This window comes from Medicago truncatula, chromosome 2 (genome assembly GCF_003473485.1).
Source record: "Medicago truncatula cultivar Jemalong A17 chromosome 2, MtrunA17r5.0-ANR, whole genome shotgun sequence".
Lineage (NCBI taxonomy): Eukaryota > Viridiplantae > Streptophyta > Magnoliopsida > Fabales > Fabaceae > Medicago > Medicago truncatula.
The window spans coordinates 30,215,550-30,287,638 of record NC_053043.1 but is presented as its reverse complement, the minus strand read 5'-3'; the positions used below and the strand labels follow the sequence as shown (position 1 = coordinate 30,287,638).

Below are 72,089 nucleotides of genomic sequence, written 5' to 3'. Positions count from 1 at the left end.
AAGGAAACCAAAATAAACCCCGTACTTAGAGTTAGGTCTCCTCGCACGAACACCAGAACCGAGGGTAGATGGCCGTTGATGAAAGCCAGAGGGAGGAGAGGCCAAAATAACGTTACCAATATTTTTTTTCTTTTCATAACAATTAATTGAGAGAAAGAGGATTGCTGAAACAATTAAGAAGGATAAAAAATGACCTTCAAACCCATAGATTTGTTTATCCTTTATTGTAAGAACTAAGAAGAGTGATTTTCGGTCCAAATAAACTCATCACTATTCAGTCATTTCATCATTGTTCAAGCCTTGTTTCAATCAAATTTCCATCTCTTTGAAATCTCAAATATTACATTGGGGTAGAGCCCACTTTAGAGCACATGGCTCACACAATTATACTCAAATTGTGGGTTTGGGTTGGCGAGAGATGGGTTGATTGCTTCAGTTTTCCATCGGATGTTGTTTGTCGTAAACCAATCACACTATTCTTATTTCCTTTTGACGGAGGTATCGAGGATAGTGTGGTGGTTGACGCTGGATCACCAAACCGCTTTAAGAATAGTATGTTTGGTTGAATGGAGATATCTGCTTTACCTCTAGTGAGCTTCGGCTGGATGTCTCTGGTCAGTGGTGCGACAGGAGAGAATCTTCACGGGTACAGTGTTCAGTCGTTGATGGAGACCTTGGTCGAATCCTGGACCAGCTGGTGCGACGTCGCTCTTCCCATGGTCATGCTATTCGTTCCTGATACTCCTCTAAATAATTTCCTGCTCAGGCTTCCGCTTTGATCGGTCTGGTACCCATATGAATATGACCATAATTATGCATAATATTGTCCACCCAAAGTTGTAGTTAAGGATGCAAAGCGCCCATCTTCCCCATGGGGGACGATAGTCGTTCACAATTCCCTTTTGTTGAGTTTCCTGGCAACGGCATTGTGTCCCATCAAGGTTTCTTGCTTTGAATATGAGAATGGGGGCTACTTGGGAGTATTCTTAGTACTTCATAGAATTAGTCGATCTTAAGCACGTTCGGTCGACGATATTTGATTTTCTTTAGGTTTATTTTAGACGACTTCTTTTATAGAACCTTGTTTAGGCTTTGTTAACGGGTTCTGGGTTTGTCAAGCACCTCAGCTCTTCTTATACTATTGTTCAAACACACGCACATGCACACATGCGCGCGCGCGCACACACACACTCATAAATTGTAATTTCAATGAATATTTCAAAATGATAACTTTTTACCTATAGCCGCGTGGGCGCGCGCGCGCACTGACACACTCACAAATTGTAATTTCATTGATTATTTCAAAATGATAACTTTGTACCTTCATTTTTGTTAAAACTTTGAGTTTCTTTGTTGCGATTTTCTTTGATAAGATCAGTCACGATCGTTAATATCCATGGGAGAAACCATGGGCTTATTGGAGGTTGATTGGGGATGTGTAATCAGTTAAGTTGTAGCTCAACTCCCCATCCAAGTGAAAACCTAATACTAGTTCAAAGTTTACTTTTACGCTCATGGTGGCTAGATTTGGGAACAAGTCTTCTCTTCCATCTGGCATATCCTTGTTACCCGTCTTCCAGGGTTGGGTGTTAGCTATGCATTCTTTGTCCTTTCCATTATAGCCTAGCCGTTTAATAGATTGACTTAGGAGGTTTGATTTCTTTGACCATTCAATTATAGCCTAACTATTTGAGAACCGGGTCGACTTAGGAAGTTTGATTTCTTTGACCACTCCATTATAACCTAGCCGTTTAAGAACAGGGACAACTTAGGAAGTTTTATTTGTTTGGCCGCCCCATTATAGCCTTGGCCGTGTAAAAACAAGGTCAACTTTAAAACATGTCTTTTTAGGCATTATAACCTAGCCATTTGGGAACAAGGTTGACTTAAAAGCGAGTCTCTTTTCTTCCATCTGAGCTCAGGCTCTGGCTAGAAGTTTGAAGTCGTGCGAAGAAGAAACTTTGCCAACTTATTTGTGAGACAAAACTTAATTTATACATATTCATAAGATGTTATGTATAATGCATTTGAAAGAGATAAGATGTTGTTTACTCTCTTAAAAAGCTACAACTTTTTGAAAAACTTTTTTGAAACTTAGCCTCGCTTTGGGACTTTTCACTGGTTTCAAGGACTTTGCCTCATCTTTGGGGCTTGTCACTGGTTTTTGGATAAAGTTCAGGAGCCAGACCTTCTAGGTGTTGCCCAGGCATATGTCCTTTTTTTTGGAGTGGAAGTCGTTGTGGTCTTCGATGTGTGCTCGTGCACTTCACTTGATGGTGAGAATAAGTTTTCTACATTGCTTGTTTAGAGGGGCCGATCTATTTGGTTTTCTATATGTTCTCATATCATGGTCGCCTCCAAACTCTGTTGGAGGGCCTTTAAAGATAATAAACTTTGATGATTAAGGAATTAATGGACTTTGATTATTTTCTTGGTATTTAACTTGTGCTCTTAAGTGTTTTACTAAGACATGAATAAGGTTTAAATTATACCAAGATTCAAGAAATCAAAGGACATTTGGTTTTATGAACTAACTCTGAGGTCAGAAAGTTAGTTCAGAATGTTGCTCAGCGAGTTAATCAGAATGTTCAAGCAGAGGTCAGAAGGTTGTTCTTATACAAGCCAAGAATCTCAAGAACATGCAAGTCATTTGTGACATGAAAAAATGTCCAGAAAAGAACATTTGCATGGATCAATCAAAGCAATAAAGGCATTTATAAAGTTAAATGTAAAAAAGGATATTCAATGTTCATCAAGACTATGAAAATTGAAGTGCTGGGAATATTCCAATGAGAATATCATCCTAGATGTTGCAATTACTTCACTTCAGTTATGTTTTCACTATTAGAATCTTTTTAAGGAGGTTTTGGCCTAGTCCCCCTCCTTCTTTCTTGTTTCCTTTCCTTGTTTATATCTATTTATATTTTGAGGCATTTGCACTTTGCTTTGCCTCTTTTTGGGTAAAAAAAAAATAATAATAAAGTACAAGTCTTACAAATCATCCTAAGTGAAAACAAATGGAACATTCTAATGATCAGAATGTTCAGCTTTGCACATGCTTCATACTGTGAACAGTACAGTAGGTGAAAAGTTAAAAAGCAAAGCAAAAAAGAAGATATGTCCTGATCAATCAAAGATGGACACGTATGAGATATGATATTGAACAGTATCTTGCATGTCTCATAGAAGCATGAGCCTGAAGATTGCAGATCCACTACTCTCTCTCCTACACACAATCCAATGCAGATCTGGAGCCACTTTATCCAACTTTATCCATCTTTATTCAGCAACATTCTGATGTACATGGAAAAGTTAATACTAATGGATATTGCCCATAAAATTATATGAAACACATATGATAAACCCATAAACTCATGTGTTCATTCATATATGATGAACCCAGGTGAATGTCTGATGAACATCAACATTTTGATGAAGAACACGACAACATTCTGATAGTCAGAATGTTTACCCAAAATTTCAAGTAAAAGTTTGTGGGACCGAGGACATGTGGCATAATGATAGATTTTTTTAGCAAGTGTACTAAATACTATCGAAGTAGTAAAAATATCGTTCCCACGAGGACTGTGTTAATCTCAATTTAGCAATAAGGTTAATACTTAGGATGTGTAAATTATTTTAGTGCCCGAGACAGTAGTTTTGGTTTGATTGCAATAAAAGTAAATAACAGAAAATAAAGATCGAATTGGAAAGAATAAGAGAAAGATGAGATCAGGTCTTTCGAATTATCTATGTTCCCCTAATTGGTATACTGCACCTATTCTTATGAATGATTTCCTAGTTCCACGATAGTTAACAAAATATACCTAATCAATCCCTTGAGTTAGGACCCTCTTCTCAAACTACAGCCCCTAATTCCTTAGGTGGTCTAATAATCTTTGAAGATTTTAAGAACGTTAACCTAATATCACTAACAAACGATTATCCATTCCTAGACTAACCCTGTTTATTAGAACAATTCAATTCTGTCTAAGTAGAAAGATATGGTCAGTAGCCATTCATTCTCACTAAATCATGTTTATATTTGATCAGGATATAAAAAGCATTAAGAACAATTGAATTAAATAAAAACTAGATTGTCATTCACAATAAATAGAGTTTCACAGCAACATGGTTCAATTAGGGTTACAAAGAATCATCTCAGACCTAATCTCTAAAAGATTTAGCTACTCATAATAGAGTTTACAAATAGCATAATCAATAGTGGAATTAAAACATACATAAACTGATAGAAGGTTGAAGAAATCGCCCTCCTAGCCGTCTTTAGGTCTCAAAATCGCATTTTGCTCTCTCCAAATCGTAACCCTTGTCTTTGGAATAGACTTCAGCTTAAATAGGCACAGAATTCCGCCTAAAATCATGGCACGATTTAAGTAAATCGTGGCACGATTCTCCTTGAATCGCAAATCTCTGAATTAGGGTTTCCTCAGATCGTGCCACGATTATGCCATCGTGACACGATTTCTTCAATGTCGAAGCAAGTTTTGGTATTCTAAAATCGTGTCACGTTTTTACCAAATCGTGACACGATTCTCTTCTTTGTATTTTCTTCAGTTTTCTACTCTTTTGCTGCATAAGTTGCCTTGTGAACTCCACTTTGTGATCAAAATACATATAAAAAGACTCTAAGAATAGCGAATGACGGACTGTCATCACAACCCCAAACTTGAACTATTCCTTGTCCTCAAGGAATTTACTTGTAATATTGACAATCGATAGTAAAATAACAATTACCTGATCAAGCGATAGTAAACAAAAGTTCAACACCTTACTAGCTAAAGATGAGCTAGTTTGACTTGTTAGCAACCACCAATTCACAACTCCACGCAAACATATGAAAGGGTTCACACACAGTCGACATGCAATCTACATATTACCATAAGCTTGAAAAGTTTCTAAACGTCAATCAAAATCAATGTCAATGCACACTTTGAGGTCTTTAAGGGTTATAACGGGGCTTAGGTGAAGGTGGGATATTTATTTGGATAAGTAGGCTACACAAAATTTGAGTTAGGCACTCCTACGAAAGTTAAAGCACAATTTCAATCCATCATTCACCTTTGAAAAAAACAATTCATGCAAGGATACTAGAGATTTTATCTAACAATTGGGACAATCGAGTATGAAGTTACTCGGTTTTTTTTTTTTTTTAATGTCTTGTCCCTTTTTTATTCTATTCTCCTTTTCTCTTTTTTTTTTTTTCTTCTTTCTAATACACCATTTTGGCATATTGTTTTCATGAGAATGTTTTTTTTTTCTTTCGTTCTCTAGTATCCCCACCCCAAACTTAATTGGTTGCAAATTCCATTAGCAACCCCAAACTTAATATTAAGCAACATTCTACAATGCCTAACTCAGAAAAACAATAAGGGATAAATCCTAAAAGTCTCTAAGCTTGTAATGTAGTTTGTCGCCGAACAAAAAGATCTAAACCTACCGGCTCAAATTGGCTAAAAAAAAAGGATAAAATTTCAAAACAATCAGGGTAGGCTTCAAAAGGCTCACAGGACCAAGCACTTTTGCCTCAGTGTGCTAAAGACAAAGATCAATCGACAATAGAGAAAAATTGCAAGTTCTAGAAATGTGAATGCATGGAACACTCTTTAGAAGTAAATTGGAAAATAAAATTTGGCCATGAACCTTACAGTTTAGATTTCTGGGAGTTGTGACTACCTATCTTTCACTGTCGTACACTTCGCCTTTGAAACACAAGTCACTCCTCCTTTTGAACTTTTGGACTAGCACTTGAACAAACATTTGTTACTAAACTGGAAAAAGTCAACAAACAAGCAAATTCATCAATAATAAACAAGTGCAAGAACAATGACATAACAGGGGGATACAACTGAGTTATTCATCAATAATAAACACTGACAATTGTCTGACTCAACAATAGGAATAAAATACTTAAAATAAAAACATAATAAAAATGATGGGTTGCCTCCCACCAAGCGCTTTCTTTTACGTCACTAAGCTTGACGCTTCGACCACTGTTAGGGTGACAAATATGATAGAAAGAAGATATCATCCTTCTTCTTCCTCTTGTTTGGTAGGAATTCCATGAATTTGGCACAAAGCAGTAGATGCTCCCATGCTCCAGCCACCAAATCTTTGTCGTTTGAGCTCTCCCACCTTAAAGAAGGACATGCTCCCTTCTGCACACGAGTGATTTCCTTAACCACTGTTGACCCAGACTTCGAGAAAATATCAGCACTCCTCACCTTGCGATTTTCTTCGACCACAACCTTGTGACACTCAGTCTCCATCTGAACCAACTTCTTCTGAGACTCATGTGCTTTCTCAACAAGATTACTACACTGAACATCAAACTTCTCAAATAAAACTTGATTTGACACCAAGAAATCATCTAAAATATTTTGAAGTTGAGTATTGTAATCGATGTTGATCACCTCTTTCTTCTCTTCACAATTACTACCTGGTTGATCCCCCTCATAACGACCACATCTCTCATTTAATCTTGAGATTTTTCTGTCCAAATATCCTATCTTCAAAGATAGCATATATTTTTCATACTTCAATATATCAATCTCTTTTGTGTCATGGAGGTATAACCTGTCTATCATAGCTGCAAAACTTGGATAAACTTTTTAGTAGCACAGTACAATGAGAAGAAAAAGAAGAGCATAAATCATATTTTTTTTTAATTTTTTTTTATATATAAACAAATATAAATGACAGAAATCCTAAATAAAAACAAAATTACCAAATTGAAATGACTCAACAGTCCCCGGCAGCGGCGCCAAAAACTTGATAGATTTTTTTAGCAAGTTTATTAAATACTATCGAAGTAGTAAAAATATCGTTCCCACGAGGACTGTGTTAATCTCAATTTAGCAATAAGGTTAATACTTAGGATGTGTAAATTATTTTAGTGCCCGAGGCAGTAGTTTTGGTTTGATTGCAATAAAAGTAAATAACAGAAAATAAAGATCGAATTGAAAAGAATAAGAGAAAGATGAGATCAGGTCTTTCGAATTATCTATGTTCCCCTAATTGGTATACTGCACCTATTCTTATGAATGATTTCCTAGTTCCACGATAGTTAACAAAATAGTCCTAATCAATCCCTTGAGTTAGGACCCTCTTCTCAAACTACAGCCCCTAATTCCTTAGGTGGTCTAATAATCTTTGAAGGTTTTAAGAACGTTAACCTAATATCACTAACAAACGATTATCCATTCCTAGACTAACCCTGTTTATTATAACAATTCAATTCTGTCTAAGTAGAAAGATATGGTCAGTAGTCATTCATTCTCACTAAATCATGTTTATATTTGATCAGGATATAAAAAGCATTAAGAACAATTGAATTAAATAAAAACTAGATTGTCATTCACAATAAATAGAGTTTCACAGCAACATGGTTCAATTAGGGTTACAAAGAATCATCTCAGACTTAATCTCTAAGAGATTTAGCTACTCATAATAGAGTTTACAAATAGCATAATCAATAGTGGAATTAAAACATACATAAACTGATAGAAGGTTGAAGAAATCGCCCTCCTAGCCGTCTTTAGGTCTCAAAATCGCACTTTGCTCTCTCCAAATCGTAACCCTTGTCTTTGGAATAGACTTCAGCTTAAATAGGCACAGAATTCCGCCTAAAATCGTGGCACGATTTAAGTAAATCGTGGCACGATTTTCCTTGAATCGCAAATCTCTGAATTAGGGTTTCCTCAGATCGTGCCACAATTATGCCATCGTGACACGATTTCTTCAATGTCGAAGCAATTTTTGGTCTTCTAAAATCGTGTCACATTTTTACCAGATCGTGACACGATTCTCTTCTTTGTATTTTCTTCAGTTTTCTACTCTTTTGCTGCATAAGTTGCCTTGTGAACTCCACTTTGTGATCAAAATATATATAAAAAGACTCTAAGAATAGCGAATCACGGACTGTCATCACATAACATCATTGGCCACTTTACAACGGCTATATGAGCTCAAAAACTCTATAAATAGAGATCAAAGGCTCACCATTACTTGCACCAATGTTAGATGATGTGGAAAGACCGCGAATCATCCACATTGGGCTAAGAATTATCACATAAGTGAGTTGGACACTGAATCTTAATCAAAAACCTTAAGCACTGAGTTTGTAGATCATCTCACTTATATGTTATACTTAACACTAATAAAGTTTTCATCCAGCGTGTACCTTATAATTCACCTTACAATTGCCGCAACACTAACCGTACCAATACTCATGAAGGGCCATCCAAGGGAACATACTGGAGGCAGCACGTGTTCAAATTTCCAAAGAGACATTTGATCATCAGGCCCGATTCTGGGAGAGTGCAAACAGCTCAACCAAGTCAGACCTCCAAAAGGCATAGGCCTACAAAAAATTATAGCCTAATACCCACCCCACTCAAATAAAATAAAAAACATATATATGTACCTTCTTTTTCATTCTTCTATACACGTTTGAGTTTCTTCTTCTCACTCAACACCTCTCTTTCGCTTAATTTTTTTGATTTCGTTGCATGTTTAGAAGTTCTTCTAATTCTGATTTGTGTATGTAGCTTAGCTACACGGATTTTGTTGTATGTGGCATAATGCTTATTAATAATTACTTTTTAAAATTTCAGTGTATAATTGCTAATTTTGTTGAATGATGTAAATATATAGTTCTAATATATGTTGAATGTTGAATGTCAAAAATTTTGTTATATGTTGATTGCTGAAAAATATAATTGCTAATCTTGTTTGTTGTATGTTGGACGATGAATGTTTACAAATTTTGGTATATGTTGCTAATATATGTCTCCTAAATTTCGGGTTCCACATTTTTTCAGTCTTCCTCTATGCCTCCTAAATTATCTCATATGATTAGAAAGTTTTTTAAGAAAATGTGTTTTTATTTACTATGAGAGCCGAGACTCCTATTTTATAGGAACGGCCTTGTTGATCATATAGTAGTTTAAAGAAGATAAACATGCAAAAATAAATATCTAAAAATATATATATTTGTACAATCATTTTTTGACAACAATTCTTTCTCTTATACTCACATTATGGTCTTCCTTTTTCTCTGTGTCATTATGTTTGATTAATAAAATAAAATAAAAATTACCCCAAAAATTATCATAAAATGATTGTATAAATACCAATACTCAATCTAAAAACTACAAATGGTTGTACATGACAAACTCTATATAGAGAGCTTGGAAGAAATTAACAAACAAACTTCCTAACTACTAACTAACTCTATTAACTACTATATTCTAATACTTATTTTGCACAATTAGGAACCTACTAACATTTATTTTATTTTATTTCGAGGGGAGAACTTACTAATACTAAGAACATCAAAATCTTTTATTAAACAAATTAACAACACATTTAAGAACCTTTACCTAAGAAATATGTGACTGTCAGTTGAAGACAAAGAATAGTAATTTGTTATCCAAGAGAGATGAAGAATGATTGCTATTAATAGACACAAAACAAAAACCAAGCAATTAAAAAAGGAAAGAGACATATTTAGACAATTGTTTGCTCAATATAATGTTAATGGTGTTGAAGCTTCACCCTTAAGTATAAATAACGTTCCTCCCTAACATTGAAACCACATTCATTCAAGAGAACATTATAAAAATAATCAAAGATTTCTCAAAAAAAAAAAAAACAATAATAATAATAATAAAAGGAGATATGAAGTTCAGCACTGCCATTATTGTTTCATTCCTATTCCTTGCTGAGTTTTGTGCAGTTCAATCTCTGGTCCTTGACATATCAAAATTTGGTGGAGCACCAAATTCAGATATAACCCTGGTATTAATTATTCCTAATGAATTCACATTGAGAAAACAATTATTTCGACTACGCATCGTATACTATTATTATTATTATCTTATTATTGATTGTGTTTTGTCCTTTCATAAGGCTCTTGGAAATGCTTGGAAGGAAGCATGTGCATCAACAACTGCATCAAAAATTGTGATTCCAGGAGGTACATACAAGATGGGTGGAATAGAACTTAAAGGTCCTTGTAAGGCACCTATTGAAGTTCAAGTTGATGGAACAATTCAAGCCCCTGCAGACCCTTCTCAGATCAAAGCGGCGGATCAATGGGTTAAATTTCTATACATGGAACATCTTACCTTATCAGGAAAAGGAGTTTTTGATGGTCAAGGTGCAACTGCTTATAAACAAGCTCAACCTGCAGCTGCTTGGAGTGGTAAAAAGAGTAACGTGAAAATTTTGATGGTAAATATCAATCTAAATTTTCATGGTAAATAGCTTAATTTAACAAACATATCTAATTGAGTTTTTTTTTTTGTTCAATTTCAACAGAATTTAGGTTTTATGTTTGTCAACAATTCCATGGTCACCGGCGTTACTTCTAAGGACAGCAAAAATTTCCATGTCATGGTCTTGGGATGCAATAATTTTACATTTGATGGCTTCACAGTTACTGCCCCTTCAGACAGTCCCAACACAGATGGAATCCACATGGGAAGATCAACTGATGTTAAAATTCTTAACACCAATATCGGTACCGGAGATGATTGTGTCTCATTGGGAGATGGTAGCAGAAAAATCACTGTCCAAGGTGTGAAGTGTGGACCTGGTCATGGTATTAGTGTTGGAAGCCTTGGAAGGTATACGACCGAAGATAATGTAGAAGGAGTTACAGTTAAGAACTGTACTCTAACCGCAACTCAAAATGGTGTGAGGATTAAGACTTGGCCTGATGCACCAGGAACAATTACTGTTTCTGATATACATTTTGAAGATATTACCATGAATAATGTCACGAACCCTATCATCATTGACCAAGAGTATTGTCCATGGAACGCGTGCAACAAAAAGGTAATCACTCAAGAACTTATATATCTTGTTTTGTTTATGCATAAGCTTATGTTACAATTAAACTATAATTTAAGTTACTAACTTTTGTTCATTCTTGCATGGTTTTCAATGGTTTAGGTTCCATCAAAAGTAAAGTTAAGCAAGATTTCATTCAAGAACATTCAGGGAACCTCAGGAGCTCCAGAAGGAGTGGTTCTTGTTTGCAGCAGTGCCGTACCATGTGATGGTGTCGAGCTAAATAATGTTGATGTCAAATTCAATGGAAAACCAGCAATAGCTAAATGTTCTAATGTCAAGCCTACAGTTACAGGAACAGCTCCTGCATGTCAAGCTCCAGGTGCAGTTCCAGCTGCTGGCCGAAAATCTCCTGCTAAATAATTTTGATTCTTTTCTCATTTTCTTTGAAGAGTAGACAAACCATCCCCATAATGCGAGGATGTTGACAGATAGTAGTATAGTTTCATGGGAATAAATAACTCGACATTTGTATTAGAACCACTGTCATGTATTTGTAACCCTTCTCATATAATAAATAAATTTCTCTTAGTTTGCATGTTCAACGAGTTCATTCTACGATTATTGGCGTATAAATCTTTCCTTCCAACAAATGAACTCGAAATATCAATTCTACGATTCTTAAGGTTACAAGTGTTTAGTTGTGACGCAAGAAACATGCGATCAAGTAAAAAATAGAAGAAAACAAAAAATATTAATGCAAACATAAAAAAACTGCAGAAAGAAGAAAATAAAGATAAAAAAGAAGGTGATATTATTATAACTAAAAGTGAGGTACATTCATCGATCATTTCAACAACCAGTAAGATGTATTATCTTATGACGGCGGATTGTTATTACGCAAACAAGTTTTTGGAATGAAAATGAACTCCTTTGCATTGAGTTTGATTGTACTATTTATAGAAGAAAAAACATAAACTAACATATAGAATGCATGAATGTGATGTGTCCATTTTCTTCCTTAGAGTCTTCTTCTTCTGCTAGTTTTTTCTTCTACTGTTAATGTTAGGTGCTAAAGTTCCCTTAACCATTTTTCGAAAACTTCTTCTCCCACCTTGCATTGACGTCTTGTTTTAGGAAATAATGCAATTAAATTTTTTTAATGGTCTTGAGCATCTTTATTTCGAACTTCCTTGCGTTAGTCTTTGAAAAAAGGTCTTCGAACTCTTGTGTTGATGACAAGATATATCAAAGTATTTCTTTTATCCACAGAGACTTGTACAAAAACTGTTCAGTTCATGTGATTACTGAAAGGTATATAATTAAAAGTTGGTAGTGTTTACATGATTGTAGTTGTATATTGGCAGCTTATGAATGAGGGGTGAAACAAACAATAGACAAATGATGTCAAAATACTAGGAAGTGTACTAGTGCGTCGAACCCCGATTTGACGGGTGTTCTCCATTTTAACTGGGATTGAGTTTTCCATGGTTTTAAAATAAAGGTACAAGATAGGTAACGAGGATATAGGTACCCACCACTAACCCATACCTAAATATATATATATATAGAGAGAGAGAGGCGACACAAACAAAATATATTGGTTCCTTTCATAAATTTATAGTACAATCACGGTGTACCTCTGTTGGTGTAAGCCCTAGAGGCCAATGGTTTATGTTAAACTTATCTTATGTATCATGACTTTTATTATTGAATAATATATGACACTCTTTATTATATTTAAATAATGTTAATAAAGTCCTTAGAATAGATAGTTCATGTAATAATATATTAAGTGTGACTTAATCATGAGATTACTTTATCATAAAGAACATTATTCTTAAATGTGTCCGTAGTCAAAGCTTTAATATGAATAAAGGATAATAATAAAGCGTCGAGACTATTATGTATGTAGACTGATGACCGCATCTCATGGTTCATAGATATGAGATATTAAGTCTATACATAGGTATAAATATTAGGAGTAATATTTATACTGGATTGACCCACCGTGAGAATACTACATAGTAAGTTATGAAATTGTCATAAGATATTCTCACAATGATAATAGTGTATATCGCTCTTAGCCTTGAAACCACTATGATCCCTAGATGTAGACTCAAGTGCTTTGTTGTCATTCTAACGTTGTCTGTAAAAGGATAACCATAACGTTGGTTGAAGGGTACTTGATGAATCATGCTGAGGGACATGAGTGTCATAGATAAAATTTGTCCCTCCTCATAAACAGGAGATATATCTTTAAGACTCTTGGTGAAATATGACTGTAAAACCGCATGGCCATGCCGAACTAAGTCAATATGAGATATTGGACTTATTCGTTATTCAGTATATTTCGGAATCAAGAAATATAAACATTGATCTATACAAGGGTGACAATATCTATGCCTTGGAATCAATAAAGATATAGAGACAAATGAGTAATTGTACACATGAGTATTATCATGGAAAGGTTTCGTCAGATCACTTGACATTCTTGTCACTTGGGTAGCAATGATGTGTTATTAGATACCGCTCATTGTTTATAGTATTAAATATTAGATTTAATATTATTGCCAACGTGACTAGAACCTATAGGGTCACACACAAAGAACAGTTAAAAGAGAAATATATAAATATGACTTATATAAGGGGTGCATTTAGTAAATAACGTTAATTAGTTAACAAAATTACTAAACACGTTATTGGGCTTAATGAAGTCCAATAGTGGCTTTTGACTTGCAGAGCACACAAGGAGTTCTATAAATAGAACCCTAGTGCTGAAGTTTGAGGTTACACGTTTTTTAGAAACCCTAACTCTCTGAAACTTCTGATTCCTTGGCTAGCACCGAGTTTTGGAGGAGCACTGTTTGTGTGGACTTGCTAGAGGCTTTGCTGCTTGCTGCTTGCTTTGCTTTGATCGTGATTCCAGGTTTCAGATTTCACACTTTAAGGTAACAATCGAATCACTGATTCATGTGTAATTCGTAATGATCCAAGGAAAGAAAATCGAAAATTTTATCCGCTGCTTATTCTGTTTTGTATTCGATTTTCCTTCAACCTCCACGGGATTTTCACTATAATCTCTAGATTAGAATTTTCTCAAACGCACAAGTAAGAGACTCTCTTTGCTCATTCACACAAGAAAGAGAATTCTACAATCTAAGTTTAATCAAATAAAATAGATAGTGGTTACACTTGATACACAATCAGAGATTTAAGAAGTTTAGGTTCAGATGAATTTTAAGACTTAAAAAATTCTAAGATATAAAAGTTCATAAGAATTTCTCTAAGCTTTTGTGCGCTATATAAGATGACAGAGTAAAAGAACTTTTAAAATGATAGAAGTCTTATTATTTTTCTCCAACTGCTCAGGTCCTTATATTGGAGAGAATGAGAGAGCTGTTGTTGAAGAATTTCCAACGCATCAAATTAGTCCTTAAAAAGATTAATCAGAGACATTGAGATGTTACCTCAAATGGATAATGTCGTTGAGTAGTCATTCGAAATTTCTTTGCTTCTAACATAATAATATGTTACATTCTCTTTATCCTTGAATTTCTTTTTTTGTATCTGCAGTGGTCAGAAGAAGACAAATTCTACTACTTTGAATCTAATATTGATATTCCTCCTGAAGATGACAAACTGGTTCAGAGTCTTCCACTTCTGACGTAACCTTGATATGCTTCATCCTTTAGAGTTTTCAATCCTTCAGATTTTTCATTCCTTAATATGCTTCTAAGAGAAAAGCTTCTTCTGATCAGGACATTAACTATTCGGTTGACCTTTCTTCAGATCTTGGTCCAAGTCTTATAAGCTTCTCTTTTGCTTCATATGTTATCATATGTGTTTAGAGTCTTGATTTTTCAGAACCAAAACTTAATTTAATTTAATTTTATGGTTCTTCGCACTTGAACACACATTAGCATATTCAATTGTTTTTTCATATTTTCTTATCATCAAATCATCAAAGGCATGTTTAAAACTCATTTTAGTTCAACAGGGGATGGAGATAGGTAAGGTAAAACCCATTCTCACCCACCCTTATTCCCATGGGTAATTGTATATTCATAGATATGTATGTAATTTTATCTGTGTGTGCGTAACCTTCTTTAGTCAACACTTGCTCCTTTATAAATAGATGAAGTTTGATGATTGTTGTCGAAGAATACCCTTGTATTTGAATGTTGAGATATTTTAAGTAATTGTAGTCAGCGAATTGGCCATTCATTTTCAATGCTCTTAACGAGTTTACTCAATTCCATAAGACTGAACAAAGTTTCCTTTCTTAACAAAGAGTTGTTTCATGCATAAGTGATGTGTCCTTTAGTCAGTGATTGATACAATGTATGTCATTTCATAGGCTTGAACCACTTAGTGTTGATTTCCGCTTAATGAAGGAAAATAAGTGTGCAATGCAACAGCCTCATTAAAATCCTTATACGGAAAACGCAGTGGGACACAACTTGATGAGGGAAAAAAAAAGTGCAATGCATACAAAGCAAAATAGCTTATTAATGAAAGGTGAAAGAAGGTAATTAAAATTTTTTCCTAAGAAATAATGTCCAATAGAACTAAGGTTGAAGTAAAAATAATAGTCACAATAAAGGGGTCTGAATTGAGACCCTTTGAAAATTTTGGCTGCTTCTCCACCTTGAGAATATGTTCAAATATGATGATCTAAAGTATGTATCAAAATAAATTGGGTTAATAGTGTTTTACCCCCTGTAATATAAGTATGTTTAAAAATTAAATTACCCCCCGAGGCATAAATTTATTAACCCAATGTATCAATTTATTAACCCTAAGGCATGATACAATAAGAGATTTGATGATTGTGCTTGCTTCTAAACTATCAAATAAATGAGTTAGGGGATATAGAAAATGACACAAAGAAGTTCTTCTGGTACACCCTAACCGGGCTAGTTCAGTCCCCTCAGACTGTGAGATTTTTCAATGTGCTTCCTGAGATACCCTCTCAGATGTTTCATACTTTCTCTCCTTTTCTATTCTACCCAACATTACAAGTTTTGAATAGTCTCTTCAATACATATTTATGCTCTAAAAAGGACTAGTGAAGAATTATAAGTGATTAAACAATTTTTTTTGTAATCTCGATCTTAACAATGATTAATTTGATCTCACAATGACCTTTCTCTCTAAGTTCAATATGACCATACTTAGGTGATTCAGAACTTTTCAAATACACTATAAAATATTTGCCAAATATACAGTGGAGGCTTGAGTATATTCATCATTGTTATCTAATGTTTGGGAATTGAATCTCAAATTGAAAATATTTTTAGTTTACAAAAAGTATTTTTCAAACAATTTGTACTTTTATACTTGAGAGTTTATGTTATGGAGACGTGTGTTGTCATTGTGAAAAGAAATTATTTATTGGTTACTGTGAAAAGAAATTGATTGTATACAAAAGCATAAACTAAAGTGCGAGAAAGATGAACATTATGACATAAATTACATAAGCATGAATCAAAGTGCGAGAAAAATCATAATACTAGCATAGCTTCTTTTTATAAAAACAAAAAAACAGTAGCAAAGCTATTACATACAAAACAAATTATAAGCATAGAAGTAACATAAAAAACATTGTTTAACTTAATTAAATGTTATGCTTAAACGCAATAACATTTATATGATACACAATACGCATGTTTGGGACGGGTGCACATATCACTTGGACAATCCATATATGTTTGGCAGATGGGAATACCTGTGGTGTGAAATAGGACCAGAAGGTGATGAAAGGTTGTGTATATAATAAAAGGTTAAGTAATTAAATGGTCCCTCAAAATATATTAATATTTGATTTTAATCTTCATAAAATATTCTTTAGGTTTTTGGCAAAAAATAACTTACCGTTGCATGTTACAACCAAAGCTAAGGAAAGAATGATGATCAAAGAATAAACAAATTTCTCAATTTGACCCATAATTTATTTTGTCTCGTTAATTTGAGTGTAACAAACAAAAACTATTTGATCACTTTATAAGTAAAACATTTCATGTTTGTCAATTTAAATTAAATAATTTTAGCACTTTTAGGTTGCAAGAAACCATTCGTATAATTAGAATTATTATCAAATGTCTCTTCACTACAAGAAAAGTACCCTGTCCCTACAGCCATTTTTTAAAGCGGGTAGTTTTTACCAACGGACATATGAAAAACTGTCACTAAAACCATTTTATTTATTTTATTATTTCTATTATATTATTATATAATTATTATTGTTATATTTTTTACAAATAGAGTGAGATTTTTTTTTCACAAACACGTACCGTACCATTCACACTCACACGCTCATCAATCTCAAAATGGCTTTTTCTTCATCAATCTAAAATCTCACAAACTCCATTGATCTCAAACCTCACAAACTTAAGCTGTATCGATTCCCTCACAAACCTAGAAACTCCATTGATCAATCTCACCTCACAAACCTCATCAAGCTCTGAATCGATTCCCTACTGTATCGATTTTCAAATCGATTTTGTTGTTCGTATTTTGTTCAAATTGATTTAGGGATCTTCAAATCGATTTTGCTCTTAATCGTTCTCAAGCTCACAATCGATTCTGCGTGCAATTTGGACGTGATATTGAAAAGCTATATATTCAAGCTTAAGCTGAAGCGCGCGTGCATTCTGCCGTCAAAACAAACACAACATCAATCTGTATCGATTTTGTTCAAACTGTATCAATCTCAATCGTCGCCTTCATCGACCGTCGGACCGCCGATCTTCGAACTCGCTCTGGATCATTTTCAATCGCTGTGAGTAATTTTCGTTCTCTTTGTTTTAATTTTTGATATGAATGTGGTAATTAGGTATAGTGTTGTTATTCTTGAAATTAGTATACATAGATGTGTTTTTGAACTAGATTTTGGGAAAATTTTGAAATCAGTTCATGTGTATGTGTTTTTGAATTGGATTTTGGTAGAATTTTGGAATCAGTTTATGTGCGTGTGTTTTTAACTGAATTTTGGGAAAAATTTTGAAATCAGATTATTTGTATGTGTTTTTGAACTTGATTTTGGTAGAATTTTGAAATCAGTTTATGTGTATGTGTTTTTGAACTGATTTCAGCACCACGTCTGTGTCAGCATATTTGTTAAAGTAGTGAGAGTTGAAATCCTTGTATTTGAAGGACTTGAAAATTGGTGGATTATGTTCATCAGTGATAGCTTGTGCTGGCTCGACGTTACAATCATCCGAATGAGCTACAAAAAATGCAGCAGTTGTACGAGCATGGCTTGAATTTGTCACAGCCCTATGCTCAACACTTTTACATTGATTTTCCACATATAAACTAACTATTGAAACATATACATTATTCTGCTCAATTAATAAGGAAAACAAAACAGAATTCAATAAACTTTTAGGTCCTATATACTTTTTTTCTCTCCTAGAGCTCGCTCGATTTGGATGAACTTGTTTGTACCTATATACAAAACAGAATTCAAAACAGAATCCAGCAGTTGTACGAGCTTGTTTGTTTGTATTATGAGTGTTTTCCGAACCCTCTCCTAGATTTAATACCTTTTAGTGGATCAAGTACCCCCTTGCAAGCCACATGAATATTTAGACCTGAGCTGCTGGCTGTGGTTCCAAATTTGGAGGCAGAGGAGCAATAGCAGCAGCATTTGAACGTGTAGAACGGAAGAGGTCTAGTCTACGACGTGAGTGTTCACACACTAATTCAATGCAGTTGGTGTGGAAGACTAAAGTAACTACTAAAACGAATGACTTGATAATACACCAATACGAGATCCGGGAGACGATTATCAACAAAAGCGTCTCGCAATTAAAAGAAACTCTTGTAATTTGTCATACCTTAGTGGGGGTAGGGGGGTGTTCTATATTTTGTTACCCTTCACAATTATGATGATTTTAGTACTTGTATTACTGTTCCAATCATTAATGATATGTTGCAGCTCTTCTTTTGTAAAAAAAAAGAAAAAGAAAAAGGGTTTGTATTCTAAAACAACAGTGTTGTATGCATGTACGGCATATATGCCATCTACAGCTACTTGTATATAATAGTTAAAAAGAAGTTATATGGTGCTAGATTGCAATGAATATTTCCTTCATAAATATATGAATCAATTCTCACATAACATTCATGATATATTTCATCTTTTATTTAAAACTTTTGAAGGGTTGTTTATGCACCAAAAAACATGAATGAGTCTATAAAAGGAATCACTCTACAAGCAAATTTGAATATGACATTTCTCTAGTTTATGCACTTGAATTCACTATAATGATAAAAATTTGGATAGGGAAAACATATGATATGAGTGTGTAAATCAAAGTTAAGAGCTAGAATTGGAGTTCAAAACTATATTCATCAATCATTAGTAGCCTGTTACATATGTGAAAATGAGGATTTTTCTATCAGCATCAATCAAATTGATTCCAGAGTTTATTTCTATTGCAGGTTGCTAAGAAGATTTGTATAGAAGTCAAGTCTTCGAAAGATTTTTTGGAACAGCTCTGGTTGTTGTTCTGTGTCTGTCATAGTCTACGAGGATCACGGCAAACCAGCTTTGTTAGATTTAGCACTCAACCGTAAGTGGACTATGACTCTTTTGGATAAATAGATTAAAATCCTAGGTATGATTATGTAGTGCAACTGATTTTGCATGAAGTATTACTGTTGAATTTATTACTAGCTAGCTACGAAACCTCGAGAGATTTTTGGGTTTTATAAGCCTTATTGGCTCATAAATAAGGTGCAGAGCTCACGGCTCGACTCTCTCCTGTTTTATACAATGGATAAGAGTTGGATATCAAATAAATCTATAACTATGTGTGTTTGCACATGCGCACATGCACGGACGTAACGTGCATGTTGAATTTGGCAACTTATTGCATGACAACGTATCCATCTCTCTAACTGTTAATTGTTTTTGGTCTTATTTTAAGGTGCATTGATGGAGAAGAGGAAGATGATCTGGTTTTGGCGGAACATGATGTGAAGAAAAGTATATGATTGTTCTTGATAGGGTAGAACCATATAAAAACTGTGTCTGTCAGTTTCTGCATCTTATAAGTAGTAAAACTCATTTTGTGTAATTTGGTGTTGTCTTTAGTTATATGATTTGTCCACATTGGTGAATAATACCTTGAGAATATATTCTGGTGTTGTTTTTAGTTTATATGATGATTGGTGAATAATACCTTGAGAATATTAATCCACCAATTTTTTTTATGAAATATAACTGTTTTTATAGTTATTAACCAGTTTGTATGATGGAGAAAAATATAATACAGTGCAACAACAATAAATAATATCTCAAAAAATATTTGGGGGTTTCACGTTTTTAAAAAAAAAGGGGGACATTTTATAAAAAAAAAAATTGTGGGATTGATTTTTACCCACGGCCAGAGACGCTGTAGGTAAAAGTACTAGTCTGTAGAAAAATCTTGTAGAGACACACAACCCGTCCGTAGGTAAAGGTACTGGCCGTAGGTAAAACATGCACTTACAGACAAAAATCCGTTGCAACTTGCTAAGTATAGTGCACGGCCAATATGGCCGTGGGTGAAAGTTTTGGCCACATATACCTACGGAAAATAGCCTTTAGTGACGGTTTTTGCCCGTCACTAGAGGTCAAGTTTCTTGTAGTGTGGATACATTAGCATATCACATTTATCTCTAAAGCTCACTCAATTGACAATGCTAATTTAGTAAATATGTCATATAAATGTTTTGGTGATCATCAAAATTTATTCTATTCTTCCCAAAAAAAAAAAAAAAAAAATCAAAATTTATTCTTTTTTTAACTGAATCGTTGTTGTTAAAAAAAATTATTTCGCTATTAGCCTTTCATGATAGAGAAGGGAAAATACCAAAAGAGATATACTAGTTTTGAGTGATGAAAAATGTATTTGTAGAATAATTTTTTTTCAACAAACTAAAATGAGATATTATATTAAGAGCATAGTTTACCCCGCACAAGGCATGCAAAAGACAAACCACTCAAGAGTACTTACATAAACAAGGTGCCTAACTAGGCAACACCGCCCAAAAAATAAAACAAAATAGAGAAACACTAAAACAAGTGGACACCCATACAAGGGAGAGGATGGTTCCACCAATCATAGTAACTGTAGCTAAAAAGTCCCTGTTTTGACTTCAACCATAAGTAAGAGTTTAGTTTAACCTTTGCCATTAGAGTTGAAAGATCGGAAGCCGTATTTTGGAATACACGATCATTCCTTTCCTTCCAGAGAACCCAAACATAGGCAAACCAAATAATCCTGAAAAACAAATGAGTTGATCTAGGCAACCCCGCCATCTTAGTAAACTTAATAAAATGTGGACGAAGATCACCTGAAGGTTCAATATCAATACCCAGCCAAGACCATACATGAAACTAAAGAGAGCTAAAAATGTTACAAGTTACAAACAAATGGGATGTTGTTTCCAAATGCCCACAACCTGATACACAAGTCGCACCATCAATATGAAGAACATGTCGCCTCACCAAGTTGTCTTTAGTGGGAAGTCTGTCGCGAAGAAGGCGTCAAACCATCATAGACACCTTTGAGGGAATTTGCTTAAGCCAAATGTCGTCAACTAACGTCCGATCCACAAACTCGCCTGAATTAGTGAGAAAGCGGTAAGCTCCCCGCACCGAATACTCATGAGAAGGATCAAGCAACCAACGCCAGTCATCACTGATATTTTCCTGCAAAACAATGTTATGTAATAACACAGAACACTACCTCACACTCTCCTCCTCCCACACCATTAAACGACGACGCCACAACCTCTCCCACCCACCATCCGCCCCCATCACCCTCAACATCTCCTCCACTGAGCACTCCTTAATCACTGACAACTTAAAAAGCGAGGAAATTTCACTTTAACGGAATTTCCCCCGTCCAAATATCATGCCAAAATAAAGTACTTTTCCCATCACCAACCACCCTCCGAGTGTTACTTTCAAACCAGCTCCCCACACCCTCACCTATCCCTTCTCTAACCCTAGACAGAGACTGCCACCAGGCTGAACTATGCCTACCACCCTCTCTCAACCGCCCCCTGTTCACCATAACGGGCTTTCAATACACGATACCACAGACCCTCCCTATCAATCAACATCCTCCAACACCACTTACCTAACAAGGATAAATTATACGCACCGATCCTCCTAACTCCCAACCCTCTATCCTCCTTTGGAGTACAAATTGACCCCCATTTGATCACAACCCCCCCAAAAATAAATTTGAAATATAGATTCAATAGAAGAAATTATACCTACAGGGGCTTTGAAAAAGGAAAGAAAGTAAACCAGCAGAGAGGATAGAACAACTTTAAGAAGTACCAGACGGCCGCCGAAAGACAAAAATCTATGATTCCACGACGACAAGCGAGAGACAATGCGATCAACAACAGGTTTCCAAAAGGAAAATTTCCGAGAGTCACCTCCAATAGGCAAGCCCAGATACACGAAAGGGATGGTTCCCCTACGACAGTTCATCACCAACGCCGCTTCTGATAACCAAGAATCGGGAATATTTACCCCCGTCAAGATACTTTTGTTGAAGTTAACCTTGAGACCCGAAATATTCTCAAACAAGAGCAACACTGGTCGCATAGTACGCACATTCTGCTAACTTTTTTCGCCAATAATGAGTGTGTCATCTGCGAACTGCAAATGTGTCAACCGAAGGTCGCCCACATGCCCTACTGCATACCCGCTAAATTTTTGCGCCCCCACAGCAGCATTCATAATCACATTAAATCCTTCGGCAACCAATAAGAAAAGAAATGGTGATAAAGGGTCACCCTGACAAAGACCCCGCTCAATAGGAAACTCCTCCATTGAACAACCATTCACTAACATTGACGTTGTTGTCGAGCCAACACATTCAAAAATCCACTTTCTCCAAATAGTTGGAAAATTCATACTAGCCATAACATAATCCAGATAACTTAAATCCACGGAATCATACGCTTTTTCGAAATCAACTTTGAACAATAGCAACTCCTTATTCAACCGTTTAGCTTCATCAACCGCCTCATTCGCTATTAAAATTCCATCTAAAATTTGTTTCCCTTTAATAAAAGCAAATTGGGACTTTGAGACCGCACTACCCATAACTAATCTAAGCCTATTAGCAAGAAATTTAGCTAACACCTTATACAGACACCCAACCAACGAGATAGGTCGGAAATCATTAAGCCGTTGCGGACTATTCACCTTAGGAATTAAATGAATAAAAGTAGAATTTAAGCCTTTTGTCAACTTTCCGTTTCGATGAAACTACACCATAAATCTCAAAAAATCATCCTTTAATACGTCCCAAAATTCTTTTATAAAGAAAAAATTGACACCATCAGGTCCCGGACTCTTGAAGTTGTCACAGTCCCAAACTTCCTGCTTGACTTCCTCAGAAGAAAAAGGTTTTGTTAGCATTCATGCCTCGCCATAGGTTAACTTGCGAAAAGGAAGACCCCCAATTGTTGGCCGATTTGGTTCAACAACCTTAAAATGCGAAGCAAACTGATTGAAGACAGCTGCACGAATGTTATGCACCCCATCCACACTAACACCTTCAACAAACAAAATATTAATAGCATTTTTACACCTCCGCCTAGACATACACCCATGAAAAAATTTGGAGTTTGCATCCCCTTCCCGTAACCAATGCATTCGAGATTTTTGCCAATTGATAATATTTTGGGTCCGAGCCATAGAATGTAAATTAAAAGTTAAATCATGCAACTCCTGAACCTCTTCTTCTAACAACGCATAAAACTCCCCTGTTTATCTAGCACCGCTATTTTATTTTTAACCTCTGTCATCCTACACCTTCCAAATTCTGACAATGTTGCTGATGCCAAACCTTCAGACTTGCTTTCATCATTTTCAGCTTCTATTTTAATATAAAGTCACCCCAACCATGACACGAAAAGGATCCCCATTTTTCACGAACAAAATCTGCATAGCCAGGGTTGTCTGTCCAACATTTAAGCATCCGAAGCGGACGAGGTCCCCAATTAAGATCATTAGTATAAGGAAAAACAGGAACATGATCAGAAAGGCCACGCTGATAAGCAACCTAAACACAATTTAGCCATTTCTCACACCACTTGTTAGACAACAGAAACCTATCCAATCTACTCATGGACACACCATCACCACAGTACCACGTGAATAACCGGCCACAGATAGGTAAATCAAACAGTAAACTATCATGAATAAACTTGTTAAAAATGCCTGCATCTGAAAACAATACCTCTACCTTTCCTCTCATCAACACTTCGAACAGAGTTAAAATCTCCGCACACACACAAACAGAAGTCGCTAAAATTGGTGCATACACGTTACAGACAACAAATTCTTCATCAGACAAAAGAACCTTACCTTTAATTATTAACTCATGATCAAGTCTCATAGAAGAGAAAACCACAAAGTGAGACTCATCCTACACAGTAACCAAACCACCAGAGGTCCCAACCGACTGTTGATAAGAATAACCAAACAGAGTATCACCCCAAAAAGATTTCACCACCAAGTCATTAATCATTGTCAGCTTGGACTCTTGAATACACAAAATCATCGGATGCTTCTCATTAACTAACCTCCGGACTTCCACCCTCTTCTCCCCGCCTCCTAACCCCCTTACATTATAAGAAAGAATCTTCATTACTACCACCCTCCACCCTTACACACCAATCCGCCGCCACCCTCAACACTCTCCACCATCCACACCCTTACCCTTCACATCACCATCCACCCTATTGCCTGCACTAGCTGCCCTCCACTCTCGCCTCCCCTCCTTCGACAACAGATTAAAGTTATTCACAGTTTCACATTGATATCTCACCCCGACAACCTTCCCTAAAGACATAACATCAGCTTCCATCTTATCCCCTTTACCATGTAAATGCACCCAATTCTCCCAATCGTTGTTAACGGATAAAGTAGAAAGATTGGACGAATGTGAGTTGTCTACGGTTGCAGCCTTTGATACTTGATTACCGTCCCCTCCCTTTCTTTTCCGTTTCTGTTTCTTTAAAATACGTAAAATTTATTTGCGCTTCATAGCAGACATCCGAGCTATTCTTTTCATAAAGCCAACGGAGTAATTAACAACTCCACCAAAGAGGTGATGACAACATATTTATTTGTAAATAAAATGTATATTATAGGATCAAAGATGTTTGTTTTTTGTTTAATATATGTTTACCTTCCGTAATATTATCGTTTTCTAGTTTACCCCTTGTAAAAAAATAAAAAAAAGATAGATTCAAACTATGTAATTTGAAGATTCTTTGGTTTTGAACTTTTATGAATTTTAATTGTACAAAATCGACGATATTGTAGGGGGTAAACCAAAATTTGCTCAAATTTTGATTGTACACTATATTTTATTTAAATTATAATAGCATATTGAAGGTAAGTAAAACACAAGAAGGGGGGTTGAATTGTGTTGGCTTTTTGGTTTCTTTTTCTGAGTGTTAAAAAGAACTGGTCAGAATCTGAGAAATGCAGATTCTGACTCAGAGTCTGAATGCAGCGGATAAATTTAGAACACAAAGATATATATATATATATATATATATATATATATATATATATATAGAGAGAGAGAGAGAGAGAGAGAGAGACAAAGCAATTTTATTCTGGTTTCTTCCACAACACAGGAGTAGTCCAGTCCCCCTGCACTTGCAAAGGGTTTTAATATAATCACTCTGAATTACAAATTGATCAAGGACCCTTCCTATAGACTTCTTTTCTCAAGCACACATGTTCAAAACTTTCTTGCTCTAGGACACTACCTAAAGCCTTCCTTGGTCAAGGACAACTCCAAGAGACTTCTCTTGCTCAATCACAACTGATCCAGACTTCCTAGTTGCTCAAGGTTTTACCAAGAGACTTATTTGCTCTTTAATACAAACAGTATATGTTAGAACAAGAATGGTTCATACAAGTTATCTTGGGTTTTGATGATAACAGAGTATTGAAGAACAATTGGATTACGAACATATGTTCAAGTGTACAGTAACTTCTGTCATGAAGAAGAAACATATGAAGAGCATCAGAAAGAGATCGGAAAGCTTAGAAGACTATGGATAACGATCTACTGAAAGGTCAATCATAAGTCAAACTCCTAGTAAACAAGAGTCTCAAAGAAGATGGGGAGTAACATTCACAGATTCTGTGAAGGACATCAACACAGAAGCTGACTAGGCTACGTCATTCGAAGGGACCCAGAATCCACGTAAGCTTTTGTCTTATTCTATGAGTTGTCTCTATCAGTGCATCTAACAGAGCAACTATTTTGTCTTCTTCTGTCTACGTGCAAAGGACATCAGGAACGAAGAAAGCAATGAATAATTTGCCTTTCAGCAACGGAAATTCAAAGTACTTTCCAACGAGATTATCCATATCAGTCAAAGGGCCATCGTTTGTGATTGAAGCTTCTTAACGAATCTATTTGCGCTGGAACTCTTCTCCAACATCTCTCAAAGAAGAAGAAGAAGAAGAAGAAGAAGAAGAAGAAGAAGAAGAAGAAGAAGAAAGACGGACATATACAAATGACCGAAAATATGAACAATTGATAGGCCTGTTAGATGCCAAAGAAATAGAACTGCAAGAATATGTTTGGAAATGAAATTCAATAAGAAAAACATGCAGAAAGACGGACATATAATACATACAGTTAACAGTAAGGATGAAATACCTAGCCTGAAACAGCTTATAATATTTACCTGCTCGATGAAGCATTGTCATATATATAGCCTCGCAAAGAAGGCAAGAGTGTCAATGGCATGATCCTGTCCTCCCTCTAGGACTGAACACATGGAGGACATCTCTTTGTGAAGGTCTGTTTGGGAGGGATTTTGGAGGGAAGGAGAGAGCTTGTTTTTCTTTTCGATTTTTAAACAAGATATAAATGTTTTTAAAAATGAATGAAGTGTGATTGATTTTTTATAGGATCATATCTTCATATGTCATTGTATTCTTTTAGTTTTATTAAAATCTCAAATATATAATAAAATATAGATCTAGCCATCCAAAACCATACCCTAAATCGGCCACCCAAACAGACCCTACGGGAAAAAGTGTTGAACAAGTCCCTGGTTGTCAGTTAAGTGCCTTTCCAAGAACAATCGACCATATACTAACTAAGCCTCTGTCCAAGACTCACGTTTTCTGATCTTAGAGCCAAACTCATTGTGCACAGAAGCTCCCGGATAATCTTGACAAGCTGAGCTTGTGGGAGACTGATAGAGTATTGTGTGGTATCAGGGTACTAAACACTCACATTATAGGATTAATATCTCTTGCTAACTATGACAGCTGTGATATTTTGTTATAATGAGTTTTGTAACTGTAAGAAAGTGCTCATGTTCTCTGCATCTATAAATACAGAGCCTTGTATCCTTTTCTCAATAATGAAGAGTAACAATTAAAATTCCTCATTTCTCTCTATATACTATCTCTCTATCATGAATCTCTCACTATGTTTCGATAACCATAGCTAAGATTAAGTTCATACATGCATCTGGGTCCAAGTGATGCGAGTATGAGTTCTGTCCTTTCATGCTACTTCCAATTGCCAAAACATCTGCTGAATGAAGCTGTTGAGATCAGGAAAGAGGAAAACCCCATAAGCGACAAAACATACGGAAGAATAATAAGTCAGAAAGAAAATATCTCATCATTGCAAATTAAGCAATTCTAAGTTTCAAGAGGACAGTTTGTGAAACTGCATGGCTAGTGAAAGCAGAAAATATGTTATATAATTAGCCATGCATGTATATATTTGTATCACGATAAAGCCAAAACCATAACACTATATAGGATATTTGTAAATCTTGCTATAGGGGTATTCATAACTAAGCATAAGGTAACCACCATTAATGCAGAAAGAAAAATCTTTCAGAATGGACTTCCTTAAATCCCAAACAATTCTATAACAACCCCAAAGGACGTCGATCAATAAAATACCATCTAATGACGAGAAGATGGGAAGAGCTTGAGTTAAATCAAATATCTGAGTGAACAAAGAAATAAACTTTAACGAAAAATGGTAGAAAAAGGAAAGAACAAGAATTGGGAAGCAATTAAATAAAGAGATGAACGAAAATGAGACTTCAATTTGATGAAAAAGATAATTAAGTCACAAATGACCATAACAAAAAATCTATTTTCCTACAACAAAAGCAATGTGAGCTATAGATGTTAAAAGACTTCAAAAATATCATAATCAACAAAGGTGTATCTACAACAGAGAAACATTGATATTGAACAACTTTAAACAAATGGAAATGCATGTTATAAGGTAACAATAGCAGAAAACAACAACAACAACAACCAAATCTTATCCCACAAGGTGGGGTCGGCTACATGGATTAAATTACGCATAAGGTTCTACTTATGTGCACATAGAAGTTTAACTTTAGGGATATTCAGAGTCCATGTAGCTAGTTACTCAGACATGTCAGCTTTTTGAGCTTGAAACTGATAGAGCAGAGCCAATAACAAAGAAGAAATCAATATAAACAAGAGAATAGTGGTGAATATTATTAAGTAGATGGAATAAAGAAAAGAGTTACAAGTTCCAGAGCAAAGCCTGCCGGCCCTAAAAGGGTACTAACAAATAATATGATTGCTTACCTAGAACTCCCTCTACAGACTTACTTATATGGAATACCTCTATTGTATATTAACTAATAAAATATTGCTACTAAAGAGATATTTTCAGAGAATATCTTCATAGAATATATTTATTATATATTACTAATAATCTTATTACTTAGACACCATACTAATTACTTAAATACCTTATTACCCAAAATCCAACATCCTATCATTACCGACCGCTAGAAAAACAACCTTGTCCTCAAGGTTGGATATAGTTTCTAACGCCATTCTTACTATTGGGAGAGCCTCTAATTTGCTTGAGAAACAAATAGGAATTGAGCCATTGAAGATTATGATGCTGGATATCAATTGCACCCAAATGCTTGACGACCAAAACTTCCCTCTATCATATACCAAATTAAGCCGCACCCAAATGCTTGGAAGCCAACACTTCCCATTGTCATATACAAGTTTCAGAAAATAGTAGAATGTGGAAGAGTTTCTCCCACATAGTCCATAAGCAGCCCCTACCATAAGAAAGTTCCACTTTCCAGGGTCCCACGGTGTTGCCAAAACTGGTGAATACAATGAATGCGTTGCTACCTTGACTATATCAAACAACTCCTCCAAGTAACCAGTGTTGAAACTCCAGGCAAACATCAAGATAGCTGCTGGGAATTTGTCCCCAAGGCAGGGAACACTAATCTCAAACTTGTGCTTCACATTGGCATGGTTGGCACTTTTCTCTAATGAAACACAAAACACATGTAACTTAGAAAAATTTGCAGTTGCTATCACAAGAGTTGGACAAACTTTCACAACTCCAAATACCAGTTCCACAAAACATTCAGGTAATTCAAAATAGAGTTTAAAAGTAGTTTTCCTTGACTCCAACGACATATCCCTTTGTTGGTCATTATAGAGTCTGCCAGCTGCATGTGTCCACAATTGCTCAGCACCTACTGATCGAAAAACCTCGCTAGACACTATGATGAGTTTAAGTTTATACTGCAATAAACTATGTACTTTGTCTTCCAAATTTACTAAGACCCCTTCCCAATTATTTTCAAGAACAACTTTTATCGATCACATCCTTCTAGGAAGGTAATGAGACACTATCATGTAAACACAATTTTCTAGTCTTGGAACCGTTTTTGCCCGTAACATCTCTAGATCCTTCTCAGCTGAAACGATGTTGAAAACTTGTGTCATTGGTGTTCCCATACTTGCCAGAAACCTCGTCACTGGTATTGGTTGTGCCGCCGACCTTGACCCAGTGTCTGGTGGCTTTGGTGGTGGCGTGATTATAATTGAGCCACACACACATACTTCAGTGACAAATTCAGTGCTCTCCTTGCCGCTCGAACTTCCTCTAGTGTTCACAATCCCAAATCCAGTGCTCATTGACTGAGGGGAAATCACTTCCCATGATTAAGCCACCAGTGCCTTCGATAGCAATACACACGAAGCCGGTACTCCCACGGTTCTCGATTTCCGTTTCTGATCTGTCGATTCCGAAAACAGTAACAGGCTGGACGGAATCGACAAAGACGAAAGTTCAATTCCACCCATTCTTTCCGACAGAACTGGATGGTTTTTTTCTTCCCCCAAGACAATTGCTTCCTGTTCCTTCTGCATATTCTCTCCCGCTTCTTCCTTTTCCGGCGTCACCTCGGTTTCACTGGAAATCACATTAGAGCTTGACGTCAATGGCTTGTTAGACCCTGTCGATATGGTAGAACCGGGAATCAAGTGTGGTTGACCAGAAACTCCACAAATGCATCTGAGGACGAGCCCAAGAGTTTTGACCCGTTTTATAACCTGATTCGGAGCCTTGACCCGTCTCCTTAGCAAACTCATGCTCCACATCACGTGCCCACTGCATCGCTAATTCACAGCTGCGTGGTTTGAACATCCGAACGCGAGAACGGATATCGTGACGTAATCCACTGATGAAGTAACCCAAAAGCTGTTGCTCCGGCAAACGTTCACACTGAGAAGAGTATAATTGGAAATCTGCAACATAGTCCCCCATTGAACCAGTGTGTTTCAACTCCTTGAGTTTTTCTAATGGATTCACCAAAGCACATTGAATCTCTTCAGAGATCACAGCACACAAACCTTCGATTCTTGTTTTGACACGTTCCAAACGATCCTCCACAACATTAAATCTCTCAGCCATGATTTGCATGAACAAGTAGGTCGGACCAATTGATAGAGCAGAGCCAATAACAAAGAAGAAATCAATATAAACAAGAGAATAGTGGTGAATATTATTAAGTAGATGGAATAAAGAAAAGAGTTACAAGTTCCAGAGCAAAGCCTGCCGGCCCTAAAAGGGTACTAACAAATAATATGATTGCTTACCTAGAACTCCCTCTACAGACTTACTTATATGGAATACCTCTATTGTATATTAACTAATAAAATATTTCTACTAAAGAGATATTTTCAGAGAATATCTTCATAGAATAATATTTATTATATATTACTAATAATCTTATTACTTAGATACCATACTAATTACTTAAATACCTTATTACCCAAAATCCAATATCCTATCAGAAACTGTCAGTGTTATTTCTAAAAATCACCTCTTAAAATAACAGGAGCTTTATGAGACACTTATCTTCGAACAGTTGCAGCAAAAATGCAGCGAGAGTGTAGTGAATGAGAAAACACAACATCATACTTTTACAGCTTATCTAATATCAAATAACTCATACAGTCATTCCTTCAAAAAACCAAGGTCTCGAGTCCTCGACTCAAATTCAGAATTTACGATCACCAAATTATAAGTTCTACAGTGACAAGTAACAGATCTAGAGACCAAATAAAGAAATGAACTTCCTTTGCAACAACACATATAATATACAGTGTTTATTTTCTTATTTCTCAGAATATACAGAAATATTTCACAAAGGAAGCAAAAGGTCAGTGACTGTAATCAAGTAGGACTCTAGGGTCAAGCTATTCTTCAAAATAAACAGGGTTAGAAAATCCAAGACCGTTTACAAAATGCCATAGGTTTATGATATTCATAATTTTATCTGCTTCATCCATAGTGACCATTTAACAGCTTCTAAGAACTTATCGTTTCGCTTCAGTGCATTGATAAGATTGGTGTAGGTTGTCTGGTCAGGTTCTATTCCATTTTTTCTCATTTCCTTGATCAATTCAACAGCCTCTTCAACCATTCCAGCAATTCCATATGCCTTAATCAACGTGTTATAGCTGCACAAATCAGGTCGGAGTCCACATTCATTCAACTCCGCGAGCACATCGGAGACTTCTTCGATCCAACCTTGTTCACCATAGATATTGATCACAATGTTGTACGTGTAGAGATCAGAAGCACAATTTGATTCCTTCATCATTTTCAGTACAGATCTAAACGCGTCCATTTGGCTATCTTTTCCGTAAGCATCCAGCATTGAATTGTAGGCTTCAAGGGAAACTGAGAATCCATCAAATTGCATCTTGCGAACAGTTCTTGACATGTTTCTGAAGTCCTTCTTTTTCCCATAAGAATCTATAATAGTATTGTAGGTGATGACATCAACCAAGCCTTGTTTCTTAGCCATAAAATACAACCTCCTAACTTTCTTGAAAAGCTTTGCTTTCCCAAAAACATTAAGCATGACATTATATGTAAATGTATTTGGCATGAATCCTCGCTGCAACATCTCATCAAAAAGCCTTGAAAGTTCGTCTATCGGAAGAGCTCGAGCGCAGCAGTTTATGACACAATTATAAAACTCCTGATCCCAATTCAACCGATCTTTCAAGATCTTGTAGTACACCTGTGCCAACTTATCCACCATGTTACGTCTCTGATAAATCCGCAACATATCACGCAACAAAAACACGTCAGGAACAATATCAGGCCGCTTGTCAATATCATCCAAGACGGAACAAGCGTCTTCCAAAGATCCAGCTCGAACGTACATCCGCACAACAATGCTATATGCAATCATATCCAACGAATTTGGTGAAGAAGACTTCTTCAACTTTAGATACAACATCTCTGCATCTTTGAAGCATCCCATGACACTATAAATATCGATCATTGTACAAACAATGTGCTTGTTCAGCTTCTTCTCGTCAGCATTACTTTTCATCATCTGGTTATATATTCCAACAGCATCCTCAAGCAAACCTGCCTCTTTACAAGAACAAATCAGTAAATGATACAAATTATCCTCGTTCCTCGAATCCTTCCATTTCTTATCACTCAACACTCTAAGTGCATCATCCACCAACTTATTCTTCACATAAGCCATAACCACAGTGGAACAACAGCTCTGATTAACCAAAATATACCGATAAAACGAACCTTTAAGCAAACGCGGCAACTCATAAACTTTCCCAGCCCTCTCATAAACACTCACAAGAGTACCAATTATCGAAGAATAATGACATCCACATCTCACCATATCATCAAGTGTACCAACCACACCATCCAAATCATCCTCATTCGCTTGCAACTTAATCATTGTAAACAAATTAGACGAACTAGGCTTAAACCCTAATCTCTTCAACTCCTCATAATACCACCTTGCCTTCTCATAATTCCCCGCTCTACCCCAACCCTCAATCATCGACCGATAACTAGTTTCATCCGGCTCAATCCTCCCACCTAATCTCAAAAACACACTCTCAGCACCATCCATATTCGACGCCTTACCATACCCCGTAATCATGGTATTATAAACAACAATATTCTCAACACAAAACCCCGCCTCCTCTTCCATTATCGCCAAAACTCTCTCGGCTTCCACCATTTTCCCTTGCTGACAATACAAATTCAAAATCACTAACCAATTTTCAACATTCAAAACCATCACTTCTTTCTCCATCAACTCAACCACACTTTCAGCCTTTGCATATAACCCTAACCTCGTATAAATCGTTATCATCGACGAATACGCAGATTCACAAACCACACTAAACCTTTTCATATGTGACATAACAAATTCCGCTTCTTCAACATTCCAATTCTTCTGATAAAGCCTCATTAACATCCCGAACGTCGCCACATTCGGGGTAACGTTACAATCTAACATCATACGAAACCATTTAGAAGTTAATTTTACTAACCCGCGTTTTGAAGAAGCGTAAATGAGTGTGTTGAAAATTTGATAAGTTAATTGTGGTTCGGAATCCGAAGCTAAGATGATTTTACGAAGGAGATTTTCAGCGGTTTCCCAGTCTTGTTTTTTGGTTAATGCACGAATGGAGGCGTGGGTGATTTTGATTGGTTGGTTTGGGTTTTGATGTGTGATTATTGTTTTGGAAGAACGAAGGTGGGATTTGGAAATGGGGGTGTGGGTTGAATTTGAGGGGTTTGAATTGAAAGGGTCGATGGAAATTGAGAGGCGTATTAGTGAGGCCATGGAGAGTGAAGAAGGAGATGGAAAGTGTTGTTGTTGTGGTGATGAGTATACTTCATTTTTTTTGTCATCTCATCTCATTCTGTAGACTGTGTGGTGTGTGGGTTGCGGTTAGAACAAAAAAGTTGAGTCATGGTAAGTTCGAAATTGACTTCTTTTTTTACAGAAGAAATTCACTTTTTTAAAAAGCTTAACTGCACTTTTGGACCGACTAATACCTCAAAATACTCCTTGAATTTTGAAAAATCGGCCAATTTCGTCCCTGAATTATTCGAAATATCAAATTAGTCCCTGAATTTTACAGACGTCCATCAAATCAGTCCCTCCGTCCAAAAACAATGATGATGTGTCAGCCACGTGTACAAGGACTAAACTGATGGAAATGGTCAAAATTCGATATTTAACATTTCAGTCTCATTTTTCCTGTGTTTCCAATTATACCCCTCTATTACCATTCACTTTCATCCTCACATTTTCACTCAGAAGCATCAAACAAGTCCATAACCTTTCACCTTCCCGCCTAAACCGTCACCCTCTTCACTTCACCAAAATCATCATCATCACCGGCGATCATCCATGGAAAAGATTCGGTTTTGAAGTCAGATTTCGTGGTTTGTCAAGGTATAGACATTCAACTTTGTTTTCCATTCACTCTTGTTCGTTTGTCCCTGTTTTGTGTCCGTTTTTTTGTGAAATTTTGGTTTTAGTCATAGGCATTATTTTTCAACTTTTAACTTCATATCATGTTTCGTTGTTGTTTGTTTGTGATTGTTGTGTGTTTGATTGCGTTTTTTAGATTAGTAATTTTAGGGTTTTTTGTTAGAAACTTAATAATTGCATGTCTTTATGTTTAGTTACTAAAAATGAAAAACATTATATTTGTATTGAACGAAATCACGTCCTGATTTAAACAATTTATAAAAAGGGTTTGTTGAGGTTCGTATTGAAGTCTGATTTGCATTTTTTATGTTGTTTTGCTTTTGATTTTGACGATGTTGGCAAAATTCGTAGGATGGAAGACTCTATTACGGTAATTTTGCATCACGGTGGTTGTTTAGAGCGAGATGAGTATCGGAGGCTGCAATACGTCGATGGTGAGTTTTGTGTTTGGGAGAAAATGGATGCTGATGAGTTATGCTTGTGGGACATTGAGAAGATGGCGAAACGTTGCAGAGGTTACTTTAAGGTATCTAAACTGTGGTATTGGAAGCCGTATGAAGGTGCTGAAGATGATATAAACATATGCTTGACTCCATTAACAACTGATAAAGACTTCTGTGATATGGTACAAGTTGCAAGGGCAAATGGAAATGAAGTGCAAGTATATGCACAACATGTGGTGGATATGGAAGAGGTTGAAATTGTTCCATTAACAAATGAAGAGAGGGAGGAGCTTGAGAGAGTAATGGATGAGTCTTTGAAAAGTATGGGCAAAGGAGGATCAACAACTGAAAATATAATGACTTATTAACATCGAATATTGACTTATGATATAATGCAAATGTTTGTCTTTTTATAATCAAATTGTTTGTCTTTTACTTTTTACTTTGTTCAGCAAATGTATGTCCAAAGGATCAAATTGATTTCTGTTATAATAATTCAAGGACCAATTTGATGATTTTTTTTTACTAATTTAAGGATCGAAATGATGGATATGAATATAATTCAAGGACCAATGTGATTGAATATTTTTGACAGAAAGGTTTGATTCATTCATTGACAACCTCTTTTCATTACAACATTACAACATTACATGGACTTAGAACAATACAATAGCATTTTAAACAACTCAATCAAACAAAATACTCCTATCAATAACTTAATCAACCTAAGCTCACTTCCTACATAATCAACTTTATCCATCAACCTTGCCCTCCAAACCTCTTCTCTGCCCCTATCATTTGGCTTCTCGATCAACCTTGCATTTTTTCCATGACCAGCATCATTGTTTTTAAAATAGCCTAATTCTTCAGCTTCATCAACCCACACAAAAAAATTACAATTTTCACAATCATCCTATACAATCAAAAGACAAAATCAGTATAATTTAAATAAAACATTCATACATCAAATAACCATTGTTAAACAAACCTTATGCAGAGGGCAAGTATAGAAAAGCCTTCCTGAGTTATTGACAGTGTTTGCTCTTCTTACAACACAAATTCTAGGACCAACATTGAAGCTCTCTCACATCATCATTGTACATAGAGCTTGAAGATGAATACCGGTTGTTGTAGTTGTTTTTACCCATTCGCGCACCACCCATCAATTCTAAACACTGAATCTACAAGGCAGAGCACTTGATTTATGAATTTCGAATTTAATCAAAAAAAATTAGGGTTCTAAGTTTTTTGAATTGGGGAAAAAATTTTGGGAATTTTGAACTCTATGTAAGGAATTATAACATTAGGGTTCCAAATTTATATATTTGGGGAAGAAATAGCCCTAAATGAGGAAGTGGAGAAAGAGCCGTTACTCACAAAGAAGGGAAAGAGCCGTTGCGGATTTTCTGAAAATCCATCAATTTGGTCCTTGGAAATTTTGTGTAAATCCATCAATTTCGTCCTTCGAAATTTTGTGTAAATCAATCAGTTTGGTCCCTGCTTGCATGGCATCTGACGTGGTAAGCTTTGTCAGAGGTTAACGTGACACGTCACCTCCGTTAACAGACCAACTGAACGGAGGGACTAATTTGATTGACATTTTGTAAATTCAGGGACTAATTTGATATTTCGAAAAATTCAGGGACGAAATTGGCCGATTTTTCAAAATTCAAGGACTATTTTGAGGTATTAGTCCTTTTGGACCCCTATCTTTTCAAAAGTTGCGGTTATGGACCCCTAATTAATTTAAATACAAAACAGCCCTTTATGTTTTGATTCTTCGGCAGTTTTGAACCCCCAGTCCATTGTTAACTCGGTCAACGCTGACGTGGCACCCTAAGTGAGGTGCCACGTGTCAAAATTTTTATTTTATTTTTTGCTTTGGGGGTCCAAAACTGCCAAAGAATCAAAACATAGGGAGTTATTTTGTATTTAAATTAGTTAGGGGTCCATAACCGCAACTTTTGAAAAGATAGGGGTCCAAAAGTGCAATTAAGCCTTTTTAAAATGATGAAGTACTCCCTCCAATTTTATTTTATTTTCCAAATTTTCCAAATAATTTAGTCATAGTTAAGTGGAGATTTTGACTTTCAAACCTTGGCATCCCTGCATTTCAATGTTTACAAAGCTACAAATTGAACTGGATTTAGTTGACAAACTCCATGCAATTTAAATGGATGTCGTTTAAGATTTTATTTTTTTTAAATTAATAAATGGAAAATGATATTGTTAAAAGTCATTTTATTTTTACAAAACTCGGTATAATGTCTTGAAATAGTGTTTTTTTTTTTAAGAAGTCTTGAAATAGTGTATACAATAATTTCTAAATCACATTTATTTTAAAACAATTATTTTTGCTAAAGTAACATCCATGAAGTGTTTGTTTCGAGTTTATTAGATTTTTTATGAAAAGTTTACTAGATTTATTTTTGAGAATAAATTTTTTGAAAATATATGGGTGAAAGTTTTATTTTAAGGTACTCTTTCCGTTTCAAAATGTAAGGAAAAAAATTCATTTTCTTTGTTCCAAAATGTAAGCGAAAAAGACAAATTTGTATCCTTTTTTTCTTAAATCATCTTTTTCAAGAAAAAATTTAGTTTATTCTCATGATATTAAATGTAAATTATATTCAATTTTCTCTCTCTTCCATTTTCTTCATAACCAATAGCCAATGAAAATTGATTTTACATATTCCTATAAAACTTATTCCAAAGAAAACACAATAAATTATACTCCAAATTCTTAGGTTTTAGTTTTCTTGATAAATGTGATTTGATTTTTTTTACTTACAATTTAGGACGAAAGAAGTAGTAATTAATAAAAAAATGTTCGGTTAATATTATAATATTCCTGAAATTTTTTATAACAAAGATTAATAGGTAAATTACACACGAATTATCTTCATGGATTGGGAACTTTAATCTTTAATCTTTGTGCACATGTGTTGTAAGCATTTCTCAATTGTTAAAAATAGGATCCTAATTCCTTAAAAAAAAATAGGAACCTAATTGATATCAAGTAGTTAAATATAGAGAACAACTTCAACGGTTTAATAGTCAAAAAGTATTTTTAAATATTCATAATCTATTTGAGAAACGTAAATATGATAGTGCATTGTGTATGCTGAGAACAGAAGTATTTTGCCTCCACAAATAGTCAATAGACGTTTGATGTATGAATTCATGCTTCAACTAAACACTTTTATTTTGGGAAAGTATTTCACTCACTAGGTGAAGGACACAACAAAACCTGTAATCAATCCTCTCCAGATAACTAAAATGATATCAAGATTTGGAAAATATTTGAGTTGTCTCTCCCAATTGTGAAGTTCTATCTAAAGCACATTCGCTGGCCAAAAGTTACAAGCATTTTTTCAGGCAAAAAAAAACTTTTAAAAGGCATAAAACATATTAGGTCTTCTCAAAATGTATGTTAAATACTTGTTAGAAACTTCTTTACAACTATAAGCCATACATAATACGACGTCTACAACAAAAGACGATTTTTTAACATACATTACAAATAAAATTTATGTTAAGCTGCATTCACACATCTAACTGTTTAAGCCACCAAAGCTGTAAATATAACAACAAAATCACAATCCATGACCAATGATCTCCCATTTTTAGCACTACCCAACGATCTATAGCACCCAGAACATGAGGAACCATGGCAGTGCTCCACCACCGAGGGAAAAAGCAAGGGCTAACATAATACAGCTCTACAAGCGGCTCTCTTGGACATATGCGCTCGAATATACAATGAGGCCCTAAATATTTTGCATTTTCAAGGGAAACTGTACTGCAAGTAACCCTAACACGTGGTGTCAAAGTGCATCGCTGCAATCATTTACGATGATAGCCACACAGAAATTATCAAGAGAGGAACCATTGAACCAAGGCCATAGCAAACAAAAGTATCAGCGCTTTCAAAAGTATTCACTTTGCTGATTATAGTATTCCACAGTTGTCCAACACCATGGAAATTTTCCTGCGTAGTAAACCCAGTTTCCATGGGTTACAGCTTTACGTGAAATTGTGTAAACTAATTTTGTTGAGAAATATGTTCAACTTACCTCTGTACTTAATTTATTCGGCTGATCCTCATCAACAGAGTTTCTCAAAATTCTTCTGTCATTGTCAGATATTGATTGATCCAAAGGCATTTTAATTTCAGGTCCCCCAAATTTTTTGTTCGACTGAGACCTGTAGGCTGAGTCAGTGTGTATTGTTTCCATTACAGAGCCAAAAAAGTTTGTCACGGGTACCTAGAAAGAAGTGATAGAACATGAACTCATCAATTTAATCAAACAAAGCATTCAAGTGGCAAATATTACATAAATGATCAATCAAAATAAATAATTCAATTAATTTAATTAAAATAAAATTTGAGCTAGAGTCAAACATGCAAGGTTACAGTCTATATTATAAAACCTATCAGGTACTTGGCCAATCAGTGTTGGGCCCTATAGATATCCACATGCGCAAAAATAACTATACAATTCTGATTTTACTTACATCAATTATATTTTTTTTATATTCAAATATATTTCAATATTTTTGGTAGAATCCAACGAACTTTATTACAATCCCATTATTTACAATCTTGGGACCTTCACAATTCTGAGTAGTATCTCAATCCTGACTACCTTGTAGTTTATAATTAAGCACAAAAAAATATATAGATACTTCCAAAACTTGTTAAATGGCAGTAAAAAGACCTAGTGCTAAGCTTCCATCCTAGTGAGATCCAAGTAAGTGTGAAACCCATTGTCGGTCTATTTTTCGTAACCATACATTTGCAAGAGGTGTAATTAAAGACTTGAATCTATAATCTCTTAGCACATGACAACATCTACAACTAATGCCCCAGCCCCCAAGGTGGCCTGGCCTCCCTTTGAAATGAATCAAATGATATGAAAGCAGAAAAAATAAGATACAGTGGCATAACACAATAGAACAACCTAACTGTGCTTGTTTGTTCGTCACGTAAGACTCTTATCTTTATTAATCTTTTTTTTTGGTCAAGCAGCCTAGCGGCTGGAGAAATTCACCTTAAAGGTGAAATAGTGGGGTGTCCGGGGTTCGAACCCCGGCCCCTGCATACATAATGCATTATCCCTTACCAAGTGAGCTAAGCTCACGGGGACTATCTTTATTAATCTTAAACCAGTAAACAAACTAGCATAATTGTGTAAAGATATTTTTAGTTTTACTATTCCGTCTTGGTACTTAGGTAGTAACTTAAGTACAAAGACAGAATAATTATTTTCTCACACCTCTTTCTTTCAGATCACCTATCACAGCTCTTTTGCCTTTCTATGTCTCTCTTCCCTACAAGATTTTCCACCCGTTAAGGGATGTGAGACAAACAATACTCTATAAGAATGTACACCGATACCCTCGATATTTGGAGATTGATTTGTAAAAGACATCACTAAATTCCAAAATAGCAATCTGAATTTCACATGACGCAGTGATACAATATTGGCAATTCATGCAAACAGCCTATCTGACTATACATATAATCCCTCCAAACATATATAATAAACGACGCTAAATTCCTCACCAGATAAACAAATAATAAATTTTTTTTAAAAAAAGAGCAAACATTCAAAGTATGTGCATAACTTCGTTACCTCCTCTAAATGTCTTTGATATAGGTCCATTCTGTAATATGCCGTTGACATCAACAAATTTGGATTATATGAATTGAAAAGGCTGCAAAGAAAGGATAAAAATCCCAGATTAAATAATCTAGCCTTCAAAAGAATAAGGTACTCTATTACTTGACATACTGCAGATATAATTTTTAATAATGTGTACTTCAGCTGCTCTTGACTATCAACTTTCTTAACTGAAAAATATGTGAAGTCTGTGTAAACTCTCTGTGTATCAATAATGAGATCACACAGCTTGTATTTATAATGGCTTTACAATAAATACATTGAATGCTTATTTAGTAAGCACTAGCCTAGGAAGTTGAATACTCTAGGAGTTATACAATCAATCTAGGAAGTTGTACAATTAAAGGGATATCTAAAGATTCTTAACTTTAACATTAACAAATAAATGTAATGGTTTTGTGCATATACAAATTACTGAAAATATGAACAATGATAGGCCTGTTACAACCCAAAGAAACAACTGCAAGAACAAGTTTGGAAAGTAAAATTCAACCAAAAGAACATACAGAAAGAGGAACATACAGTACGGACACTTAATAGTAAGGATGAAATACTTAGCCTGAAACAGCTTAAAAATGTTTACCTGCTCAATGAAGCATTGTCATATATATTCAGCCTCTCAAAGAAGGCAAGAGTGTAGAATGTAAAACGATCAACAACTGATACACCCACCTGCATAATATTCAAAAGAAGTACAAAAGACAATTTTAGTTGTTTGATATTATTATTCAACAATCGGAGAGAATATGAGAGATGCCACAAAAGACAATTTTAGTTGTTCATATATAATTCTAATTCTAAGGGGTAACCTTGATGCAACTGGTAAAGTTGTTGTCATGTGACTGAAAAGTCACGGGTTCAAGTCCTGGAAACAGCCTCTTGTGTAAAAAACAGGGTAAGGCTGCGTACAATACACCAAAAATGGTGGGAACCCTTCCCGGACCCTGAGTATGTGAGAGCTTTAGTGCACCGGGTTGCCCTTTTCCCTTTATATTTATTCTAATTCTAATTAGCACTAATCAAGGATGTTGTAAAGCTAAGGAATATTAATATTTTCTAACATTCCCATTCAAGCTGGAGCATACAAGTAGTCCCTGGTTGTCAGTTAAGTGCCTTTCCAAGAGCAAGTTGCTCGTATACTAACTAAACCTATGTCCAAGACTCACGTTTTCTGATCTTAAAGCTAAACTCATTGTGCACAGCAGCTACCAGATACTTTCGACACACTGAGTTTGTGGGGGACTGATAGAGTTTTGTGTGGTACCAGGGTACTATGCACTCAGATCATAAGAATTATATCTCTTGTTAAGGATGACAGCTGTATCCAAGCTGTGACATTTTGTTGTAATGAGTTTTGTAGCAGTCAGAAATTGCTCCAGTTCTCTGACCCTATAATAATGAAGAATAACAATTCGTATTCATCATTTATCTCACCGATCTCTCACTATGTTTCTATAATCATAACAACTATTAAGTTCATACATACATCTGGGTCCAAGTGATGCGAATATGAGTTCTGTCCTTTCATGCTGCTTCCAATTGCCAAAACACCTGGTGAATGGAGCTGTCAAGATCAAGAAAGAGGAGAACCCCATAAGGACAAAACTTAAGGAGAACAATCGGAGAGAGAAATAAGTATCTCATTATTGCATATTAATCAATTATAAATTTCAGGAGGACAACTTTGAAACTGCGTGGCTAGTGACAGCGAAATATGTTATGATTAATTCTGCATGTATATATGTGTTTCAACCATAACACTGTAAAGGATATTTGTAAATCTTTCTATAGGGATGGATGTTCATGACTAAGCGTAAGCTAACCGTCATTAATGCAGAAAGAAAATATTTAAGAATGGACTTCCTTATACCCCAAACAAATTGCATAACAACCCCAAAGGACAGCAATCAATAAAATACCATCTAATGACGAACACAATGGCTGCATTACAACTTAGCAAATATCAATTTAAAGAATGGTAGTAATCGTTATATGCAAATGAACACACCAGATCTACACTCTCAATGTATGAGGATTGACATCGGAATTTTCGAGTAACATATACAGACAATAGCATTATCAGACCTGTGAGAACAGGGTAGAGGCTTGGCAGGTATCCACCATTATCAGCAGCTCCTTAAACCTAACCATTCACATTATGAGGAGAAAATATGAGTTCTTTATGCTTTTGTGCGCAACTTAGCTTTATTCATTTACAGCATACTTTTTAATGCATAGTTGATTTGTTTCAACCATTTTGTAACTTCGGAAAAGTTCCCACAACGCTGTCTACTATGTCAAATAGAAGGCACCCCCACAATTCGCTGTTGATAACATTGACACACACACACACACAGAGTAGGCCTCAAATTTACACCAGTGTAATACTTCGGTAGTGTATATTTCTAAAGAAACCATTAGATTGAAAGTTGATCATCACTGTATATTTCTAAAGAAACCTAAAATTATTTGGTATTTTAATGAGACGCAACAAATTTAACGTCATTTAATAAAAGAACATAAGACGTTAATCTTGACGCACCTCAATAACATATCATATGATTTCAGATTTACTTAAAAATTTACTAAGATAATCTATATAAACTTTCAATTCAACGGTTGTTTTAAGATATGTGTGTAATTTGATTCCTCATATATATGAGTCCCTGTCTTATATTTTGGACATTATTTTCTGTTGTAAGCCTGTGTCATGTCTATTGTCCATCTCTGCACTTCACAGATTGGCACACAATTCTCTCATATGCTTTGTCGCTTTCTTTCAAACAGGATATGCTTACCTGTGCTTCTCTTTCATTTGCTTCACAACATCAGCTAAATCGTGACTTTGAAGCTCTTCTGAGTCCTGAAACTTCAAAAACTCATCCCCTCCATGCCCTGTCATATATAAAAGAATATGACTTCCTTCATCACTAAGAAGTCGTTTGGACCTTGGAACAGCATTCTCATGACGACCTGTTAGTACCCGCATAAAGTTTTCCACATTTACTTCATAGCCCCGATAATCTACCTGAGGAATTGCAAGCAAAAGAAACATCCTCTAAAAGTTAATACATATCAAGAGTACTAAGATAAGTTAATAAGGGTCAAATATATTCTCTTTTAAACACTAAAGAGATAGAGTTAAGTTATATGAGAGAAGAAATTAAAGAAAAGCAATCATTCCTTTTAAACACTGAACAGTGGACACCATATAACAACTCAAAGTAACGCGGATTTCCAAAAACACTCATTGCTATAAGAAAAGCATAAACAATAATTAAAGAAAAACACATGCAAGAGATAGCTTCTGAATAAGTTTCATCGGGCAAATCAGCAGCTTTCAAACTAAATGTTGTGAATTTGGATCAAAACTCACACCAACAAACTTAGATGTGTGGAGCAAGTGTCAGTGGCAACCAATAACCAAATAGTCAAGCAACAACAACAACAGATCTAAGATCAATGTAAAGCAAATCCACAATCGAATCAAAGAGCAACATGATAAAAGAGCGGTAGAGAAGAGGAACAACACACCAATATTTGTTTACCCAGTTCGGCCCAAACGTGACCTACGTCTGGAGAAGATAGATCTCTCCAATCCATTATCAAAGAGTTTCTTGCAAAGAGATACAAGGGTTACAAGAAATTAGCCTTCAACAAGTTCTCCAAGAAAAAACTTTAATTTCTACCCTTTTCCCAAATCTCTTCCCGTGACCAAGAGACCCAATGATTTATGTACCCAAGGTGTTTACAATTGTTTCCCAGCCCTATAATCTATCCCAGAAAGAAACAATCCTTAACCTGTAGTTTTCCAAGGATCCCCTCTTTTGGTAAACCCTATATTCACCCAAGTTTCATACAAATATCTCACCTTCTCATGTGTTTCCCATCCCATCATTCCCTCCCCAAAAGGCACCAACCCTCTCCCAAGAGTCCCCTCTTTTGGTTCCCCAAGATTCACATTTTCCCACATTGAAAACTGATGCAGTATGCGCAATTTATAGAACAGTTTGTGACTGTGCGCCCTGCGCATGAAGTGCCGCACCCTGCGCACAACAGACAGTGGTTTGTGCACCCCACGCACACGCTGATACTCAGCAAACCCAATAAAAAAAAACGTCAAAATGACCATGCAGACCCACCCCACGCATGGGGACAGAGGACATCCAAAAAAACAGCTTTTACAACCCGCCCTCCCTTTTGCACATGATGAGATTTTAAGTCAGACTCAACACTAAATTATGTAATTACAATCTTAAAGCAAATTTTAGGAATGTAATTATTAAACGAAGATGTATGAAATTTAGAAATGAATTCTTTAGTGTTTGAGAATGGTGAAAAAAATATTGTTAGGTTTGTAACAAGAATAGCTCAAGCCAACAATAAAGAACTTCTCTATATTTTTAGACATAAAATGCATACCTAGAAACTCACCTCCACATTATCCCCGTACAAGTTAAGTCTATGGTTTTCATTATTAAAAACTTGGGCAGGGTACTTGTTTCTTGCATTACATGCCATGTCATCTGCTAACATGAGTATGATCCTCTCATCAGGTATTCCTAGCCGCTTAACAGTCCTGAATGTGAAATAATATATAATGAGCAATATATCATTACCAAGCATAATTCAAACAATTCAAAATAAGGCTAAATTCATACAATTACCTATACAATGACAAAGTATTGGCCATATGTCGGTAATTAAACCTGAAACGGGGAAACAACATATTTAGTAAACCAAACAAGTCATGTTTTGGTTTGAGTCATAAACCAGAACCATCAGCAATACAAATTTTCTCTTTATACCATACTTAGTTGTCAATGTTCTCAGAAAACAACTAAAGAAAAAATAATTATCACCATGCATCCTTATTTGTATTCTTATTTATCATTAGCATGGAACTTCGGCAAAGAATAAGACAAAAACAAACCATTGTTGTATAAAAGAATATCTTATAAATGAAACATGAAACTTAGCTTACCAGAAACGAGAGGTGCAGACTAAAACAGCCCAATTATTAGTGTGCATCGTAGTCTCTGATGAAGAAGTAGAGTGTGCTACAGAGTGGCTTAGAAATATCAACAATAATATCATCAGCCCTTTCATAGAGAATTTGAAAAAGTTTAAGATCTGGAATCCCATGCTTCACTCCAATTAGCCTTGAACCACTTTATCAAAATTGTTCTCGTTTAGAAGTGGAATTGATCATTTGTTAACTACAAACAAAATTAAACAACCACAAATCAATCCCACAAAATGTATCTATCTTACATACAGTCCAATCAAATACTAAACCTATCTTGAAGCAATCAAAAGTTACAACAATTACCAAGGACTATTCTGAAGAAAGAAAAAAACAATAAATTACAATAATAATCATATCATATTTTATTTTATTTTTTGAAAACTCGGTATCCAATCAAAAAATCGACTAATCCGAGGGGACCAATCCCACCGCCCACTTGCGGGGCCCGTTTAAAGCCAGAGCAAGTTCTGTATGGACTTAGCCCACCGAAATTTGCACCAGAGGGAATCGAACCTGAAACCTCTGGAGGAGCGAACCCCAAAATCCCAAGCCAACCACTAGGCCAACCCCAAATGGGTTATCATATCATATTAATAATAAAAGCATCATAGATTTAAATTTTGCTTGTCAAATACCCGTGCATTCACACGGCTTGAGATTCTTATCATTGAGATAACCAAAACCAATCAATAAAACAGACATTGATAACACAGAGGAAAAAAGAAAAGAAAAAAGAGGGAAAGATGGAACCAGAGGAAGAAGAGAACAGAAGAATGAACCTGAACAGAGGAGATCGTAACGGTGCACATAGAAAGAAGAAGCGTAGATCACGACGGCCAGAGGAAGAAGAAGAGTAGCTCGCGACGGCGCAGAGGAAGAAGAAGTGTTTGTTGTCTGTTTCCGGCAACAGAGATGAGAGAAGAGAGAAAGTGATGGAAATTTTTAGGCTTTAAGGGAAATCCTCAAAATACCCTCGATTTTGTTTAAATCAGGGTCACTTTTGGTTTTCCCCTTAAAATGAAATAATTTTGGACCCGCTCCCCGCTCCGCAATTCCTCTATAGCAGCCGGCCGCTATTTCAAACCGCCACGATATGATGGCAGCCGGCCGCTATGGGAGTAGTTAGAGAAACTCTCACTTCTACTATTTTACTATTTTCATTCGTATCAATAAAGCATCCTATTTTCCTTAATTATCATTTGTTTCATCTTCATTATTTGCTGTGTTATAGTGGATCCTTTGGCTCCTATCAAAATTAGACTACACTCACCATTATTTATAATCTTAATACGAATTGATATGATTTGCTAATTCTAATCTTAATAATTAATATCAGGATTTGATTCATTGATACTAACAAAAAGAAAATTACTTTTTTTGTCACTGTTTAATGATTCCAGGCATCTAGAAACGCAACTAGTTGATAGGATTAGTTGAGGATTCTGGGAGCATACTTGTGTATTGATTATACTAAGCGCTTATCATATAAGCACTTATGAATAAGCTATTGTAAATGTATATACCATACACTATACTGAAGAGGGAAATGGAAAATATCTATAAAACATAAAAAGAAAAGATGAAAAAGAAGAGAAATCAACTAGAATCAATGTATCGTTGATGGAAAATCAACAGGTTTGAAATTGCATCAATGCGCGTGCCACAGATCCGCACCAGAGAGGGGAAAGAAAAACCGAAAAGGGAAAAAGAAAAACCTGGAATTTTTAGAAGCCTTTCCTTCTCCGCTGCGATTTCCGGCTAGTTTTTTTTGCTTCTTACATCCGCCAACTTCTTTTTCTTAAACACAGCAGCGCCTGCATTTTTTCTTTTTTTTTTAGCTAAAATTGTATTTTTAATTCCTTAATTTAGGGATCTATTGGATTAAGATTTTAAAAGACCTAAAAAAAGTATTTGAGATTTTAAAAAACTTCGTAAGAATATATTGATTTTGTAAGATTTAAAAAAAAAAAATTTAAAAGACTTTTTACACTTAAGATTTATAACACATATTTTAATGGATTTATAAGAAAGATTTCAATGGATTATAACACTACTTTTAATTTGAATAAAGAAAAACCAGTGTTTTCCCGTAATAAATAAGTGATTATTGCGTAAAAATTTACTCTACATTTTGTTTGCTAACGACTTATTGGCATCATCACACAATCCCCTATTTATAGCATCCACAAGGAGGTCCAAGCTTCATAACTATCTTTATTTATACCCTTCTCTCGATTGTTTTCTTGTTCATTTGATCACTAATATGTATATATTTTACTAAAACAATTGTTATTTCCTAATTGTCAAAAGTATGATGACTATATACCAAATAATATATATTCAAATAAAATAAAGAGAAAAACTACCTAATAATAAAAATAACACTCACTTATTATTTAATAATAATAATAATAATAACAACAATCCGAACAACAACACAATATCATTAAAAAGAAAATGATTAATCAATATAACCAAATAATATCAGTGAAACAATTGTGGAAAGAAAAGGTAACAACAAATCATAAAATTAAATAAAATAATAACAATGAATTGTTGTAAAAATAAAACAAATTGGACGAAAGAAAAAAAACGAGAAATTGGAATGTAGAAAACATGGTATAGAAACCATTGAACTAAAAAGTAACAACAAATCAGACAAAAAAAAATGTATATGTATCTTCTAAAAAAAATCTCAAGGGGGAGACAGAAAAGTCTTGAGGCTAAGTGTGAGATTGTTAGTAGGTACATTTTACACTAAAAAGTCTCACAAAATCCATTACTCACAGCAATCCATTAAAAATTAAAATTCGTAGAATTTTGAATACCAATAAACAGTTTTTAAGTTGTGCAAAATCTCAATTGAATACCACCGAATTTTATTGGACTCATTAAAAAATCTTGAAAATCCTAATTGAATACCACAAAAATGTTTTATATTCCTTAAAAATCTTGATTGAATACCCCAAGACTTTTTTAAAACAAAAAAGTCTTTTAAAATCCATTTAATGTATTCAATTGAGATTTCAAAAGATTTTTAAAGACATTTTTGTTTTAAAAAAGTTTTTAGGTATTCAAACAAGACTTTTAAGAAATCTAAAACATTCTTGTGATATTCAATTAGAATTTTCAGGATTTTTTAATGAGTCCAATAAAATTCAGTGGTATTCAATTGAGATTTTGCACAACTTAAAAATTGTCTATTGGTATTCAAAATTGTAAGGATTTTAATGGATTGTTGTGAGTAATGGATTTTGTGAGACTTTTTAGTGTAAAATGTACCTACTAACAATCTCACACCTAACCTTGAGACTTTTTTGTCTCCCACACATAGTCTTGAAATTTCTTGAGACTTTTTACTCCTTCTCCCACTTCAGTTTTTTGTTTCTCTCATTATTATTATTTCATGTTTGTTTTCTTTTTCCAGGTTATAATTTTTTTTATTCTCGTCATTTTTATTTTCTTCACGAATTGGTTGTTGCTGATCACATTATTTACTTCATGTTTTCTTTTTCGTGCTCTTACATGTTTATTTTATTATTATCAATAAGGTTTTTTTTTTCAAGGAGTAAGTTTGATTTTATTAAGTAATTATTATTATAATATATTATTATTAGTAGTCAATCCCATAAATATTATATCGATTTTATTTTTTATCATGCAAACTTTTGATTTTTTTATTTAGTCAATTCTTGTAATTTTGAATTATTGCTAAAATTTGATAGTCATTTCAAATCTTATGAATTCTCATAAAATACTTTCAAATCTTTAAAAGTCTATGAGCTAAAATCCCTCAAAATCTTAAAAGTCTTTTAAAATCTTTTGAAAGTTAATACATTCCTCCACAATCTTTTAAAATCTTCAAAACTTTTTTTATCAAAATAGTCTTTTAAAATCTCAATCCAATACACCCCCTAAATCTCAATCCAATCTTTTATTGAATTGAAATCTCAATCCAATCTCAATCCATTGAAAATCTGGGTTTGTTGAATTGATATGTTAAAGGAGAAGTATTGGTGGATGAAGTTGCTGGAAAAAAAAAAAAAAAAAAAGTCTTCACACGTGCTCCTTTCCTTTTTCTTTTATTTTTTATTTTTTTAATTAACCAATATAGATGTGGATTTTTTCTTTTCTTTTTTAATTAGCTATTACACATGTGGCATGCCACATAGTCAAGTAAACTGCCATGCAAGCGTTGACTCGGTTAAAATTGATCAAAAGTTTACTATTGCAAAGAGACTAATTCTTAAGGGGTAAAATTTTTATTTTTTTTTATTAGGGGGAAAAATCGCAACATTAGCAAACTTTGGGGCCAAAACTGTAGTTTAGCCATAATATTTTGGTTTTTTATCGTCTTTTTTCTTTTCAATTTTGTCTTTTTAAACTATTTGCATATAGATTTTTTAAGTTCGAAATTATATTTTTATTTTTTTATGGCCTTTCAATCTTTGAATATATGATCATTTATCTATGTTTTCATATGAATATTATATTTGAAACTTAAAAATTCATATAACAAAATTGAAATGAGAGAAAAAGATAAAGAATCAAACTTTTATCTGAAATTAAGTTAAATGACTAAAACTGTAATTTTACATTTTTTATCATCAAAGAATATATAAAATATAAAATAAGTTTTTATCTTAAATTGACACCGGGGAGAATCGATCATGAGATCTCAAGGAGGAGCACACTCTCAGGTCCCAAGCCAATACCATCAGGCCAACTCAAGTGTGTTAAACCACCCCTCCTTGATGAGTGAAGAAGAAAGAAAATTTAGAAAGAATGTGAAATTTCTTTCACTCAAACTATCTAAGAGAGATTGTTATAATATATTTTTTAAGAAGAGATTGTTATAACATTATAAACATAACTCAAAAATTTTATTCGAAATGTGAAAGGTAACATGAGTTAACCTAAAAACAAAAACAAAAAATCGTGACGAAATATATTTGATGGAGAAAAACTTGTTAAAAAAATTTAGAAGGATTAAAAATAAAATTTAAAATATTTAATGGGATCAAAAACTTACTTAAACCAGATCTAAAATGTGTCTATTTTTTTCTTATCAGTGTGTTTTTTGATTTTTCGTAAACAAATATTGTTTTTGGATTAAATACATTTGTAGTTCGCAAAATTATGACATTTCATGATTAATTCCTCAAAAACATTGCCAAAAACCATTTTTATTCCTTTCTATTAGTGAAGAAGAAAACTTAGAAGCTCAACAAATATTTTTGGATATATATTTTTAGGCATACACACATCCCAAAAATATCATTAAACGTGAGAATTTGAAGCTCATTAGGAGGAGACATTAAAACAAGCAGGTTCCAAGAGTATGAAGATATGCCAAAATTCGCTAGCAAGTCATTACATATTTTACCTTCACACCAAGTCTGAATAACTTAAGTATGTCAATCTCATCGAAAGATCCCTTGAATACGCCAAACCAAAGAAGGAATGGTTCCATCGATTTTACAATTATTCGTAATTGTATCAATAAGCATCTTCGAGTCACTCTCAACAATCAAGTGAGATAAACCTTATCTCTAAGTCATATCAATCCCTAGATAAAGCCCTCGCATATCAATGTGCAGAGCATGCTCCAATTTTACGTCTAAAACCCTAATCCACTTGCCATCAGATTGTCGGAAAATCCCGCCACAACCCGTAAGCTCCCCATTACTTTTGCAAGCTCCATCAGAATTAAGTTTCACGCAACCATCCTATGGTCTCTTCCATCTGATGTACATGATTTCCTATGTTGTGGATTATTATACAAATGATTTTCAAAAACATCTTCAATAACCCTGATTAAATTTTGGATGACATAAGTTGGATTATTCGAACATTGGAACCCTTCTTCAAAAATAGCTTTGTTTATCCAAGTCCACATATGCCAGCAAGTAGCCATGTGAAAGTTGTCTATCACCTAGACTTGAAAACACCATTTGATCTTTTACTTAGGGTTTTGAAAACGCAATCCCCACAATCAACAAAAGAAAATAAATTACTTATTCAATAAGGAGGCACAAGTCTAATCTAAACCTGAGATGCCGCTCTGCAATCACGAAGCACGTAAAGAATTGTCTCATCTACATTTCTACAACATGAACAAGTAGGAGAAACACATGTCCCCCATTTACTACGACGGTAGCTAGTAAGAATACAACCATGTGTCACCAACCACATGAATGTGTAAATATAATGGGGACCCCTCTCCATTCCCAATTATTTCCAATCGTCGTGCACCCTAAATTGGTTTTGAAGAAGCAAATTGTAAGCACTTTTAATTGAGAATTGATGTGACCTAGTTTCTTGTCACCCAATATTGTCAACACCATCAACCTTAATAGGCGTAAGGAGTGTAGTCACTTTAGTCGCAATGTTTTGATGGATATTCACTAACAAGAACTCGTTTTCCCAATTTCTAGTCACATCCTTTACATTAAAAGCAGTATCAGTGCAATATTAAGTAGCTACTGTGATTAGAGATATTTTGTTGAACCCCATTTATCCAACCATAAATTGGTATGAAGACCATCCTCAATTTGCCAAACTATATTTCTTTGAAACTTCACCAACTCCCAGTAAGAGCTTCCCACAAGGAGAGTCAAAAGGTTGAGATTGAATAGGTGTGCTTAAATCATTATTCTCGTCATACTTACTAAGGAGCACTCTACACTAGAGATCATGTGGCTTAGTATTTAGATTCCAAAACATCTTCATTAAAAATGTTTCATTCATATGGTGAGGTCTTTGAGGCCAGCCCTCCCTCATTTGTAGCCACACTATTTTGTAAAATTAAATACTCTTTTTACATAAAAATGATAATTTTATTGGAAGTTTTTTTTATGGCACATTTTATTGTAAGTTTTAATCCATTTGTTATAAATATTTAAAAAATCAAATATAAAAAAAAATAAAAAAATCTAAGCGGGCTTCATCCGTTTTTCATAAAGTTTTAGCCATTTGAGTGGTTTATTTTGAAAATCATTTTCTATATTAAAAAATATCTAAGCGGGCTTCATCCGTTTTTCATAAATGATAAGTCGTAGCTAGTTTATGGTGTCTTTAGCATTTAAATTCAATAAAAATTAGTTTGTTTTAGTCTTGTTCTAGAGTTATTTTACTACAAAGCACATGGGTTTGTGTTTTCAGAGTCAAAATAATGAACAACAATGTACTTGGATCAAAAACAATGATAAGAAACGAAGAAATAGAAGAAAAATCAAGGAAAACCCCTTTTTGGATCAGCACGGTCGTGCACATCTTAACACTGGTCGTGCTTGATGGTGATTTTAGTGCAATTCACAAGTGCACTAAATCATACCAAGTAATAAAGTAAGTTAATCCTTTCCACATGGATTTTTGTTCAACTCGGTAATTAGCGGAGCTTATTTATAAAATCAAATAAAAGAATAGAGTTTGAAGTGGTTGCAGGATTTTAATTGTCATGCGCAATGCGAGATTAGGTTTGGTTGATTCAGATGTTTAACGACTATTCGGGAATCTTTGAATCGCCCCTTTGTCTTTGTTGGATTAGATTATGAAATCATTCATTTATAACTTGCTTTTTATTGGATTTAAGAACGAAGAACAAAACCCCGTGAAGGCTATATATGTGGACATAGCTTTCCCCGCAATTCGCCCTTGCAAATTACGAGGGTCCCGAAAGATGAGTTGTAGCCTAAATTCATACTTAGATTCAATTATATTAGAAACTAAGCAATTCACTATTGTCTTGTTCAAATGGAGGTGAGGGTTGTCAATCCTTATATTGCTCCATTTATGATTTTGGTAAAAGCGGACATATATGAATTAAAATATACTTTAGATTACAAACTGAATAAACAATGTATTAATAGAATCCAACAAATAAGAAGGAGTTCATCATGGAACCTTAATCAAACAGGTTTAGTTGCTCATGGCAACCGACGTCATCTCAAAATAATAGAAAAACACACCCTAGAGAGAATATGAGTAAGATGAAGATCCTCTTCCGTGAAGCTCTTAATCCTTGACCCTTGCCTTGTACCGCTAGCTTTTTGAATGAATAGTATGCAAGGGTCTCTATTTATTGTGTATGATTACTCAGGGGTTAAGAGAGTGAAAATAAGGTTGTTGCATCGAAAACCACTAAAAAAAAAACTAAACAATCAGCACTCCCTGACCGTGTCCATGTGCAGGGCGCATGGTACGGTGCACATGGGCGCATGGAACAGCAACTAAAGCTGCATCAAAGCGCATGGCGCAGCGCCTCATGCGCATGGGAGCATGAGGCAACCCCTCACGTGTGATTTCTGCTGTTTTCGACCCATTTTCGCCCGTTCCTCCGTCTTTCCAGGCCTTGGCACTTGGAATGAATCTTCTTCACTTTGTATTGTCTTCAAAAACTTTCTAAGATCTATTGTCTTCAATCTTCATATTCTTGATCCTTCATGTGATGCCTTGATTGGTCGATTTACATGATTTCTCACTACAAAATACTCAAAACACATTTGGAGTTGAATGAATATTTAGGATAAAAGTGAATCACAATGACTCGAATGAATACAATACAAAAAGTTCCTTAAACCAATGACATTTGTGTCACTTCTGAAGCCATCAACCATCTTCATCAAAAATCTTTCGCAGGTAATCTAGCTTTCAAAGTCGATATTTCTAAAGCGTTTGATACCCTAGAATGGAAATTCCTCCTCAGTGTTCTTAGCAAGTTTGGTTTTAATGATAAGTTCTGCTCTTGGATTCATACCATTCTTAAGTCAACAACTCTTTCAATATCAGTTAATGGCAAGCAGCATGGTTATTTTATCTGCATGAGAGGAGTGAGACAAGGTGACCCTTTATCACCTTTACTCTTTTGTATTGCTGAGGATGTGTTAAGCAGAAGCATCACCTTACTTGTGCAACAAGGAAAGATTGACCTCATCAAAGGATCCAGATCTTGTAATGTTCCTTCTCATTCATTATATGCCGATGATATCATGATATTTTGCAAAGGTAAGATAGCATCAATACAAGCTCTTATGCAGTTATTCAACTCATATGCCTTGACTTCTGGTCAGATCATTAACCCCTTCAAGTCCACTGTTTTTTATGGTTCGATCTCTACTGGGAGAATTGATTAAATTGCTGATTTGATAGGGTTTAATAAAGGTTCTCTTCCCTTCACTTATTTAGGGGTCCCTATTTTCAAAGGAAAACCAAAAAAATCTCATTTGCAGCCTATTGCTGATAAGATAAAATCCAAGCTTTCAGCTTGGAAAGCTTCTTTACTTGGCATTGCTGGAAGAGCCACCCTGGTGAAGAGTGTAATACAAGGTATGATGGTTCATTCAATCTCTATATACTCTTGGCCCATAAAGCTTCTCAAAGAAATTGAATCATGGATTAGAAATTTCATTTGGAGTGGTGATATTTCCAAAAGAAAATTGGTGACAGTTTCTTGGAAAAAAACCTGGAAGCCTTTATCTGAAGGGGGTTTAGGGATTAGATCTCTCTCTCTTCTCAATGAATCTGCAAACTTGAAACTTTGTTGGGATCTATTAAACTCTAATGAAGACTGGGCTATCTTGATCAGAAGTAGAGTGCTTAGAGGTAGAAAGATTATCTCCTATCACATTTTCTCTTCCATATGGAGCAGCATAAAGTCTGAATTCTCTACAATACAAGATAATTGTGTCTGGCAAGTTGGGAATGGTGACAACATCAACTTTTGGCTAGACAATTGGTGTGGGGACCCCATAGCTTTGCAACTGAACATACCTCCTCATCTTCATCCACACCTCAGTGCTAAAGTCAGTGATTTTATAGTGAATTGTCAATGGAATGTTCCTCCCTCAGTGTTAATTACTTGCCCAATGGTTAAGCAGCTTGCAGATCAAGTAACCATCCCTGTCAAAGATTGTGAAGATAAGCTAGTGTGGAAAGAGAGTAATTCTGGGGATATTTCTTTCAAGGAAGCGTTTCTTTTTAAGTATGGTGCAGGTCAAAATGTTCAATGGGCAAAGTCTCTTTGGTGTCCAGATATCCCTCCTTCTCAGTCTTTACTTGTTTGGAGGATAATGCACAACAAAGTCCCCTCGGACGAGATCCTACAGTCGAGAGGTATTACCATATCCTCAATGTGCTCATCCTGTAATATGCAAGGTGAATCTACCTTTCATCTCTTCTTTGAGTGCTCTTTTGCCATGAAACTTTGGAATTGGCTATTCTCCATCTTAAACACTTCTATCCATTTCAATTCAGTGGGAGACTTTTGGTTGTTACTTGATAGAAATTGGTCCCAACAATGTAAACTTGTCATTAAAGCTTGTATGGTAAATATCCTTAATACTATTTGGTTTAGAAGAAACCAAATAAGATTCCAAGACAAGGAGCTTCATTGAAAATCAGCCATCAATTTAATTATTGCTAAAACTTCCATTGCCAGTAATAACACCAAACAAACGGCAAGAGGAGACATGTTAGAGTTTCGTATCCTCAAAGCTTGCAAGGTCAACATCAAACCTCCCAGAGCTCCAACTATCAAAGAAGTAATATGGTCACCTCCTTTAGCTTCTTGGATTAAAGTGAACACAGATGGAGCTTCCACAAAGAACCCAGTTAAAGCTTCTGCAGGTGGTATTTTTAGAAATAGTGTAGGTGAGTGCATTGGTTGCTTCCCTCAATTCCTTGGAAGTAAAGATGCTCTTCATGCTGAGCTGGTGGCGACCATGATTGCCATTGAAATAGCCTATCTCAAAGGTTTTCAAAATGTTTGGCTTGAATCAGACTCCCAATTAGTTATTTTGGCTTTCAAGTCAAAGTCAGTGGTTCCTTAGTGCCTCAGAAACAGATGGAAAAACTGTTTATTTAGACTTAGAAATATGAGATTTGTGGTGTCACACATATATAGGGAAGGGAATGTTTGTGCTGATAGCCTTGCAAACATGGGCCTCTCTTTCTCTTCTTTTGATTTATTTTGGTCAGATATTATCCCTGATTTTATTAGGGGAGAGTACATTAGGAATAGGTTGGGTATGCCCAATTTCAGGTTTAACAACTTTTGAAAAGGTTTTGGTTCGGTCCCCCTTTTCTTTCTTGTACTCCTTTTGCTTTTTATATTGAATTGATGCTCTTTGCATCTGTTTAAAAAAAAAAAAAAAAACAAACTCTCATGTCTTTACATTTTAATCCATTGTCTACTATGATCATAAGTGAGTAGACTTTTCTAGTCTTGAGATTGATGGAATAATCTAATGATTTAATTCTATCCAACCCAAGTCTAGGACATGTTTGATAAAAGATCATTTTCTAATCTAATCTCATCGTTGTTAAATTTTATAACAAATATCAAACGAAGAATTTAGATGTGAAGTTTGATATTGTTATTTAATCATATCTCAAATATCAAACGAAGAACAAAGAGGTCAAATTTGATATTGGATCAAATGAGATTAGACAAGATAAACAAAACACGAGAATAGTTTTCCGAGTCTTGGGACAATAAGGTTGCACTCAAAGGGTCTCAATGATAATCAACCATGAGAATAGGCTTGATTATTGTTGAGATATATTCATGTATTCTGAGTGGAAATATGAAATACCAAAGAACACCTTGTCCTTATAAATGAATTCATTATAAAATAGCGAAATAGACAAGGAATGTTTAGAATTTAGTATTATGATGAAAACAACAATCCCATGACGCTTTTTAATTTTAATTTTAAAACCAACGACATTACTCCCAAAAACTTATTTCTTTTCAGATAATCAAAACCAAGAATTAGATTAGTAATCACTTAAACATCATGTGGATCAATATTTTTATTACTCGATAGAACCTTACATTTGCGGATTGTATCATTAAATAGAGAAAAATATTATCTATTTCAGAAGTCTATTTAGCTAAAAAGGTTCGATCAAAAGCCGTAAAAAAAGATAAATTCTCATGCCTTATCATTTTCAATTTTTCCCCATTCGGAATCTATAAATCGAAACATAAAAACACGTTTTGGATTATTTAATTTGAATCATTCCAATATAAAAGACAAGCTTAGCCTCTGTCCCTCATTTCTCCATTTTTGTTTTACCTAAAGCACTCCCAAAATCCCGAAATCTGAATCTTGTCACATTGTGTCATATTTGAAGTTAAGTTGCTCGAATAAATCATATTTCAGACCTTTTCAACCACTACACAAGAGGTTCGTACACATTTGTTTAAATATTTGGTGTTTGATTTGCGTTTCCTTTAGGATACTGGTTTCGTACGGATCTTAGAAATCAAAATGTATTGTCCATATTCATTTTGATTTATAAAATCCAAAATAGGCTCAACGCTACAAAATATTGATTTCTCTGAATTTGTGAATGTTTATAAAATCCGAAATAGGCTACTAAAATATGAAATCATGTGATTCCCTCAAACAAAATAAATGTGATTCTTTTGAGTTGGAAATATCACGTGGTTTTTATAATGGGAAATGATAGATACAGTGACAAAATGCATAAAAAATAAATTCAGACAGTGTATTTGCTAACATTACACACCATTACCTCTATTGAGTTCCGGCAAATAATAAATTTAATTGGCTGAAACCTTTTCTTGATAAATTATGAATAAAAACTCTCTAAATAAACAACAATGCTTTTTTATAATTGGTCTTATTTTACTTCTTATATCCTCACATGAAAGCTCCTCTTGCTCTAAACATTTCTTGTATGTATTCATAAATGTTTAAATACAAAGCATGTTTAAATAAATATAATAAGTCTGAGTTTTTCAAACTATGGCAACCTTATTATATATATACATAATAATTAAGTTATATACACACACATATATGACTTTAAAAACAAGTGAAGAAAAAAGGAAGGAAATAGATTATATGCCGTGCATCTGTATAGGAGAGAAATTAATTTATTTTCATGCGAAAACCGAAGGGTGCGGTTATGGTGCATAAGGAAATCCTTATGCACCCTGCATAAATTCAGGAATGATTTTGGAGTACAACTCACATAAACCATTTCCACAACAAAATGATTTTGACATAATTTTATACAAAACATACTATGATATATGTAGGGTGCTGGAAACCATCAAGTACATCTAATGGTTTTGGAATACAACTCACATAAACCATTTCTGGATTTATGGATTTCCTTATGCACCATAACCGCAGCCAAAACCGAAGGGTTAACGCAAAAAAATATAATTAATTGATCATTACGGCGGTATAGCCCGTTTAAGAACACAAAAATTGAAAGCGCGGTTAAAAGGATCCCATTGAAATCCAATCTCATCTCCTTTCTTAAGCTCTCTTCTTCTAACAAAATCCTGGTTCCACTTACCAATAAGAACATAGCTCTTGGATGAAGACCATCGCTTTAGAACGAGTTCATGCATGGAATTTGTTTCCATGTCCCAAACATTAACCGGGGAACCTTCCTCGGTTTCTGCAGCTCTTGCGTCGTCAACATCCAACATAGGTAAAATTTGTTTCTTCACCAAATCTGCAGCCAACAAGAGTCTGCTCAAGATTCCAAGATCGCTCTCAGTTAGCGACTTCTTGATCTTCCAAGGATCATCGTAAAGTTTCAATGTCGTGGACACTGATCCCTTGTTGTCGTTGTTTTGGTTGTTGTTTTGCTCTTCATTTTTGTTGTTACATAATCTTCTTCTGGAAGTCTTCAAATTCGTAGAGGCTTCATCACAAGATTTTCTCTTTTTTTGTAACTGCTCCATTTCAACTCGAAGGTGAATATTGTTCATGTTGATTTTGATGTAGTTTTTATTTAGGGTTTTGAACTAGTAAGAAAGGTTAATAGGTGTTTTGGGAATGAGAGGTGCAATTTCATTGTAGTTTTCTATTGTCCTCTTTATATAGAAGTATTTGTGAAATTGGAACAAGGGTTCATTTTCATTTCCACTTTCTTTCTGCATATAAATGTACTTTTTCATCTTTTTCATAGCAAGTAGAAAGGAACTTTTACATTAGCTTTTGAATAGTGTAAAATGGGATAAGAATATATTGATTGATGAGTGCTTCATTTAATATCCTTTTTGTGCAGTTTTCTTTCTGCAAATAGAAACAAAGTGCTGAAATTCTCTCTTTTTTGTTTGTATATGTACTTCATCTCTTTCTAATAGCTAACTGTGATAATTAAACTTTTGAAATGTTTGTTTAATGCCACTTTTTATTACACTCCCAATTACACTCTTTTTGTAATCTGTGTTTGAAAAGAAGTAAATAGAGAAAATAAACTTTGGATTACATCCAATGAAAATGGAACGGATAGAGAGATACAAGATAAGATACGATAATAAGTTTCATATATTAATTACATAAATTCAAACAATCTACTCATAAAAAAGCACAATCTATTAGCCTGTGATGGAAAAATCACTTAACAATAAGAACTAGCCTATAGAAAAAAATGATTATTTTAGTTGATATAAGTTAGATTTTTATTTTTACTTTTGGTAGAAGATAAGTTATTTTTTGGCTTAAATGCTATTTTGGTCCCTTAGTATTTAATTGGTATCGCTTTGGTCCATTAACTAAAAAAAAGATTGTTTGAGTACTTTAAGTTTTTTTTTAATCTCGGTTTGGTCCCTTCTGTTAGGTTTCCGTTAGGGTTTAAAAAAAAAATTAACTCCTGGACACGTGTCATTGGCTTTGAATTTTTATTTTTACAAAAAAAATAATAATATGTTTTTTTTTAAAAAAATATTTAAAAAAAAAAATCCCAAATCCAATGACAAGTCCCAGAGTTAACACGTGTCACCTTGTCATTGGTTGTGGGAATTTTTCACAAAAAAATAAAATATATATATTAAAAAAATAATTTGTTTATAAAAAAATTATTATTTTAAAAATATATTATTATTTTTTTGTAAAAAAAAACTCAGAGCCAATGACAAGGTGACACGTGTCCAAGAGTTAACTTTTTATTAAACCCTAACGGAAACCTAACAGAAAGGACTAAAACGAGACTAAAAACAACTTAAATACTCAAACAATCTTTTTTTTTAGTTAAGGAACCAAAACGATACCAATTAAATACTTAAGGAACCAAAAGAGCATAAACCTTTTTTTTTAACAATGAATGAAATTAATTAATATAATCTTTTAGTACAAAAGATATATTTTATACCAATTATATAGAAAAACAAAGCAACATGAAACACTTGACGTAGCGGCCAAAAACACCTATAGCTACTATTTAAGGATACGTCAAGTAGGATTCACAAACCATTGGTAAAAATTTGTAAATGATGGCATGGTTTACCGTGACAAATTCAATAAGAGATTGAATGTTAGAGAAAATGTTGAAATAAGATCGAATGTTAGAGAAAATGGTGAAAAGAGATTGTTACTAACAATACTCAGAGATTTAATACTATTGTTTTTCTTAAATATTAAATTAAGAGTATTGTCCAATAGCGCTTGGATAAGATGGTGATCCTACGGTGAGCATCTTGTATTTATTAGGTAATTTTAGTGTAAAATGTGTGTATCTTGACCAATGCCACATAGTATTTATAGGGTAGATTTATGGTTGTAGTCTCTGAACCTGTACCTGGACAGCTGTCCTTAGAGAACAGTTGTGAGCAGATTATGAGATATTATCATCGAATCTAGACTAGACAACCCAAATAGCTTCAAGTGGTTATTATTCCCGTGTAGTCAAGGGACACGCCAATGTCATGGTCCTTCTAGATTTACAAGAAAAAGAGTCTAGGTTTGGGCCTCGGCTCAAACTAAAACAGATGATAAGAGATTTAATCCAGCTTAACAAGAAATTTTGAGTTCTAAAATATTAAATACAATATGTATCGTTTACAATATAAATTTGGTGAAAGTACATATATCTCCGTATTTGGTTTCAAAATTTGTGTCAAAATATATTTTTGTATATATATAGTCTCCATGTACCATTTCCATTGAGATAAATAGGTCTTGCTTTTTGAGTTTTCTTCATCTTTGCAAACCTAAGCTGGTACATTTCCCTTACCTATACAAACTTGCTTGATTCCCTTTGTCTCTATATTTAAGGACCACCTGGAATAAATTGAATGAAAAGTGAATATTTTGGGAACATTCCACGTACCCATTTTGCTTCCAATAGCATGAAATCTTGCTCGTTGCTTCCTCTTAACATAGTTGACATATGTAAAGGGAAAGGAATACATAAAGGAGTGTAACTCCATATTTTGGATCACATTTTATTGATTGGATCGATGCAGTACATACGAGAGAGAAGATTATAATCTATATATATCATTAACTTTTAACAATCAGATCTGAGATCGAACCGGCCGTTTCAATCGGTTCAATTGATTGAACTACAATTAAACTGGTTGACAAATAAAATAATATGAAAAATTGTCGGTGGGTTAATTTTAAATATGGATTTCATTGCATGACTTCGAATTTCCTAGAGCTCTACCATTTGTATCATATATAACCGAAATAAAGGGGATTTGGTTCTCAAAAGCCGAATGAGGGATCAATCAAACTAGGGACAACTTAAGACAAGTTAGTCTAACAAAGGTCATGATGTCAGAATTAGTCAAAGACATGTGGAACTGACGATTTGTCCTCAAGGACTCGTGTTCTTATAAATTTACCACTCATGGTGACAAACTCAACTAAATTCTAGGAATCATGATCGGAGAGGGAACAATGTCTTGACAAGGTACTAAAAAAGGTTATGAAATATAGGGAATGAGGCAAAACGTAGGGCACCACATATACACAACAACAGTCACAAACTTACCCATAACCCATGAGTTTAGTTCAATTAGAGTAGTCATGGCTGAATCTTTGTAGACCATATTCATGGTGAACTAGATTACATGCTATTTTTCAGTAGCTATATAAATACTTTTTTTTTTTTTTTTTTTGGCTTTTGCACCGGTTTTTAACCCACCAAAGATGGACGACTAATCCGGCTCATGCGTAGAGGCATGTGCACTGGCCAAACGTTGTTCCCCTGAGAATCGAACCGGTATTCATGGGTACGTCCTTGGAAGGAGCTCTTTGCCACTAGAGCCCAAACAACTTAGTTAGCTATATAAATAGTTTCCTGTAATTATGTTGTATCATAATTATAGAGTTGACCAAACATTACACAATCATGTATATATTCTATACATGAATGAGAAAAGGTAAACATTCCATTATCTTACATGGTATCACCTTAATCGATCTCTAACTCTCTCAAACCCTTACCCACATACAACATAATTACAAAATATTCTATTCTATTAGATTATTCGTTCTATCCGGCCATATCAATTGCATGACTTTGAATGGTTTCAAAACATTTGTATCATAGAATCCAAAAAGGAGCCTTTTTTGTGAATGAAGATACCCTCTAACCAAAGCAAGCCAATAGCAAATAAGAAATAGACACTTAAAGTGGAAGGAAACCATGAGGCTAAAATTAATTCAATTGCATCATCCTCATCATCATCTTCATGTTTATACTATCAATGAAAGATGTCACAAAAAGCAAAGAATCCTAAGCTAGGATGAAATTGTGAGAGTGGATTGTGAAGTTGATGAGCAAGCCAATGAATAGATAGAAATATATCCTCAAGAGTATACGATTTTTGTGAATCCAACCATAAGAGAATACTACTTTTTCCGGTCCTTATGTGGTTCAATTTTGTTTATTCCTTATATATTTATTATTTGGCAATTTTTAGGAAGAATAATTCAACATTATTGCTTCTCTATGTTTTGACATTTTTATAGTAGATATACTTAAAGTGAATTGGAATTATTCCTCAACCCAAATATAAAGTGAAAAAGTGCGGATTGGGATAAAGATGGATCTTAGAAACGCACATCTTCAACGTCCATTTCCCATGGTTAGAAATGCTTTCTTTGTTTGTGCCTATAATTTTTTATTTTTTTTGGTACAATGTGCCTATAATTTCTTTTCAAGAAAAAAATTAGAGCGAAAAAACATTGTTGACGGATGCAAATTTCTTGCGCTAATGAGGGTAAATTATAAATAATTTTTTTATAAAATTTAAATTTCAATTAAAATTAAATGTATAGATATTTGTGATTTATTGTAATAAATCATGTTTATCTTTTTCAGTTATACAACTATATTACAAATTATGTTTATCTTTTTCAGTTATGCTTATCATTTTCAATGACACCCACAATACTACATTATTATAAGAAAACTTGTCAAAAAAAAAGGAAAATTTTCAATTATGCTTGAGTTTGTGATTAGTGTACGTTTGAAATAAAAGCTTTTGAGGAGACATAAGTTTTTAATTAAATTGTCATATGATAATCTTGTTTATGCTGCTATGTTTATGCCTTTTGTTTGAAGACAAGCAAAGATTCAAGTGTGGGGGAGTTTGATGAGTCAATAATTAGTAGTTTTAATATAATATTTGATTTCGTTTTATTTACATTTAAGTTTATTTTATTTAAATATTATTTCCTTTTAGAACTATTTTACTTCAATTGCATTATTATATTTCAGGAATGAATGTACAAATGTTTTATAGATTGAGTCTTGGAGCAAAAGAAAGAGGATTTGGAGTTGATTCGGGTTGAAAATACGAAGATTGAATACAAACATATGATTTCCCCAAGTCAAAAGCTTGGCACGACCCGTACCACCAACCACACGGTCGTGCCACGTCCCAGACCCACTTTTGCTGCTTTTGCTTGATGGACAAGCTGCCTATTTTGACCTAAAAGCCCGTGGTTTCTTGTGGACAGTCTAGTGAATAGTTGCTTAGGTTTTAAGTCGATATAAGACTATAAATAGAGTAGCTAGCTATCATAACATTTCATCTTTTGTTCTTGGAATTCAATAAGTGACAATTGTCTTTCTTAATAAAAGTTCTTTCTTTATTTCTTTGTAATTTACTTTATGCTTTTCTTCTTCCTCTCCATGTCTACGATGAACATAAGTGAGTAGACTCTTCTTGTCTTGGGATTGATGGATAAGTCTAATGACATAATCCTAATCAAACCAAGGTTTAAATTCTAATTTCTAATCTATTTCACCGTTCTTATAATCAATAACAAGTATTAATCAAAGGATCGAAAGATGAAGTTTAATAGTTGTTATTGATTCATCACAAATATTAAGCGAAGGATCGAAAGATGAAGTTTTAATATTGGAACAAGTGAATATAGACAAGGATAGCGAAATATGAAAATAGTCTAGCAAACCTTGAGACAATAAAGTTTCGAACTTCAAGGATTCTAATAGCAATCAACCATGAAAATAGGCGTGGTTGCTAGAGGAACAAACTCACTGAGACCGAAAGGAGATGTGATAGGCTAAAGAGAAACTTGTCTTTAGAAATTAGGTCTAACATAAGGTTCTAGGTTTAAAGGTTTGGTTTGTGAAGGGTTTGTCATTATGATGAACAAATAATCCAAAGGCTCTTTTTATTATTATATTTTCTTTCAATCGTTTGAAAACCCCAACTTTGCAACTTAACTTCTTCTAATCATCAACTAAAGTTAATTGAATTGAACAACTCCCTGTCGGAATGATACTCTTTTATTACTACTTCGATAGAACCGTGCACTTGCGGTTTTATCATATCAAGTTTTTGGCGCCGCTGCCGTGGAGTTACTAATTTGATTAACTTTTTCTTACTGATTAGAATTTTTTTTATTTTTTTTTAATCTTTTTCTTCTACTCATTTCTTTCTTTTACCGTTAACTTCTTGGGTTCTCAATTTTTATGCGAAGAACTAAAAGTCTTGGAAAATTCATTCCCGAGATCGAAAGATATTTGCATAAGAAAAAGAGAGAAGCACGATATAGTATCGCTATGGCTGAACGCACTCTCAAAGAGTATGTAACACCTTCTATGGAAGAGCCACAAACTATTATTGTGTACCCAACGGTTGAGGGTAACAACTTTGAGATTAAGCCTGCACTACTTAACTTGGTGCAGCAAAATCAGTTTTCTGGATCGCCCGCTGAGGATCCAAATCTGCATATCTCAACTTTTCTAAGACTCAGCGGAACCTTGAAAGCGAATCAATAAGCCGTAAGGATGCACCTCTTTCCTTTCTCCTTAAGGGATAGAGCTAGTGTTTGGTTCCATTCATTAGAAGTTGGTTCCATCACTTCATGGGATAAAATGAGGCAAACATTCCTTGCCCGATTCTTTCCCCCCTATAAAACTGCTAAACTAAGAGACCAAATCACACGGTTCAATAAAAAAAGATGGGGAGTCTCTTTATGATGCGTGGGAGCGTTTCAAGGAAATGCTTAGACTTTGTCCCCACCATGGTTTAGAGAATTGCTCATAGTCCACACTTTTTACAATGGCTTATCATATACCACTAAGATGATTGTTGATGCAGCTGCAGGTGGAGCTCTAATGAACAAGAACTATACAGAGGTGTATGCTTTGATTGAGGACATGGCTCAGAATCACCGTCAATGGACCAGCGAGAGAGCCATCACAGCTTCTTCACCCTCTAAAAAAGAGGCAGGTATGTGTAACGCCCACTTTCGTTTAATTAATTATTTAATCGAGTTTAGACGAGTTATATTATATTTATATAATATATGTGTGAATTTTGTTGATTTATGACGATTTAGATGATTTGGATGATTTTGATGTGCTTTGATGATTTAATGAGATTATGAGACTTATTTTATTGTAAAATAAAATATTTAGTTGAGGGCTGTTTTGAGATTTTAGATAGTTTTGGGGGAGATAGTGAGATAAGATAAGATATTAGGAAGAGATATAAAAAAAGAAAAATCTAGTTTTAGAAAAACACTTTGTACGTACGATCAAAACTTTGGAAAAGGAGGAAAAAGCCATAGAAGGAAGAAGACCAAGAGGAGAGCTGCGATTTTCATCTAACGAGGTAAGGGTGAGACTAATAATTCAGTAATTTTAATTCTTATAATTCTGATGATTAGTTAGCAAGAATTAGGATTGAATTGGAGAAATCGAAAACTAGGTCAAATCCCTAAAATTGATGATCAAACGGTAGAAATTGATTAGATTGTTGTAGAAAACGTCCCTTGATCTTATAATATGTTTAGGATGAATTTTGGAATCGAAATTAGGCTTTAAACCATGAGTTTAGATGAATTTTTGAAGAAAACTGCATTCTGCCCGAGCCAACATTCATCGCTCGCCCTGGCGAACGATGATCCTCGCCTCGCGAGTGATGAAGTTCATCGCTCGCCACGCGAGCCAATACCCCTCGCCTCGCGAGTTACAAGTCGTAGCTCGCCACAGCGAGCAACCCTACTCGCCATAGCGAGCATGACCAGAGAGCATGTTGATTTTCGTATTTTGGACTTTTGAGTTGAACCTTAGATGCTTTTGAGTACCTTTAGATGTGTATTAAAGATTAGAGGATGATTTAGAACAAGATTGAACCTGGAACAACCTTAGTTGGAAATCTGGCAAGTACTCGCCATGGCGAGCAGATGCTCTCGCCTCGCGAGCACTTCCAGAACTGAGTGCATTTGAGAATGTCGTGACCTGAGTTGATTGAATCGATTAGGAATGGAACTTTAGGTAGTAGTGAGACATATTTAAGATGTTAACTGAGATCTGTGAAGCTGATATGAATTGTTAAGCTGTTTGTAATGTGATTTAACGATTAAATGCATTACTTGAATTATTCTTGAATAAACTAAATGTTGTTGAAATGAATTGTTGTTATGAAATTATGATGTTGTTGTGATTTGATTATGCTGCTGCTGTTATTTAACTAAGTTGCATGAGTTTATACATGATGAATAAGATGTTGTTGAGCTCCAAATTATTGGATGCATATTGAGATGTTGATTAAGATTGTTTTAGATTGATTGAGTCCATGCATTAACATACTTTTGTTGGGGGCTCATGCCCTGGAGCTTTGTCCTCACCACGATGCCTTAATAGTATATTAATACTATGATTGTTGGGGGCTCATGCCCTGATTGGTACCACATGCATAAAGAGGTTTAGATTTGCATTGTCGCATTTGTCGAGTCAAAAGATGTTTTGTTATTGATGATGATTGAAATGATGTGATTACTTGATAATTGTTTATTGAAGATGCAATGATGCTTAAGATTGATTATGTTGTTAATTATGATTTTGAATTATATTGATTAATATTATTGTGTTATGAAATCTCACCCCTTTTGTTTGAAAATGTTGCTCTTCGTATGAGTAACTTGCAGGTGATCGTGCTTAGTGTGCAGTTTGCTGTCGTGAGTGGCCTTGCCTCACTGAGTCGTCTAGGTTGCTCTGATACGTAACAGGATGGGGTCTGTGTTATGCATGCTTCATTTCTTTTACGTGAATCATTTATGATATATTATGATGTTGATTATTTAATTGAGATATTTTGATGGGGCCTACGTGCCAAAACGATTTATTGATTTTCGAATTAATTTCCGCTGCAAAGTTTGAGATATTTGTTGAAGTTAAATTGTTATTTAACTGATTTTGGACTATGTTTCGAATGTGATATCCCGTTATTGATGTTTACTCTGATAATTGTTTAGAAATTTTCATATTGGGAAAACGGGGTGTTACAGTATGTACGAAGTCTCTAACTATGATCATCTTGCTGCTAAGGTTGATGCGCACTAACCCAAAAATTTGAAAAACTAAATGTTAGTGCTGTCACACCTACTCTTGCATCTCTTCCTTGTGAAATTTGTGGTATATTTGGTCATATTGGTGTTGATTTCCAGTTAGGTAGTGCTACTAATGGTGTTGAGCAAATGAACTATGCTCAATACAACCAAGGAATGAGGCAAAACCAAAACTTTTATAAAAACCCTCAAAATTTCTATGGACAAGTATGACCACCTGGCTATGCAACCAACCAAAGAATCGCTCAGAAATCAAGTTTGGAAATTTTAATGGAAAACTATGTCATGAACCAAACTAAACAGCTTCAAGAGCTCAAAAACCAAATCGGATTTCTGAATGAATCTCTTTCCAAACTCACCACCAAGGTAGACTCTAATGCTACCCACACTAAAATGCTTGAGACCCAAATCTCCCAAGTGACCCAACAAGTGGCCACCTCTTCTCAAACACCGGGAGTCTTTCCTGGTCAAACCGAAACCAACCCCAAAGCCCATGTTAATGCTATTTCTTTTGGGGGTAGTATGTTAGAAGAGACTATTGCTAAAAATAAAGACATTAAGGGAGAGAGTGTTAAGCTTCTAGGTGTGAGTGATGTGATAGAATGTGAGAAACCACTTGATAAGACCGAAGCTCCTTCCACATTAAGGCTTGCTAAGCTTAACTTGGAGGCTCAATTCAATAAATTTGTCAACATACTTAAGAATATTTGCATTAAAATTCCCTTTGAGGAAGCTTTGTCTCGGATGCCTCTATATGCTAAGTTTTTAAAGGAATTTTTTTCAAAGAAAAAGACTATAGAGCATAATGAGACAATAGCTTTGACTAGGGAAAGTAGTGCAATCATTAAGAAGCCACCTCCAAAGCTTAGAGACCCAGGTAGTTTTTCCATCCCTTGTGTGATAGGGAGTGAGACCGTAGATAAAGCCTTGTGCGACCTAGAAGCTAATGTTAGCCTGTTACCTTTGTCCCTCTTTAAGAAGATGGGGAATATGAGAACAAAAACCTACCGAGATGACCTTGAAGTTAGCTGATCGTTCTACTATCCAACCAGTTGGATTTGTTGAGGACATCCCCATTAAGATAGAAGGGATATACATCCCGGCTGATTTTATGGTAGTTGACGTTGAAGAGGACGATGACGTCTGATGGGATAAAACCGCAACTACACGGTCTTACCGAAGTAGTAATGAAAAGAGTATCGTTCCGACAGAGAGTTGTTTAATTCAATTAACTTTAGTTGGTGATTAGAAGAGAATCAAGTTGGAAGATTCTTGTTTTCAATTGGTTGAAAGAGAAAATAATAATAAAAGAGAGCCTTGAGATCGTTGGTCCGTCATAGGCGACAAATCATTCACAAGTCAAGCCATTAAACCTAAAACCTTATTTTAGACCTAGTTTCTAAAGACGAGTTTCTCTTAAGCCTATCACATCTCCTATCGGTCTCAGTGAGTGTGTTCCTCTAGCAAGCACGCCTATTTTCATGGTTGATTACTATTAGAATCCTTGAAGTTCGAAACTCTATATGTCTCAAGGTTCACTAGACTATTTTCATGTTTCGCAATCCTTGTCTAAATTCACTTGATCGAATATTAAAGCTCCACTTTCGTTTTATGAATTAACATTTGGAATAATGAATTAACGATTATCAAACCCTCCACTTTCGTTTCCACAGTTTGATAACATTTAATCCATGTTAAAACGGTGAATTTAGAAGAGAAACTAGGGTTACATAATATTAAGGTTTAAGGCTTGACTTGATTAGGATTATGTCATTAGACTTATCCAACAATCCCAACACATAAGAAGTCTACTCACTCATGTTCATAGTAGACATGGAGAAGAAGTGAGAAAACATAAAAGTAAATAACAAGAAAGTAAAAGAAAAAAAAATAACTTTTATTCAAAAGACAACTGTCACTTATTGAATTCCAAAGAAAAGATGAATATTTGTGATGGCTAGCTACTCTATTTATAGGTTACATTCGACTTAAAATCTAAGCAATTACATCACTAGAATGTTCCACAAGCAAAGGGCTTTGTGGTAAAACCAAATAGAGTAGCTTAGAATCTAAGCAAAAGCAGCAAAAGGCTGTCTGGGAGGTGGCACGGCCGTGCCAACCTTAGCACGGGCCGTGCCAAGCTTGTGACTTGGGGGAGATATATTTTTGTCTCCGAATCTTCGTATTTTTGCACCCAATCAGCTCTAAAACCCCTTTATTTTGCTCCAAGACTCAATCCATCAAATATTCATTCCTGAAATATAATAATATGAAATTGAAGTAAAATAGCTCAAAAAGGAAATAATATAAAAAAAAAAAAAACTTAAATCTAATTAAAACGAAACTAAATATTAAACTAAAACATCTAATTATTGACTCATCAAACTCCCCCACACTTGAATCTTTGCTTGTCCTCAAGCAAAAGGCATAGATATAGCAGCAACAAAAAGATTAATATATGACAATTCAAATAGAAGCATATGTCTCTCTTTAAGGTTTCATTTCAATGTACACTAATCACAACTTCGAGTATTCCTTGTGAACCAATTCAACCCAACAACAAGTCTTAAGTGAGTGTGTGTGTGTAGTCCAACTCTTTTCTTGCTCCTGTATAAGATAGATATTATGAAGAACAGGTTCTAACCTTAACACTAAAGTGACCGAGAAAAATCCTTTCTTCATTTCATATAAGAGAGATGGGAATTAGTTAAAATAAAATTTACATTTAAGATACTTAGGGGATATCATTTCACATTGGAAGTCCGCGAGGGGGTATCCTTTCCTCCAAGTTTCCATGATCACCCTAAGTAGTGCTACAACTTAATCATCTTCACGTAGGAAGTCCGCAAGGGGGTATCCTTTCCTCCATGTGTTGATGATATTTTATTTCCTCTTTTTAGAGGGATTTATGGAAGTTAAGTCCAATTTATTTGAGAAGTCATCACCACATTTAGGAAGTCAGTGAAGGGGTGTCCTTTCCTCCACGTTTTGGTGATATTCTTCCGCCCCATTTTGGTTTAACACATTATAGCACATTAAAAACATTCCCACACAAACTTATACTACTTTTACTCTGAAGATTTTTAAGGGTCCAAGTTACCATTAAAGTTAGAACGTGTTCCTTAAAATACCTATTCATACACTTACTCAAGGATTGCAACTAGGTGCTTTTCTCATTGGAGAATTTTCACAATAAAACTTGATGTGGGTATAGCAAGAACACTTACAACACAAGAAATCACTTTCATGTACAAGAAATGACCATTGAAGAGACAACAAGAAATTTATGTCATAATAAAACAATAAAAACAAGTTGCTTATTCATGCCTTTCACAATAAAACAAAACAAAAGAATAAAGTTCAAGGGAGTTTGGAAACACTACGACACAAGACACTTTATTAGGCTCCCCCACACTTAGGAGAAGCATTGTCCTCAATGATTCAAAATAACAAAAATAAAGGAGAAGAAGAAGAAGAAGGAGAGGATAGAGTAGAGAAAGAAGAGATAAGGTAAGAGAGGAAGAGGAAAACTCACATTTTTCATTGAGGTCCATAGGGAGGACCGTGGAGGTTGAGATGGTGTATCATGTTCCGAAGCATTTGATTATTCACTTCGGATATGTGGTTGCCCCGTAGGACATCGTTTCTTAGCCCGGATAGTTCGACACCTTGCCTTTGTTGCTCAGTGCTAATCCTTTGTACCTCAGTTTGCATCCATGACCATCTTCCATTGTTTTGGTCATGGTGCGCCTCCTCATTGTGCAAGTTTGCACCTTCCTCCTCACCTTGATTATGCTCTTCATGTACCTGTGAACCATCACCAACA

The 72,089-nt window shown here is 34.7% G+C and overlaps 4 protein-coding genes, 1 long non-coding RNA gene and 1 other non-coding gene across 8 annotated transcripts; 2 read left to right on the top strand and 4 right to left on the bottom strand.

Moving 5' to 3' along the window:
- Positions 1-9,621: 9,621 nt before the first annotated feature.
- On the top strand, positions 9,622-11,413 carry LOC11415149 (polygalacturonase). The gene is made up of 4 exons (XM_003595608.2): positions 9,622-9,819; positions 9,931-10,254; positions 10,342-10,860; positions 10,978-11,413. The coding sequence occupies exons 1-4, from the start codon at positions 9,700-9,702 to the stop codon at positions 11,236-11,238; spliced, it is 1,224 nt and encodes a 407-aa protein (XP_003595656.1). The 5' UTR covers positions 9,622-9,699; the 3' UTR covers positions 11,239-11,413.
- Positions 11,414-17,098: 5,685 nt separating this feature from the next.
- On the top strand, positions 17,099-19,987 carry LOC25486817 (uncharacterized). Its single transcript, XR_003009260.2, has 3 exons — positions 17,099-17,599; positions 19,267-19,397; positions 19,755-19,987. It is a non-coding gene; the product is annotated as an uncharacterized lncRNA (long non-coding RNA).
- Positions 19,988-31,173: 11,186 nt separating this feature from the next.
- On the bottom strand, positions 31,174-33,929 carry LOC11411682 (pentatricopeptide repeat-containing protein At4g30825, chloroplastic). The gene has a single exon (XM_003595603.4). It carries the CDS (start codon positions 33,832-33,834, stop codon positions 31,477-31,479), a length of 2,358 nt encoding a protein of 785 aa, XP_003595651.1. The 5' UTR covers positions 33,835-33,929; the 3' UTR covers positions 31,174-31,476.
- A 4,416-nt stretch (positions 33,930-38,345) lies between these two features.
- On the bottom strand, positions 38,346-47,514 carry LOC11422295 (putative GPI-anchor transamidase). Of its 2 annotated transcripts, none has more exons than XM_013608542.3 (11): positions 47,366-47,514; positions 45,606-45,840; positions 45,289-45,330; positions 45,056-45,200; positions 43,420-43,649; positions 42,707-42,764; positions 42,108-42,185; positions 41,205-41,293; positions 40,574-40,655; positions 39,011-39,202; positions 38,346-38,925 (listed from the first exon to the last, which is right to left on the bottom strand). In XM_013608542.3, the coding sequence occupies exons 2-11, from the start codon at positions 45,764-45,766 to the stop codon at positions 38,785-38,787; spliced, it is 1,218 nt and encodes a 405-aa protein (XP_013463996.1). In that variant the 5' UTR covers positions 45,767-45,840; positions 47,366-47,514; the 3' UTR covers positions 38,346-38,784. The 2 variants fall into 2 exon arrangements, with proteins under 2 accessions (XP_013463996.1, XP_039686524.1); XM_039830590.1 differs by lacking the exon at positions 47,366-47,514 and adding an exon at positions 46,430-46,642.
- A 6,325-nt stretch (positions 47,515-53,839) lies between these two features.
- On the bottom strand, positions 53,840-59,557 carry LOC11413184 (B3 domain-containing protein At2g33720). Of its 2 annotated transcripts, XM_039830142.1 has the most exons (2): positions 58,989-59,556; positions 53,840-54,132 (listed from the first exon to the last, which is right to left on the bottom strand). In XM_039830142.1, the coding sequence occupies exons 1-2, from the start codon at positions 59,407-59,409 to the stop codon at positions 54,077-54,079; spliced, it is 477 nt and encodes a 158-aa protein (XP_039686076.1). In that variant the 5' UTR covers positions 59,410-59,556; the 3' UTR covers positions 53,840-54,076. The 2 variants fall into 2 exon arrangements, with proteins under 2 accessions (XP_039686076.1, XP_003595647.1); XM_003595599.3 differs by lacking the exon at positions 53,840-54,132 and having other exon boundaries at positions 58,805-59,557.
- A 6,274-nt stretch (positions 59,558-65,831) lies between these two features.
- On the bottom strand, positions 65,832-65,939 carry LOC112419584 (small nucleolar RNA R71). Its single transcript, XR_003009711.1, has one exon. It is a non-coding gene; the product is annotated as a small nucleolar RNA R71 (small nucleolar RNA).
- Positions 65,940-72,089: the final 6,150 nt, after the last annotated feature.

Bases quoted from the DNA above. Each gene is read 5' to 3' on its own strand.
- LOC11415149 (XM_003595608.2), top strand. From the start codon at position 9,700: ATGAAGTTCAGCACTGCCATTATTGTTTCATTCCTATTCCTTGCTGAG. The intron at 9,820-9,930 runs GTATTAATTATT...TCCTTTCATAAG, and splicing joins CAAATTCAGATATAACCCTG to GCTCTTGGAAATGCTTGGAA. The intron at 10,861-10,977 runs GTAATCACTCAA...TCAATGGTTTAG, and splicing joins GGAACGCGTGCAACAAAAAG to GTTCCATCAAAAGTAAAGTT.
- LOC11411682 (XM_003595603.4), bottom strand. From the start codon at position 33,834: ATGGCCTCACTAATACGCCTCTCAATTTCCATCGACCCTTTCAATTCA.
- LOC11422295 (XM_013608542.3), bottom strand. From the start codon at position 45,766: ATGGGATTCCAGATCTTAAACTTTTTCAAATTCTCTATGAAAGGGCTG. The intron at 45,331-45,605 runs GTAAGCTAAGTT...TCCCCGTTTCAG, and splicing joins GTCTGCACCTCTCGTTTCTG to GTTTAATTACCGACATATGG. The intron at 42,186-42,706 runs GTCTGATAATGC...TGATCTTGACAG, and splicing joins CCTCTACCCTGTTCTCACAG to CTCCATTCACCAGGTGTTTT.
- LOC11413184 (XM_003595599.3), bottom strand. From the start codon at position 59,409: ATGAACAATATTCACCTTCGAGTTGAAATGGAGCAGTTACAAAAAAAG.